At 44.9% G+C, this 72,089-nt stretch overlaps 2 protein-coding genes across 2 annotated transcripts; both read right to left on the reverse strand.

Annotated features, from left to right (window-relative positions):
* Nucleotides 1–30,084: 30,084 nt before the first annotated feature.
* Nucleotides 30,085–31,415, reverse strand: LOC109767472 (uncharacterized). Its single transcript, XM_020326228.4, has 3 exons — nucleotides 31,109–31,415; nucleotides 30,942–31,020; nucleotides 30,085–30,839 (listed from the first exon to the last, which is right to left on the reverse strand). Exons 1-3 carry the CDS (start codon nucleotides 31,115–31,117, stop codon nucleotides 30,421–30,423), a joined length of 507 nt encoding a protein of 168 aa, XP_020181817.1. The 5' UTR covers nucleotides 31,118–31,415; the 3' UTR covers nucleotides 30,085–30,420.
* A 5,692-nt stretch (nucleotides 31,416–37,107) lies between these two features.
* On the reverse strand, nucleotides 37,108–38,141 carry LOC109767469 (uncharacterized). Its single transcript, XM_020326224.3, has 2 exons — nucleotides 37,998–38,141; nucleotides 37,108–37,901 (listed from the first exon to the last, which is right to left on the reverse strand). The coding sequence occupies exons 1-2, from the start codon at nucleotides 38,004–38,006 to the stop codon at nucleotides 37,341–37,343; spliced, it is 570 nt and encodes a 189-aa protein (XP_020181813.1). The 5' UTR covers nucleotides 38,007–38,141; the 3' UTR covers nucleotides 37,108–37,340.
* Nucleotides 38,142–72,089: the final 33,948 nt, after the last annotated feature.

Below are 72,089 nucleotides of genomic sequence, written 5' to 3' on the forward strand. Positions count from 1 at the left end.
ATGGATTGACCACTTCTTCGACATGCACGAACACTCGATACAGGTACATCCCCAACGTGGTCCGCGGCGGCCTTGGTGGCGACGAATAGTACAACCCCGGTTCGTGCACCGGTATCTCAACACCAATCACCTTCGGTATGGTGGACGGCTTCTTCATCCATGCCATAACCGTCAGAGCCCAGCTGTCTGGAGGAACAAACATACTTACGAGCTCACCTCCAAGGTCGTTGATATGCTCGTTCATGGACTCGCTGTTCCAAGCACGTCGAGGCATGCCGTGGAAGGTAAGCTTTGTTAAAACCTTAAGCTCAGAGGGCACCGAGCCCCATCCTGGGTGCCACCGATCAAAGCTCACCAGCGCGCCATCGCAGAACAAACGCCGGGAAGATTCAAACACACGACTGCAGTCGAAAGTTGTCTGGAACCTGATGAAGAAATCAGCCGGTGGCGGACAGACTTCGACGAGCAAGTCACTTATTTGGATGCCGTGCGCAATGCCAAGAGCTTTGACAAGGTCGTCCGGCGAGACGGGAGGCCGGTCGCCGTTGATGGTTACCATCAGCACTTTGCCGGCAAACCGGTCGTCAAGCGCCGCCATGCCACTGTTGAGCGACAGCACGCAGCGACCGAAGGCAGGACGGACCTCAGGATCTCCGGCTCGGAGATCCGCGTTGACCGGCGACATGATAGTGCGCTTGAGTACAGGGATTACAGGAGGGGGATTTGGGGGAACTGGAGTAGGAATCGAGATTCCAGAGGTGGGGGAGGGGCGGGAGACTGGGGATGAAAAGGTAGCATGAATTTCGAGCACGCGCCAATATGCTCTCGGCGCGCAAGCGCACGAAAACACCGGTGGCGCCCACATGTCGGCCTAAGAGTCCTTATTCTTTCTTTTTTGGAGAGCCCGGCCTTTTTTTCAGGATCTTTTGCGAGCCCGGCCTGAGAGTCATAATTGACCTGTTTGGCATTGCGTTACTACTCGGCCCATATTCAACGACACCTCACTGGCCCAAACAAGTGTACATCATCGAAAAGACACTGAGCTCAAATTATATAACTTGAAAAAAGGAGATATACTCTGAACACTGGAGAATGGTGATGCCCTCATTTAGCCCACCAGTAGTTCGAGACAATAAACAGTTCGAAACAACGATATATACAACATTCAAACACTGACTAGTGACTACTACTGACATAAACAGCAAGACATGATAGTTCATAAGAAGTCTTGCTACACCACCAAAACGCACCCATCTGCAGCGCTCAGACTCTCGTGATCCAGACGAGAATGACATTCTAAACAGAAGCAACTATTACATAGTAAGAGTGACATAGACGAGGATGACCAAATGACAAGGAATATGCATAACAAAAGAAAGAACTACCCATCCAGAACCAGCAGCAAAGACAACAAAGTCATTCGAAGAGATGATCCAACACCATCATAATTTGCAGCCCCGCTTCAGCGACCAGTGATCCGGAGACACCAGTACTCCACCCTTTTGATGGAACAGCCCAATTACCTATCAACCTGAAGGCTTGAACCACATCACTGCCTGTCGTAATTGAGACATCCAAGGATCAAAGTTAATCCGGATGCCTTTGCCATTCTCACCTTCTTTTGGCTGCAGGCTGTATCGTTGACAATCAGGGGAGTTTGCTCCCGAACTCCTAGGGCTCGCTGTGTAGACACAGTTTTCCATAGCAAACAGAGCCTCTCTGCCATCAAGGTCCTTGCCAACGGTGATCTCCTGGTTAATCGGATAATTGAGTCCGAGAAATAGAGAGTGTGAACCAAGGCTGTTACCCGCCTCCAACTAAAAAATCCTAAAGGCCCCAACAAGCTGGTATCCTGCTCATAGATGTAACAACCACTGTCCGGATACTCACGTATTACACGGTGCTTGTATACAATGGGGTTTTTGCAATATAACTTTTCCGGTTCATGTGTCCGAATGATCATCAGTCTTTTGCCGTCGTCTGATCGAGCGAGGAACCAGTTGTGCTTCCCTGTTTTTGGAAAAGGTGGTGTGATTACAAAGGGCAGTAACTGTAGGGACACTGCATCATATCAAAAAGGACAGGCATTGTTAATGTAAGATCAGCATTGTTTAGAGTATGAGTAGGATAATGCAAGAAATAGCATTGATATGTCCCTGTTGGAACTGGGAGGAAAATACAGGGAAATGTATACTGGGTTCGAAAATATAGAAGTGCCATGCATGGTTATACTCATGTCTCGCAATCGATTGTTCACAGGAAACTACCATGTTATGTACTCCCTCCGTTCCCAAATATTTATCTTTCTAGGCATTTCAAATAGACACAACATACGGATGTATGTAGACATATTTTAGAGTGTAGATTCACTCATTTTGCTCCGTATGTAGTCACTTGTTAAAATCTCTAGAAAGACAAATATTTGGGAACAGAGGGAGTAATCATGTTCTGTCCTCACAAACAAATTCTTCAAGGTAACTAACAGACCATGCATTGTTATATACTCGTGTTCTGTGGGCAAAATTTTTGTGAGGATATTATTCTAGCCATTGATTGCTGAAGGGCGAATATAGGTATGTACACATGGTAAGCATTGCAGGATTTTACTACTTCCAAATATAGAGTTCTCCATATGCACATTTACTTCCCTAATGTATGGTTAGATGAAACCAACAGTGTGGTGTATGTTTCTACATCATGAAAATGAGGAAACTAACATGGCCATTGATACACACTCATATTTAGTGTAGTATATAGATTACTGTAAAATAAGGATAATATCCATATATTCCTAACCGTTTGATTATTCAGGGTACAAATTGGCTGTAATGACATGGTCACAATCGCATGAATTAACTCATTCCAAATATAGCTGATTTACGGCGTCTCTAATACATTGCCATAGTTCTACTCAAATTCTGCTCAAACAGGGATATGCCAATCATCACAAAAAGTTCAAACAGTGTCATGGCGTCATCATTAACATGAGACGGAAACAACTTACACGCGCCGTCCCAGCAATACGTGGTGCCATCTGCTTTGTCGATCGCGTAGATGATGCCATTGTGTTCAATAGCATCAAAGAAGTGTGTATCAGCTTTGATGATGATCCACTGCGAGCCGAGTTGTCTCCAGCTAAAGAAGGCACCGGCGTAAAGATAGGCGAGTCCGCGGTCGAACAAGGCAATTAGCTTGAAGTCTGCGTAATTCTCATGTCGTGTGGGCATTTGGTAGATTGCAATCTTCTGCAAAACAAGGTCCGTCCAACTGACGTAGTAATCTAGATGACTTGGACCGCGATGGTAATACTCTATATAATCCAACGGAGGAAGGATAATCTCATGGGAGGTCTGGAAGTTCACGAGCACCAACTTTTTACCGTCTTCTCTGAAGGCAGCCATCCAGTGGGAGTTCATGCCGACCCAGTACATACCTGCCAAGAAGTTTCGGGCGATGGTGATCGGATCGATGTCGAGGGAAATGATGTACGGCGACCCACTACATACCTGCAAAGAAGTTTCGACTAATGGAGATCGGATTGAAGTCGAGGGGCATCATGCACGCCTCCGTATCATGGTGAGCCAATCTCACAAGACCAGATAGCAGCAAGCAGGGTGTCTTGAAAAGCTTAGGCCTTGCTTCGACGATGGCCGTGTGCATGTCCCTCGAGCATGTAGCTAGCCGCAGGGCGCTCAACATATCCATACACGAACAACAGAGGTCGAGGATGTCACTGGGGAGATTGCTCCAATCGCGGCTCATATGGATGCTGCGCGGTTCGCGTTCGGCCATGGTGGAGTTTGGAAGGGGGCTTGATTTACGGGGGAGAAGGATGTCGGTGCTGGAGCGGCTAGCGAGGGAATAGTGGTACTGGGGGAGGTGAGTGAGGCGATGGTACACGGGGGCACAGTGAGATGGAGACGGAGACAGCGAAGGAGATGGAGATGGAGTGGTGCTATGGGAGCGGAGAGGGAGACGAGGCGAGGCGCCAATGTGTTGTACAGCGGCGGTGACAGACTGCACAGTGCACGGGGTTAGGCTGACTTTGGTAACCCGAACACGCCGCCTAGACTAGTGCGAGGCGCAGGGTGTTGTCACTTCACTGTGAGGACCGGATGAATAGTATTTTGACCATCAAGTGTACCACAGTTGTACTACTACTACTGCTACTACTAGTAGGAACATGAGTACTCCAGTATTGTATAGCGGAAATAGGTCTCCCGTGCTAGCATGCCTGTTCACTTCATCGTTCAGGTATCAACCATATTGCGAGCAGAACCAAATTCTCGTGCATGCCCAATCAACACCCTGCCGCGATGCATGCAGTGGTCGTTCTGGTGCATCAAGGACGCCATGCAGATCGTTCCACACTTGAGAAGAGGAAAAATGGAAAGGTAGAACGCGGGAGCAGAGGAAGAGAACGCTGGCTAACGAGGCTGGGAGGGGATCGAGCAGGAAGTTAATGCTCCACGCCTAAAGGTTTTGGGAAAACCTGATTTTCATAAGGTGACTTATACTCACCTAAACGGAGGGAGTATTCCTTAACCAGAGAATGTTGAGTCTCCCACTCACGCGCTCAAAAAAAACTATGACACATTTTTTTATCTGTTTGCATAGGTCCCACCTATCAGGAAGGATGGGCACGTACACGAACAGGTACGACTCATTAGTCTACCCGCATAGCCTTTTCGTTTAGTCTACCTAGCCGTCTAATCAACTGCCTGCATGCCACTTCTCCCATTTACTTCTCCATCGGGAACCGATTCTCCTCGGCTTCTTCACCTCCCCTTCGTCTTCATTTGCATCCAAACCCCACTGCGTTCACATTGTTTTAACCTCTTTAAATAATCATCTACTACCTCAGTTAGACTAGCCATCTAATCCTAATTCTCCAAACCATAGCCCTCCGTTCCAGCAGTTCCAAATGCCGAAAGAGATCGAGATGCAGGTTTTTAGCGTCCAACATGTCCTCGTCGAAGGCTCGATGCGCATAGTTGCCACCGTCACCGTCCACCCAAGGGTTGTTCGACAGTGGATCAACAATGTATCCAACTCCCTCGAAAAGGTAGAGACGAGGGTCATCGGTCTCGATGCAGAGTACACGGAGCGTGCCCCTGGGAAGATCCAGCGCGCCGCCGTCCTTCAGCTGTGCCTCGAAGATGATGTTTTGGTGTACCACATCATACACTCGCCCTCCATACCAGGTGAACTTCACGATTTCTTGTCTCGGGAGGACGTATACTTCTGTGGGGCAGCCATCGAAGGGGACAAACAGAAGCTGTAGCCGTACAACCTTGATTTGAAAAGCATCGCTGACCTACAAACCAGAATTAAAATTCATGTAGAAGATTATGATAAACAGACACCATCCCTATTCGACGTAGCAAATTTTGTGCTCGGTACAAATCTTCAGAAGGGTGACGAGACGGTGGCATTAAGGTCGTCTGGATGGGAGAATTATCCCTTGACGTTCGAGCGGATAAAATATGCTGCCCTCGATGCCCATGTGAGTTTCGAGATAGCTGCAAGGTCCAAAGAGCTTGTTGCGAAGCCGTCTCCCACAGAGAATGAGAACAAGAAGAAGAAGAAGAAGAAGAAGAAGAAGAAGAACAAAAGGCTGCACCAGCAGGAGGGCATTATGGATGGATGAACTATTTCCTCTCTTGTAAAAAAAATTATTCCCTCTCGGTGTATATTGATATAGATGGACTATTTCGATGGTGTGCATGTCTTTGGAATAGAGTAGTAGCGTGGGTCCGCTTGACTATAAGGAACTATTTATCCACATATATTGCTTTCTCTGCTACTCCTTCCAGTGATCGGTATGCAGTGCATGTGTCCGTAGACATGACAGCTTGTCCATGGAAGTTCAACTATGGCGACCATCATGTTTCATCTCGCGATTCCCACGACGCCTCTCCAACCCACGGCACCACGCCCCCCGACGTGCGCCTCACCCCTCTCGGCCGCACCGCCCCTCTGCCTTTGTGTGCATGACATGTGGGCCACCTAAAATGCGGCGAGCATCAAGTTTCTACCACAGCCACCTGTGATTCCCACGACGCCGCTCGAACCCATGAAACCACACGTTCCCCGACCTTCGGCTCACCCCTCTTGGCCCCACTGCCCCTCTGCCTACGGGAGCATTACATGTGGACCAGTCACCTATCGGGTCCACATGTTATTGACTCAAAGGTAGGTGTAGTAAGGCGCTGAAGCTCAGTCCCGACGGCCCTGAGAGGGAAATGTAACTCGTGCGACAGGGCTTGTGGTGCTCCCGCAGCACGAACTCGTGCCAAACTCGAGATTTGTTTCTTTACTATACATGCACACAACGATTTAATGGACATTGTAATCTCAACATGTGATGGGGAGCTCTAAATTTGAATTTGAAACTTATAAAACGAAAAGATTCAAAACAAATAAACTGGGAGAGAGGGAGTATATCGTAGGATGTGTCCCATACAAAATAAGTCCCCTGGTTTGTCACCGCGAAGATGCGGTTAGAAAGGAGCACAGTGTCTTCCTACTCGTACGGCAACAAATCGGCCGCGGACAGCATGGTCCGCCTTTGACCGCCATGTGCAAGGTTCGTGCTATCTTATTCAATCTCACCGTGGTTCCATCGTACCAATTCATGCGGTGGCCCGTTGCATGGCTGATCCCAATGTTGGACAAAGGTTCTACGGGAACGGTGTCACCGTTGTAAATGTTGTGCAAATTGATGTTGGTACCGTCCCGTACATATGCAAGCCAATCTCCACTCGCACCGAGCCTAACCTCTGAAACAGTGGGCAGGGGGAGAATTAGGAAATGGACACGGAAGTAGTCTTTAGAATGCATTTACTACGTGATCAAACTCATCTTACCTGCTCATCGGAGGAAATCCGAGTGCCCCTCAACGTCGGCATCTCAACGGGCGTCAACTTGCAACTACGGCCATGCCGCGCTGGAGAGACCCCCAAGGAAACATCCTTGTGCGTTCCACAAAACATCAAGATGCATTTGTATGAGTAGTTTATCTTGTGAGAGAAAATGATGAACGAGGGAAGGCCTCTAGAGATAGAGATGGACACTACTACTACCAATGTGCTGGCCCGTGCGTTGCAATGGATCCAAAGTAGTAGAATAATACTTGTTCACGTGCTTGAAACATAAACACTCTAGTTTTGATATACATGTGTCAGCAGACATGACAGCTTGTCCATGGAAGTTGAACCACGGCGACCATCACGTTTCTTGTTTCTACCACTGCCACACCCACACGCGATTCCCACGACGCCGCTCCAACCCACGGCACGACGTCCCCCGACGTGGACATGGATCCTCTGACGTGGCTATTGTTGGAAATATGCCCTAGAGGCAATAATAAATTGGTTATTATTATATTTCCTTGTTCATGATAATCGTTTATTATCCATGCTAAAATTGTATTGATAGGAAACTCAGATACATGTGTGGATACATAGACAACACCATGTCCCTAGTAAGCCTCTAGTTGACTAGCTCGTTGATCAATAGATGGTTACGGTTTCCTGACCATGGACATTGGATGTCGTTGATAACGGGATCACATCATTAGGAGAATGATGTGATGGACAAGACCCAATCCTAAGCATAGCATAAAAGATCGTGTAGTTTCGTTTGCTAGAGCTTTTCCAATGTCAAGTATCTTTTCCTTAGACCATGAGATCGTGCAACTCCCGGATACCGTAGGAGTGCTTTGGGTGTGCCAAATGTCACAACGTAACTAGGTGACTATAAAGGTGCACTACGGGTATCTCCGAAAGTGTCTGTTGGGTTGGCACGGATCGAGACTGGGATTTGTCACTCCGTGTGACGGAGAGGTATCTCTGGGCCCACTCGATAATGCATCATCATAATGAGCTCAATGTGATTAAGGCGTTAGTCACGGGATCATGCATTGCGGTACGAGTAAAGAGACTTGCCGGTAACGAGATTGAACAAGGTATTGGGATACCACGATCGAATCTCGGGCAAGTAACATACCGATTGACAAAGGGAATTGCATACGGGATTGATTGAATCCTCGACACCGTGGTTCATCCGATGAGATCATCGTGGAACATGTGGGATCCAACATGGGTATCCAGATCCCGCTGTTGGTTATTGACCGGAGAGGTGTCTCGGTCATGTCTGCATGTCTCCCGAACCCGTAGGGTCTACACACTTAAGGTTCGGTGACGCTAGGGTTGTAGAGATATATGTATGCGGAAACCCGAAAGTTGTTCGGAGTCCTGGATGAGATCCCGGACGTCACGAGAGGTTCTGGAATGGTCCAGAGGTGAAGAATTATATATAGGAAGTCAAGTTTCGGCCACCGGGAAAGTTTCGGGGGTTACCGGTATTGTACCGGGACCACCGGAAGGGTCCCGGGGGTCCACCGGGTGGGGCCACCTATCCCGGAGGGCCCCGTGGGCTGAAAGTGGAAGGGAACCAGCCCTTAGTGGGCTGGGGCGCCCCCCTTGGGCCTCCCCCCATGCGCCTAGGGTTGGGAACCCTACGGGGGGAGCTTCCCCCTTGCCTTGGGGGGCAAGGCACCCCTTCCCCCCCACTTGGCCGCCGCCCCCCCTTTGGATCTGATCTCCAGGGCCGACGCCCCCCCCCAGGGGGCCTATATAAAGGGGGGGAGGGAGGGAAGCAACCTACATCCTTGGGCGCCTCCCTCCTCCCCTGCAACACCTCTCTCTCTCTCGCAGAAGCTTGCGAAGCCCTGCCGGAGACCCGCTACATCCACCACCACGCCGTCGTGCTGCTGGATCTCCATCAACCTCTCCTTCCCCCTTGCTGGATCAAGAAGGAGGAGACGTCGCTGCACCGTACGTGTGTTGAACGCGGAGGTGCCATCCGTTCGGCACTCGGTCATCGATGATTTGGATCACGGCGAGTACGACTCCGTCATCCACGTTCATTGGAACGCTTCCGCCCGCGATCTACAAGGGTATGTAAATGCACTCCCTTCCCCTTGTTGCTAGTATACTCCATAGATGCATCTTGGTGAACGTAGGAAAATTTTAAAATTATGCTACGATTCCCAACAGCTATCACTGCCTTGCCCTGCTTTTCCTTCGCTGACAGGTGGGACCCACGCTTATGGGTCCCACATGTCAGTGATAGAATGGTAGGATTGTCTGCGTCAGGGGATCCTCATCCCCCCGATGTGCCCCTCATCCCTCTCGGCCCCACCGCTCCTCTGCCTTTGTGTGCATGACATGCGGGCCAGCTGAACTGCGGCGACCATCAACTTTCTACCACAGACACACCCGATTGGACGCGGTTTGCCTGCTCCGCTGCTGTGCTCCGATCCGTACTCCCGCACCATCGAATTTTCATCCAGCGGCTGTGACACATTTCGTCCCGGGCATCAATCCTCAGCTAGAGTACTTATGTACTACAGGTAGTACCCGCCGGTGTGGCCATCTACGCCTCGTAACGCCCCGACGCCCAGCTGTGGCACCCTCGCCACGGCCACGCCACCATCGGCCGGTTCATCTCGAACGAGTGAGTCACGAACCACGCCACCACCATGAGAATGGCATGTGGGCCAGCCGCATTTAAGGTCCGCATGTCATTGACTCATAGGCCGGGCACTAAGCCACTGAAGTTCAGTCCCGTGGGCCCTGAGAGGGAAATGTAACTCCTGCGGCAGGCCTTGTGGTGCTCCCGCAGTACGAGCTCATGCCAAAACTGGAATTTGTTTCTTACTACTACCAACTAGTACTAGTAATGTACACGTGCATTGCACGCATGAGATTCTGGTGGTTTGTGCATTATGCTTCTACATGTGGAGCTTTCTGGATTCTAACATGTGGCAAAATCTGGTGGAATGTAAGGTTAGGCAAGTTTGATTAACTTAGGTGAGTGTTTGGTTCAAGCCACACCTTAGGCAAGCCACACTAAGGCCCCACATGACATACACACAAAAAATGTGGCAAGATTCCCTTAGGCTTGCCAACCTGTGGCTCTCATTTTGAAGAACTAATAACTTTGCCTAAGCTTAGTTGTGGCAAAGTTAGTCATGAATTATGTTCAACCATGGAGTCTTCTAGATAATACATGTGGCAGAATCTGGTGGATGATATCCAACGGCCAGTAGTGCTCGGATTTGCCATCTTTGTACCGTCGGATTGGCTTTATCCAACGACCAGCTTTCAAAGTTTTTCACACACTATATAGGGGGTATAGATATAGATGTGTCGGTCCGTTGCAATGGATCCAAAGTATATCTATTTAGTGGAGTGCACTCCAAACACATTATCTATTTATTTTTCTCTAACCTTCCGTAGCCATGCAACCAAGCCACATAAGCTTCATGGGTGCCCCCCACATCATATTATTCATACTACGTTGATTGAAAAAAATATAAATCACCCAAAACAAGATCTTCCCGTTTTTTGTTCCTACGATGTTGTGCCGTGCACGTACCTACTAGTTGTATAGTGGTAGTACTAGTAATATAGTATTAGGAGTACAAACTTGGTACTAGTAGGAGTAGTACTAGTACGGAATGCTTCTACTCTATCAACGAGCCCCGTCTGACACCAAATTTCTTGGCTTCCGTGCTATAGCTAGATCTTCCCCTCGTTTCTGTTTTCCAACCCGGCGGCGGGCGGGGTGTCGGTTTGCTCAACGACGGTCCCACATGAAAGTGAAAATGCCAGGCAACACGCCTTCCCTAAGCTATGTGTCGTGCCGGATGGGCCGTGTTGTACTCCCGATTCCCGGGCGTGTGGGGGTGCGACGCGAACGCGGCAGGCCTTTTCCTTTTACCAGCAATGTGCCTGTGCGTTGCGACGGATCCAAAGTAGTAGAATAGTAGTATTTGTTCACAAACTTGAAAGAAATCACTATTGTTTTGATATACTCCTAATATATTACTCCCTCCGTACCTAAATATTTGTCTTTTTTGAGATTTCAAATGGACTATCACATACGGATTATATAGACATATTCTAGTGTTTCTAGCAAGATGCCCGCGCGTTGCACGAAGTTGATGGAAAAGGTAAGCACAACTTATAAATTGACAGATGGAGTACTAGTTATAGTGATGCATATAATTAAGCAAAGGGATCGCACATGTCGGCATTGACTGGAACGAGAATGCAACAGCACAATAAGAATTACGGCCACGATGATGCGATCGCAGTGGTGGTTATAGAAGGCAAGAAGAAAGATGGATCCACGAACGTACGACCTCCTCCTCCTCAACTTAGTGCGCCGGGACCGACCGGCGGCTAAGGAGCGGCGGCTTTTGTGGCGAGGTCGAGGTGCTTCTCAGCAAAGGCATCCAAGGCTTCTAGCCGGTTGAGGAAGGCCAATGTCGTAGCGTCCTCACTGGCCTTGTAGATACCTATGTACACGATTTGCTCGTACACGTGGATGTGTAGGTCGACGAATTCTTGCAGGGCGAGGCGCCTCGCGGCGAGCGCAACCTCCAGGTGGACATTCTTCGTGGCGTCGGCGGGCAGTCGCAGGGCCACCAGTGCTTGAAAGAGGTTCCGGCCATGGAGGCCGATTAGGGTGGCAGGCAATGAGGAGCCCGGGCGCGCGGGCTGGAGGAGTACGGCGATGTCGTCCGCGAGCTTCTTGAGGACGGTGAACTTGTTGCTAGTGGCAACGATCATCTGGTCCAACTGAGAGTCGTAGTTGGCGTCGACGGCGGCCATCCACCAGCCGGTCTCCAACACCGTCTGGAGACGATCCTCGGCGCCATGCCGCAGGCCGGCGTCGTGGACCATCTGGCGCAGCCGCTGGTCGCTCACGCGCATCGCCGCCATGGGTCTGGAGTGAGCTCTTTTGCGCTTAGTGTAGGTGCTTAGGCAAATGCTTAGGTGCGTACGATGTGGTAGATGCATTGGAATGGAGGGGCGCCTTTATATGAGGGCAATGAGGGCAAACTGTGTTGCATTCACATCATGCAGCCTCTTTTCCCGGACCTCCTCTCATTACTTCCCTCATGCATTAATTGAAGGAGGATGCATTGGCCGTTCAACATATAGGGAACCGCTACTCCCTCCCTCGTCTGCATTAAAGCCGTATCGGGAACTGCGCTGCCCGCTGTCAAATCGAATACTCCCTCCGTCTAGGTGAGTATTAAGTCATCTTACAAAAACCAAATAGTAAACACATAGGCGTGGTGCATTAACTCTCACGTTGTTTCTTATTTTTTGACATAAATAGAGGAATCAACCAAGAAGAGATGTGGGGCTTGTATGCTTTTAATGACTTGAGACTATCAAACATGACATGCAGTGGTCAGTTCGTTGCACAAGAACAAATACAACCCACGTCAGCACACATGCATCTTATATAGCATCACATCCAATGGCTATAAAAGATGAATGAGACCAAATTATATCTCATCTAGATGAGTTCTAGCAAAACTGTATTAATAATACTTAGTACTCCTGCGCCATGTATCATATATTAGTATCATGTAGTACTTTATTTATTGCCATGTATGACACATAGTACTCAACTCTCTCTCTTTCTTCATTTAATTCTATGACACCTCATCAAAATTGCTAAGGCTGGTACCATTACAACCAGCCTTAGCAAATACTAAACATTAAGTTCTCTCGTTTTCCTCTCCACCTTGGTCACCTAGACGGAGGGAGTATACTGCGCGGGCTTTTCCTGCGCGGTAGGCGGGGCAGTTCCGCCTAGTCGGTTCGACAGAGACGCGAGAAGACGAGGGAGTAGGCTGCTACAAATGTAGGGCTGTGTGATTTGACAGCGAGTTACTGCTGGACCGGTGGGGCCCCGTGATTTGACTTGCCATTATCATTTTAACTGCGGCGCTACGACCGACGTGAGTCTCCTGATTCCTGACCACCTCCATACAGGTGCCTCTCCCAATGCTCCACCATGTAGTAGAGGCTGGCTCTTGCATGAGAGCCCACTTCTCCACTTTTTCCTTGCCTCTCTTTCCTCCACATATGCAAAAATGTCATGTAAAGCGCACTATTGTACTTACTTGCTCCTACAGGTGCTTAAGCTTGCCACATAGGCATAAAGTCTGATGTGGCAAGTTAATCAAGAAGAGAGAGACTAGTTTGGTGACCCAAGGAAGAAACGGTGCTAAGCGCGTGTACCTAGGTGAAAAGACAATTTTGAGTCTATAGCTAATTAAATGAAGCAAACTTAGCAACACCATTTCATTGGAAGAGGTCACTCCTTGGCAAATGCAATAAATACTAGTACTCCATGTGTCCCATAATATAAGAACGTTTTTGGCACTACACTAGTGTCAAAAATGTTCTTATATTATGGGGCGGAGGGAGTACGAAGAAACAGATAGAGAGAAGTAAAAAAAATACACTTATAGCCAACCTTATAGCCAAAACCTTGTTGTAGTATGAGTGACTAAGTGATGACTATGTATGACATGCCAACATCAGATAGCCTAACGCACCATGTTAAATCTCCAAGGGCGCGACCGCACGAGCGACGCGACGGTCGTGGTAGGCGCGACCATGATACGGGCTGCTGGCAGCCCTTGGATCTGAGATCAAACGGTCGCATGCTAAGTTGCTGAAAATTTGTAGAATAACCCTCCAGGATAGGATATTCACCCATAGGTCTAGAATCACGCCATGCAACCGTTCGATCTCAGATCCAAGGGCTCTCGGAAGCCCGTATCATGGGAGAATGGAAAGCCACTACCCTGCCGTTCGCACACTGGCAGTTCGCTCCTACTCGTCCCCACACGTCCTTCAATACTACGGCGGTTCGCTCCTAGTCGTCCCGTCGATTCACATTACGGCAGTTCCACTAATCCTAACCCTCCTCCCAAATCCATGGCGTCCCAAATCTCCCGATCGACGGTGAGTACAAGGTTAGAACCATCACCGGCGATGAGTTCGACGTCATCTACACTCGTTCTTCCGCGACGGTGAAAGGATGCCTTTCTCGCTTCAGACGCATGTTCGAAGACTCAGATGATGAGTGGGTCGCTGGGCTAGATGTTGAGTACACCACAGTCCTGGGACGAGAGAAGGATCTAAAGGACGAAGAGAGGAAGATGCCCGCCGTGATCCAGGTTTGCGTGCATGACTTATGATTGGTCTACCACATATGCCATGCCGACGTTGAGTGCCAAGATTTTAAGGACATCCTCGAGAGCAACCTAGTCAAATTCGTTACTGTAGACTTTGGTAACGACAAAGAAGTCCTGCGTCGGATAGGCCTCGTTGTAGGCAATACCTTCGACCTCCAGAAGAATCGGCTGGTGTCCTCTCGTCAGCCTTCAATGCTGACCCTGGCAGGAGCCACGGTTCATCCTTCGTACGGTAAACTGGAGAAACCTCCATACACGTTTCATCGTCATGCATGGCAGCGGAATGTACTAGATATAGACCACATCCACTACGCTGCAATGGATGGCTACCTTTGCTTCAATATCTACAAGGGCTGGATGAAGAGCAACAGCCAAGTGTGCGGTTCAAGCAAAGAAGTATCGGCCAAGAGGAAGAGGGACAAGGACGAAGTCGAGGACGTGGACGAGGACTCCGAGTAAGGTGGCAGTGTCGTTGCTCATGGTGGTTCTAATGCAGTGTCTACCGGAATAGTTTCAAAGTTTAATTTCAGGTGTGCTTAATTTAATTTGAGGGGTGTGTTGTGCTGAGCCCCCAGCAGAACTATGTTATGTTTCTTCTTGTTACTTTAACTCTTCAGTACGTACATACTAGTATTTCTTACATTTCATCTTTTAGTTGGTATAGTACTACCACTCGTTTCTTCACATTATATACGTACAATATATATGGCCAACATCATATAGCCAGCAGTTTAGTTGTCAAAGAATTTCAGGGTGCTTAGTTTTGTCAAAGAATTCCAGGGTGCTTAGTTTTATTTGAGGGGTGGGTTGTGCACTTGTGCTGGACACCATTATTGTGACAAGCCTTTTTAATAGTACTATATGCATAATTTGGCGACGAGCGCTCTTTATATGTACCACCTTTTTTTTAATTTCAAGTTTTGCTCCATGGCGCAATCCATCGATACTACTACTGTACAAAAGTGGAGTATGTACATTTTTTAAAAGGCTAGAGGGCGGGGCAGTCTAGCTCGGTCGGTTTCACGAGAGGCGAGGGCCTTTGTGATTTGACGGCTCATTACTGCTGTCAAATCGAGTAGTACTGCGCCGCCCGCTGCACGCCCGGCGCCTCCATTAAACCCCTCCGTTAAACCCGCATGCAAACCGAGAATCCTACTCCTGCCACACGTCCGTTCATGAGCGGGCCGGAATTAAACGCAACATCGGCCGAGCTCCTCCCATCCGCCCTCAACTTAAACGAGGCCAGATGCCGGCCAAGCTCCTACCGTCCGCCCTCTATTTACACGAGGCCCGACAGACAGCGGGCAAGAATCGCACCCCTCCACCGCTCCCCCATCTCCTCCTTCACCATTTTCTCCACTCTTCTGATGGCTTCCGATGAGCCGTTCTCCGGCATATAACCCGGCTGGGTGGCCCGCCGAGCCCTCCGGATACGGGCGAGGCCGCTCGGTGCTTCACCAACCTCGCTTGGCCCGACGGAGCCAGTTGCCGCCCCAAGCAGGCGCGTGGTTCAGCAACTCGCTGGTCCAGTTCAGCACGATGAGGAGTGGCGAGTTGCTCCACGCCGGCACGGCGGCTAGCACGCCGGTACGGGCGCCATCGCTGCCGCGTCGTACCGCGCCACCAGTGTCTGTGGTGGCCGCGCCTCCCGTGTCTCTGGGCGCGCCTCCCGTGCCTGCGGCAGCGCCATGCAGGCAGAGACAGAAGCCGGGTGCGTGGAGAGCGACGAGTCGGTGGCCAGCTTCTCCGTGTCCGCCGCCATCATCGAGGAGAAGTAGAACACGGGAGGCCGCCGCCACTTGGGACCCATGAAGGCCACCGCCGAGGCGACGACCGCGGATTTAGGTGGTTTCTTTGCTGCTTCGTCTCTTCCGAGGACCTTCGTCGACCCCGCAAGTGTCTGACGGACATGAGGAAGACAAAGGGATCCGCGGGCGGCCATTTAGAACTAAAATAAGTCTAGATACATCCATTTTTAGGACAAGTATTTCTGGACAAGAGAGCTGGATTGGCACCTCTTATTTCATGTAAATGTAATGAAATCCATCATGTTTATACGAAGATCCGGTTTTTTTATACGAAATCCTTCATGCTTATATGAAATCATTCCGTGTTTGCACGAATTTCATCTGGTTGGTTAGAGTTGTAAAAATGTATGCCGCTGGCGTTTCATGTCGTCCTCCGCTTAAGGAAGCGGGAGGAAATTTGCCGGCTGCCGTTGGAGATGCTCTTTATGCTGGAAATAATAGAGTGATATCCAATCCATTTGAGTTAATTGCCTGTATGATTGTCCCTCTATAAAAAGTTAATTGCATGTACAATGTACACGTGACTTGCAGGGTGGCTACAGCTTCGTACAGAAAGTTGAAAAGAAACAAGTCCATCCTTAATCTTGTATTCTAAGTACTCTGTGGGTTCCACTGTCAGTACAGTAGCGAAAGAAGTATATATTAAATAAGTAGAGTAATATATAATATAAAATATAAAGTTAAAAGACAGAATTCGAACTCATGTCATCGCGTTGCGAGCATCCGGCGCTAACCAGCCCAGCACATTTTTGTTGTAGACCATGCTGGAGATATATCTCCATGTCTACTCTTATATGTACTCCATCCGTTCCTAAATATTTGTCTTTTTCAGATTTCAAATGGACTACCACATACGGATGTGTATGTAGACATATTTTAAAGTGTAGATTCACTCATTTTGCTTCGTATGTCTTTTTAGGAAGGGGTCAGATTTGTCCTTGATTTATTTATGAGGTATCCAGATGGCACTGCACCGCCAAGAAAAGAGGGTAACATCAAAATTATGGACTACTTTTTTGAGTATGTTGGTAAGGTCCGGTCATAGTCACTTGTTGAAATCTCTAAAAAGACAAATACTCCCTCCGTCCGAAAATACTTGTCATCAAAATGGATAAAAGGAAATGTATCTAGACGTATTTTAGTTTTAGATACATCTCTTTTTATCCATTTTGATGACAAGTATTTTCGGACGGAGGGAGTAGAAAACAGAGTTGGTGATGATGGTGTGTGTGCCATCCTGCAATATAGGCCGTCGGATTTATATCTAACGGATAGGAAAGAAACTATGGCAATTTTGCAAAAATATACCCACATGTCTCTCCACGTTCGCAAATAAGGCCTTCCCTCGTTCAACCTTTTCTCTCATAAGATAAACTACTCATACAAATGCATCTTGATGTTCCGTGCAACGCACGGGTAGCTAGCTAATTTCTTTTAAATAGTTGCTGCGATAATTGGGTTGAAGTGATATATTTTATGTCTGCCCCGAATGATTTCAGATTCACTAGTAGTAACAAAGAAAAGGTTGCCTTGTTAATTAACAGAAAACAGGGTAAAAACTATCACATGAGGCCGGTAAAAACAAGGCACACTGGGTTCAGCGTCATCGTCACTACAGTTGTGCGCGCGCGAGAAGTCTACATATCGAGGGGGCTACCGAGCGAGGCACCTAGACACAATGTTTGAGAGAGAAACCAATTGACAGATTATGATCAGATCGAGTTGTCACCCTTCTGCTGTCATTGTTGGGGGGAGGGAGAGAAAGACGTATCGAGAGTGTGCGCGGTAGGCACAGAGGCACAACTAGCGAGTGTGTGTGTGTGTGTGTGTGTGTGTTTGAAAGAGGAGTAGATAGATTATTATCAAGATCGATGTGCCACCCTACTCCTTCGGTGCCGGGTAGTGTGTGTGTGTGTGTATGTTTGAGAGAGAAGCCAGTCGATAGATTAGTATCAAGATCGAGGTGTCACCCTACTCCTTCGGTGTTGGGAAGTGTGGGTGTGTGTGGGGGGGGGGGCAGTGACACTCACATATCTCTACTCTTATAAAAAAACAAAGTTGGTGATGATGGTGTTCCTGCCATCCTGCAATATAGGCCATCCGATTTATATCCGACGGACAGGAAGGAAACTATGGCAATTTTGCAAAAAGATACCCACACCCCTCTCCGCATTTGCAAATAAGGCATTCCCTCGTTCATCCTTTTCTCCCACAAGATAAACTTCTCATACAAATGCATCTTGATGTTCCGTGCAATGCATGGGCATCTTGCTAGTAGGGTGAAGGAGTTTGTGTGACACATATCTAGCTATATTAAGGGATAGGTAGATAGCATATGTGTGAGAGAAATTATTATACTTTGAGACATTAGTGGCTGTGGGTGGGCGGAATTAAAGCGGTGGGCGTGTTAGACATAGAGAGCGTGTGTGTATCTGTGTGAGAGACTTGTAGGACGGGGTAGAAAGACGAATTTAACCCTGACGGAGGGAGAGAAATACACGAAGTGCGCGTGTGTGTTTCCGATGCCCACAGGGAAATGAGATATGTATGCGTGTGAGAGAGATTGCACAATTCATTCACGTATCACTATCTAGCGATCATGGACGTGCATCGCTTGAACATAAGTCAATATCTACTTCGTATCGTGGCCAAAGGTACAATATCGATTCAACGCTATAAAGATTGGACACTCACATATCACATTTTTTTTCTATTTAAATAAACCTTTTCAGTTGTGCATGCCAAAGTTACAGTGATGTTTCTTCAAACAACCAATGTAGCTATCATGTATATGCACCATTGTTACTCTTGCATTCAAGTTCATTAGTCTTGGATGATTTAAGTTTCTATTTTGAAGTAATATATGTAATATTCATATATGAATTCAACGGGTACGCAATTTATGAAATGGAGGTTATGTAATCATATGAGGTAACACTTTTAAGTAGCTGACTACAATATCCATTTCTTTTTGTGCGCCTCTACACTAACACGTCAATGCATTATGTTTAAACTAAATAACCAATGGCACTAAATTATCTATTTACACGAGAAATACATAGGCTGAGCGTTTGATCCCTTTTTTGTGAACGCGCCACTACACCCGTACGATTGGCCGCGCCCATGTGAACGTCCAAGTTATCGGCGCATCATCCCGAGTTATTGTGTTTTTTTCTGGGGTGGACTTCACACCAGTTATTAACTGCTGACGTGTGCCCCGTGTACACAGTCTAGCATGACCTTCCCGCTAGCACGGTCCAAAATTAGTTGAAACTGGATACGAACGATCCCGCGGGTGGCAAAATCACCCGCCTCCTTCTAAAATTTCCGCCACCTTAGTCTTTAGCATGCGAAATCCCCCTTTTGTCCTTGGTGCACGGAGACGAACAGTTACAATACCGCCCTCATCTACATGATAGGTCGGGGCTGCTTTGGTAACTTCCGGTTCCCCCACTTCACGGCACCCCCATTTCCTCTCCCCCTCCCGCAAAAACGACTAACTCCACAGCACCATAGCATCTTACATCACGTCGTCCGTACTTCATCGCCCTTTCTCCCCTCCCCTCTCGAAACCCTAGACTGCTCATCCACCGGCGTACCATAGCCCATTCACTGCCAGCGGCGTCCACCTCGTCGGATCTGCTTCTGCGGCCGCATCTACCCCTCCCACCTCCCCTAGAAACAAGTAGACTGCTCATCCACCACTGTACCACAGCCCATTTAGTGCCGGCCTTGTCCACGGCGCCGGATCTGCTTCGCCGGTACTCTCGTCAACCGCCGCGCATCTGCAGCGGCTCATTCGTACTCCCCACCGGAGACGCTTCATCCACACCTCCCGGAGCCGCCCCACCGACGCCCCCGTCGACAGCCTCTGATCCTCTTCGCCGACACCTTCCTCAACCCTACCAGAGCCGCTTCGCCGACACCTTCCTCAACCCTACCGGAGCCGCTTCGCCGACACCATCGTCAACCCTACCGGAGTAGCTTCACCTATACCATTCTCAACCCTACCGGGGCCGCTTTGCCAACTCACAAGTCCACGGCCTCAGATCCGCTTCCTCGCACCCTCATCCAACCTACCGGAGCAGCTTCTGACGCCCCGTCCACGGCCGCAGATCCGCATCATCGACACCACCCTTAACCCAACCACCGGAGCAGCTTTTGACGCCCCGTCCACGGCCGCAGATCCGCATCATCGACACCATCCTTAACCCAACCACCGGAGCAGCTTCTGACGCCCCGTCCATGGCCGCAGATCCGCATCATCGACACCATCCTTAACCCAACCCCCGGAGCAGCTTCTGACGCCCCGTCCACGGCCGCAGATCCGCGTCGTCGACACCATCCTTAACCCAACCACCGGAGCAGCTTCACCTACGCCCTCGTCCACGGCCACAGATCCGCTTCGCCCACACCATAGTCCACCCTACCGGAGCCGCTCCACAAACACCCTACTCGACGGTTCTAGATCTCCTTACCGGACCCCGACAGCCAGCGCAGCGTCAACACCCTCGACGTTTCTAACCTGATTCCCACCGTCTGGAGAGATGCCAAGCACCCGCCACGCCCTAGGTACTTGTCACCTTTAAACCCGTCCAGCATCACCTGCCCGATGTACTTCAAATATACTAACCGGTCGCTGTTACCTGTTATGCAGCTGGCAAAAACTACAAGGACGATGTTTCTTCTGGATCTAACAGTTTTGCCAACCAAGATCCTGGACTGAGGCATTGCTATGATCTTGTAAGCGCGTCTCTCTCTCTTGTATTTTTCTGTGCCTGCCAGCGTGCTTTGCTAGGATTTTCGACCAGTAATCCCTTTGTGCAGACAATGATTTCTACTACTGGCTGCTAAATTAGATATGTAGATGTCATACATGATACTACCTCGTACCTCCGTTCCTAAATATAAGTCTTTCTAGAGATTCCACTATAGGCTACATACGGAGCAAAATGAGTGAATCTACACTCGAAAATGCATCTATATACATCTGTATGTGGTCCATACTAGAATCTCTACAAAGACATATATTTAGGAACAGGGGCAGTACATTACACAAAATCGTAGGTGGCATGTAGGAATTCCAGTGCACTACATTAGGCTCCCTTAGAGTGCCTGCTAGTCCAGCATACAGAGTCATGGCTAGTTTATGGTACGCACACAATCGTTAATTGGTGGTTTAAATATACGTAAGGGATATGCAATGTAGTATCATGTAGAGATGTCTGAAATTAGCCGTGTCAACTTGCAGATAGGGTTACACAATGAAAAAGTACAAGATGTATGTGGCAATTTCATGGAACATCGCAAAAAAAGGAGAGGCAGCGGTGAGCCTATACAGTGTGCTATGGTACGTCACTCCTCCATTGCAATCATCGTGACATGTTATTTGTATGCCAGTTATATTAGCCAAGTTTCTTAGGGACAGTTATTACGAGTTATCCTAAGAAAATAAGCACCTGTGAATATAAGCTCCATGTAATAAGCCAACGAGTTCTTTTCATTGCGTTTTCAGCTTATCTTTGGTATGATCAGTGGAAAGTCTAGATTGCATTATATTTTTTTCATTTTGCTGCCCATATGGAAATTAATTTGACTTGCAAACATCACAAATTGAACCCAATGCAGTAATTAATATGATAGGAAAACAGACCATCACTATTTGCTCAAAATGCAAATACAAAGATACCATCTACTTGGCACAATCTACTTTGGTCAATGTTTTCCATAGAGATCCCATTGCCTAATTTAAACGAAGAATGCATGACCCACATTTAAATGAAGAACAATTATTTATTGAAATTCGATGGTCCAAGTGGCTGGTTATTATCGTATAGCAGCACCACCTGAAAGCATCATATAGCAGCAACAGCTCATAGCAACTCATCATACAGCAGCAGCAGTCTGCAATTCATCGTATACCAGCAGCAGCTCATAGCAATTCATCATATAGCAGCAACAGGAGCAGCTCATAGCAATTCATCATATAGCAGCAGCAGGAGCAGCTCATAGCAATTCATCATATAGCAGCAGCAGGAGCAACTTGTAGCAACTCATCATATAGCAGCAGCAGCAGCAGCTCATAGCAATTCATCATATAGCAGCAGCAGCTCATAGCAACTCATCATACAGCAGCAGCAGCTCATAGCAATTCATCATATAGCAGCAGCAGGAGCAGCTCATAGCAATGCATCATATAGCAGCAGCAGAAGCAGCTCATAGCAATTCATCATATAGTGAATCGAAATGAAAATTTGGCAAAAAATCAGAGGAGATCCTCACCTTGTTGGATGAGCTCATCCTTCAACATCACCTCAAGGCCATGGCCTGGGAGGAGGGGAGGGGGAATAAGGTGCCTTCTGCCGCAGTGTGGCATCAGCCGTAGTTGTGCAGCGCCCGCCGGAGTAGTGCGTTGGACGAACCACGGTGGAGCAGCTGCTGGAGACCATGAGAATGAGGGGCGGCGCCAGAGGGAGGAGCAGCCAGGGAGATTTGCCCCTACCCGTCGGTCATGTAGCCTAGCTGGACATAGCATCGTCGAGGACCATGCCAGATGGGACCAGTGGCGACGGCTCGCTGGAGGAACCCTAGTGCTGCAGGCAGGGGACCGAGGTAGAGGGGAAGGGGAGAGGAGATGCAAACGGGCAGGGCAATGAATGCTTGTGTGTTTGTTTTTACTTGAGGGTCAGGTGTGACACGGGCGTCAGCAGTTGCATTTTGAGTGTAATATAGGCAGACAACAGAGTAATTTCACTATTCCCCTTCCCTTCAATTTTTAGTGAGGTTCTACCCGAAACACCCCCCTCCAAAGCGAAATTAGTTAAGCCCAAGCCCATAACTAAAAAATGACTTCTTTACATCTTTTATGGCTTATTTTGACAATATGCCCTGAAAAGGCGGAATCGAACTGGCCCTTAACCTGCAATTCAATTGTGCGTGCAATGATGAATCACTCCTGCCTGCCATCTGTACATTTAGGCATCATCATACATGGCATAACCTAATACATGTGCATTCCATTGTAGAATCTGAAATATGCAATGTTTATGTTAGTTCATACGTTGCACATGATGTTTAAATGCCCCTTAAATCTGGTTAGTCAAGTGATGGTCTTTAAGCCTCCTTCTTTGCTTCTTTTCTTGATATGTAAGATTTGCTCACACATCTGTTCAATTGCTTGTTTGCATCAGCCAGCCATACTAGGACTGTTTGCTTTGATTACTTGCTGTTCTTGACCTAACACTCTAACAGAGCTTGTCAACGATTTAAACACTAAGGGCTGCTGTAGTGGGGCCTTGTCTAACTCATAGGTGACATAAAGGTTTGGCTGTACACTACAGTAGGCTCTCCAAGAGTACCTGGAGATCCATTTCGAAGGTATGCCTAGTTTTTACATAGTGCAGACATAGTAAATGTTCATTTCATTGTGTGCAAGTGCAAGAGATGCGGCATGTTTCATTATGTGGTGTTGTTTTGTTATAATCTCATCCTTTTGTGTTCACAGACTGGAAAGTATGCATATTTATCTTCCAAGGAGACGAGTAACTAGTTTGTGTCACCTTACAGAGGGGGTGCAATGAAGATAAGATTGAGGATTTCCATGTACAAGATGTTAGGAAGGAGCCTTGCAAGAGAAGTAGGAGCTGCGCTGAGCCTCTTCAACCTGCTAAGGTAAGTCACTATATGCAACTCAACAGTTCAATTCCTTGTTTGTTTCAGGCATAGTTAATTTTCTCTTTTCAATTGCTTTATTTGTCCTCAGTTAATGAGATGCCCAAATAATCATGCCTGATGTTCGGTACTTGTATCACTATTAGTTGACATAATTAAGGGTCTTACCATTTAATTACTCTGCCGAAGTGTGCCTGAAGCTTTGAAGTCTATTAACCAACTATTATTGCATGAGGCTCACAATCTAGTTTATACTACGCTAATGATTGCATAGTTTTGCCTGTTGTAGTATGTTTGTATGAAACCCTCTGCTGTTCATTATGCTCCCTAAGACTTTAATTGAGGCACAGAATGGCCAACTGCTTGCTTACTTATACGCAACGTGCTGTCTAAATTTGTAACTTGTCTGTGTTTTCGATTGGGCCCCAACATCATGCTCCTCTGGTGAGCTAAGAGGGATTTCTGTATGCAGGCTGCACAGACTATCTTTTTTATAATTTTTAAAATATCACCTGCTTATGCTTCATGACGTGTAACATTTTTTTTTGAAAGTGACGTGTAACATTATTGTTAGTCCTGTTTTGCCATGTAGTACAAAATAGTGTCTTGTTCGCTTCACTGTTGTAACTATATTTTTTCCCTAGTCATGTGTACTTACAGAAACATTTCAGGATGAAGTGACATCAACACAAAGATCTGCGAGCAGTGCGGCATGGCCGTTACCGAATGATTATGGATTGGAATTGGAATGTGCTGATGTTCTCGAGCATCAACTAGAGGTGGCAAGACAACGTGTACATGATTGTCAATGTATAATCAACAAGTTGAGACTGGACATGCAGGTATTAGATGCAGGAGTCAAAAAATGAAACAAGACACTGAGGTAACCATGAAGGAATTGGAGATTTTGCAGACTGAAATTTGTGCTATCTGAATCCGGCCAATCCTATTTTCTGAAGAGATTATAGTTCAAATGGAGTTAAGTTGATGCGCGTCCATGATGTATGAGCTGTATTTGCCCAGTGTATGTAATTTGCTGTTTGTGTATGCTTTATTATCACCTGTGCCGAACCATAATGCCCAGTGGGTATAATCAGCTGTAATTTCTTTATTGTATAGTGTAGGATTATTCTACCTTTCTATGCCTTGATCTCTTTGTTGTATAGTGTATGCTTTTTAGAGGTGATAGTATTGAGTAGGATAATTCTTTGAATATGCTATATCGTTCAAACGGGGGCCAACTCGCCCGACCATGGCCCTTCACGGGCCGTCGGATCCATGGGCCTTCTACGTCTTGTAGGATCCATGGGCCTTGTACGTCTCGTAGGATCCATGGGCCTTGTACGTCTCGTAGGATCCATGGGCCTTGTACGTCTCGTAGGATCCATGGGCCTTCTACGTCTCGTAGGATCCATGGGCCTTCTACGTCTCATAGGGCCCATGGGCCGCCGACGCATTTATGGGTCTTGTACGGGCCTTTAATGGGCCGTAGACGGGCCTTTAATGGAAACCGTACGTTTTATGGGCTGACCATAACGGGCCGTTAATAGGCTGTATTTGGTGATGCTATGAAAATGGCCCAACAGACTAACGGTCCACAAACGGGCCGACTGTAACGACGGGCTGAATTTGGCCCACAAGCAGAAAATGACAGTAACGGGCCGTAAGTAACCGAATGCTGCAAATGATCCTAAGAATAAATGGGCCCTCAGAAGGCCGAAAGTTAACTTGGGCTGGAAACGGCCCAACGGAATAACGGGCCGTTAATGGGTATAAAGTGATACACTGTTCATTACGGGGCAGTTTCACCACGGGCCGTTAATGGGTGTAAAGTAATACACTGTTCATTAGGGGCCAGTTTCAGCACGGGCCGCTAATGGACCAAGAGTTACAAAGGGCCTCATATGGGCCGAAAGACGTCATGGGCTATACATGGGCCAGAAGTGAAAACGGGCTGGAATCATATTGGATGGCCCAGATGACGCTACTGGGCCTAATTCGGATAGGGCGTAACGGGCCTTGGGTTAGCGGGCTGTGAATGGGCTATATGCGAACAGGCCGTTAACAGGCTTTCCATGGGCCGGCCCGCCAGCTTTTGACCAAGTCAAACGGGCCGGTCTTTTCAGAGGAATGGGCCACTGTTGGGCCGTGCCACGTGTCGACGTATCATAGGCGCCTTCTGTCCAGTGAGTGGATGACATCTGTCCCAACGATGAGCCGACACGTGTTTCCTCTAGCCAATGATGATTTTACACGTGGAAAATCCCCATTGGTCGGGGCTGTTAACGGGTTATCGGATCCAAAACCCGACCTGATAGCTTAACGGCGTTCCGTTATGGTGGATGCCACGTGTTGGTCACCCTTGACGAAAGCACTTCTGTGACGCGCGATTTATCGTCATGGAAGTGGACACTTCCGTGATGATAATTTTGGTAATGTCATGGAACACTTCTACGACAGCACAGGTATGACTATCTTGATTCTGTCATAAATTTGTCATGGATGTACATGCATGACAAAAAACGCGACCTACTGTGACAAACACGTATCATCACGGAAGTGTTTTTTTTTGTAGTGAAAGTTGGAGAAACTGACACCCGCCAGCCACCTGTGTGCAAAGCACGTCGGTAGAACCAGTCTCGCGTAAGCGTACGCGTAATGTCGGTCTGGGCCGCTTCATCCAACAATACCGCCGAACCAAAGTATGACATGCTGGTAAGCAGTATGACTTATATCGCCCACAACTCACTTGTGTTCTACTCGTGCATGTGACATCTACGCATAAAACCAGGCTCGGATGCCACTGTTGGGGAACGTAGTAATTTCAAAAAAATTCCTACGCACACGCAAGATCATGGTGATGCATAGCAACGAGAGGGGAGAGTGTTGTCCACGTACCCTCGTAGACCGAAAGCGGAAGCGTTAGCACAACGCGGTTGATGTAGTCGCACGTCTTCACGATCCGACCGATCAAGTACCGAACGCACGGCACCTCCGAGTTCAGCACACGTTCAGCCCGATGACGTCCCTCGAACTCCGATCCAGCCGAGTGTTGAGGGAGAGTTTCGTCAGCACGACGGCGTGGTGACGATGATGATGTTCTACCGACGCAGGGCTTCGCCTAAGCACCGCTACAGTATTATCGAGGTGGACTATGGTGGAGGGGGGCACCGCACACGGCTAGAAGATCAAATCAATTTTTGTGTCTCTAGGGTGCCCCCATATATAAAGGAGCAAGGGGGAAGGTGCGGCCGGCCAGGAGGAGGCGCGCCAGGAGGAGTCCTATTCCCACCGGGAGTAGGACTCCCTCCCTTTTCCTTGTTGGAGTAGGAGAGGAGAGCGAAGGAGAGAGGGGAAAGGAAAGGGGGGGCGCCGCCCCCCTCCTTGTCCAATTCGGACTTGGGGGGGAGGGGCGCGCAGCTGCCCCTTGGCCGCCTCTCCTCTTCCACCAATTGGGCCCATGAGGCCCAATAGCCTCCGGGGGGGTTCCGGTAACCCCCCGGTACTCCGGTATATATCCGATAACCCCCGAAACCATTCCGGTGTCCGAATATAGTCATCCAATATATCAATCTTCATGTCTCGACCATTTCGAGACTCCTCGTTATGTCCGTGATCACATCCGGGACTCCAAACAACCTTCGGTACATCAAAACTCATAAACTCATAATATAATTGTCATCGAAACTTTAAGCGTGCGGACCCTACGGGTTCGAGAACTATGTAGACATGACCGAGACACGTCTCTGGTCAATAAACAATAGCGGAACCTGGATGCTCATATTGGCTCCTACATATTCTACGAAGATCTTTATCGGTCAGACCGCATAACAACATACGTTGTTCCCTTTGTCATCGGTATGTTACTTGCCCGAGATTCGATCGTCGGTATCTCAATACCTAGTTCAATCTCGTTACCGGCAAGTCTCTTTACTCGTTCCATAATACATCATCCCGCAACTAACTCATTAGTTGCAATTCTTGCAAGGCTTAAGTGATGTGCATTACCGAGTGGGCCCAGAGATACCTCTCCGACAATCGGAGTGACAAATCCTAATCTCGAAATACGCCAACCCAACAAGTACCTTCGGAGACACCTGTAGAGCACCTTTATAATCATCCAGTTACGTTGTGACGTTTGATAGCACACAAAGTGTTCCTCCGGTAAACGGGAGTTGCATAATCTCATAGTCATAGGAACATGTATAAGTCATGAAGAAAGCAATAGAAACATACTAAACGATCGAGTGCTAAGCTAACGGAATGGGTCAAGTTAATCACATCATTCTCCTAATGATGTGATCCCGTTAATCAAATGACAACTCATCTCAATGGCTAGGAAACATAACCATCTTTGATCAACGAGCTAGTCAAGTAGAGGCATACTAGTGACACTCAGTTTGTCTATGTATTCACACAAGTATTATGTTTCCGGTTAATACAATTCTAGCATGAATAATAAACATTTATCATGATATAAGGAAATAAATAATAACTTTATTATTGCCTCTAGGGCATATTTCCTTCACTTCTATCATGTTTCTCTTCGAGAACAACTTTGTTGACCCTCAGTATTTCGAAGACTAGTTTTTCTCCAGTATTTTTGAGTTCGTTCTATCTTTCACAGAGAAGAGCTGTCTTTTCTGTTTTGTGCCTCTAAGTTCTTTTATTCTAGGTGCTATCAAGTGCTTAGAATTTTGAGAGGCTTACTGGACAGCTTGGTAGGAATCACGCACTTCCTCCTGCCAAATTAATTTTTTCCTGATTAACTATCAGGATTATGCCCTCTCTCTATGTGCGCCGTGCGCGCGCACACGCACCCCCATACCCCTTTGTAGTAACAGAGGTTGTTGAGTAGTTTTGGGAGTTCTTTGAGAGCAGTTTCCTTGTGAGTTTGAAGGCGAAGATTATCCCTTTCTCGACCTCCTTCATTTGTGTTAAAATCCCTTTGCTTCAAGCCTACCATTCTCTCTCTCTCTCTCTCTCTCTCTCTCTCTCTCTCTCTGAAGATAGTACATTGGAGATGTTTTGAGCAGTTCATTCAACCGAATTTGCTTGTTACTTTTGAAGGGTGCGTGTGTCCTCTAGATGGTTAAAATTCACCTGAGATACTTCAAGTTTTGGTGAAGGATTCAAGACGTTTGTACAAGGGTCGATGATTGCCTTCTTTGTGGAAGATCAACTCCAAGTTAAGTCTTGACCTTTTATGGTACCAAGTCATGATGGTACCAAGTCAAGATGTAATAGGTGGCCATGCACTTAGTGGGCTCTTTGTGGGCAACATTGTCGTGATGGTCCGAACCTCCATCAACGAGGAGTAGGATAGCGCCAATTATTTGAACCTAGGTAAAACATATAGTTTTTTCTTCTTGGAAAGAGCCCCCTATAGTATAAATAGGAACCCAAAGCCACACTCCTGAGCAGTTGAATATAGGTGGTGGGATTGTACATCAATTCTCCGGACAAAACAAGCAATGCTCACTTGCTATGCAATGCTAACTTGCAGTCTTTTGTGCCCAGGTTTGCTTTTCGATATCCCACAATGCTATGGGAACATTTATCTTTTTTGGAAACATTATATCCCTCCTCTCCCATAGAACTTGGAACAAAAATTAAGAGGCTTCCCACATGAAACTCCAAAGTTGTAAACTGAAACTTTACTGAGTCCCAACATACGCCCAAATTTTTAATTAACACATAGACATAATTCAACTTTTTTTTTTGAACTTTGAATGGCGTTGAGAGAACTTTTGACATAATTCTGAAGCCTCCAACTGAAGTTAAGATTAGCTTCTCGACAAGGCATTTTGACCTTTTAAACTAAATTTTAGATACTTTCTTGTAAAAAACTTGAAATCAAGAAACTTTTCTCTGCATATAGGGGAACTTTATAGCTTCGCACTACATTTTTGTCCAACTGGAAATGGAAAGAAAAAAACTTGTATTTTGCATGATTTTAGTCTATTAGATTAGTGCAGCAATTTTCTAATGGTTTTGATGGTGGGAAAAGGGAGACTTTCGAGCATCTCCAACAACAACCCTATTTTTGGGCACGAAAACATGGTGGAGTAAAACATTTGGGGCACATAAACGCTTTTTTTTGGCACGAGCAAGTGCCGTCTACAACAACAGCCTTACAATAGGGCACAAAAACGATTATTTTTGGGCACGAAATAGGGTAAACTGCTCCAACAGCTGCCCTAAAATAGGGCAGTAGCGGCGGCGAGGGTATCGGGTCGGTGGCGGGGTCGAAGGAGCCAGCCATGATGCGTGGCGATCGGCCTGCGGGCGGATCCGAGGGTTTTCGACTGCATACAAGCGTCCCGAAGCAGCCTCACTTCTTTGGACATCCACCGAAGTGCCAAAAGTTTGCCGCACGAGGAGCCTCTATTTAGGGCTGCCCAAATATATTTTTTTCTTACAAAGTTTTTTAGATTGGAGAGTTGTTGGAGGCCTTTTTTTGACTTTTCGTGCTCTAAAAACGACCGACGCCTAAAAATAGGGCTGCTGTTGGAGATGCTTTTAGGCAGTTATAAGCCTGTCATGTTTTGATGCATCTCGCGCCGTATTCGGAGTAATTTTGCATCTTGTGCTTCTAATTTTGCAAACACCTGAGTTTCCTTTTATTCATTCCTCCTGTACAATATGTTACCACGCTCCAAACCACCATTGCTGATCCAACCAACCTGTACTGTACATACGGTGCTTCTCAGTGCCCAGGCAGCCAACATCGCTCTGCTCTCTCAGCCAACTTCTGGGTCAGGCCATCAATCATGGCCTGAACACAGCTCGCAACTCTCCTGATCTCTCGCCAGCCCATCATCTCTCCTTAACTAACAACTACGGAGTAGTACTATGCTACTACATAATGCTGCAGCCGGTATCCTGTTCTTGGTGCTGATAAGCAGGAGGAGCATGGTAGGAGGAGTAAACCGGGTAGGACGGCATGGCGTTGTACTGCTGATAGGCGGGGTACGTGATCGGCGCAACCGCGTTCTGAGAGTAGCCGCCCCCGCCGCCACCTTTGGAACCGCCATCCTCCTTGCCGCCAAAGCTCCCGCCGCCGTCGCCGCCGTATCCATAGCCGTCCTTCTTCTTCTCCCCGGCGCCGTACCCATAGGCGGCGCCGTAGCCATCCTTCTTCTTGTCGTCGCCGGACGACACGCTGAGGAGCTCTGCGTAGCCTAGGCTGCGCCGGAGCACCGTCGTCAGCGTGATCGGGTCGACACTGTCCCCGACGATGATGATCTTTTCCCCCTCCATCGCCGCGGATGTCACGCCTGCAGAATTGAAATTGAGCACCTCCTCGTAAGCACAAGAAGAAGATTGGAACGACGGATTATGGATTAACCGATTAACTGTTATCTGTGGCTTGTTCATACCTGACATGCCAACGGCAGCCTTGAAGGCCTTCCTCCTCTTCCTCTCGTCATCCAGAGCCAACTTGAGAACAATCTTTTGCTGCAACAAATACAAAAAATTCAGAACGACGCACAAAATTGAGCAAACTGAACACTTTGTCCCGAAACAAGACAAGCAGGTAACATACCTTAACCATCCTGCGACTTGCACCAAATCCCACACAACCTCTAGTCGATTTGTCCTTTTAGCTAGATTTGCAGCAGACTAAGCAGACTAGCTACTCTTGAAGAGTGGTTTTGCTTTCGTGCAATGTGACAGATGCAACAGACGAGCCCCCTCTTATGAGCAAGAAGACGTTCTGGCCATTTATAGGCTGGCAGAGAGAAGAGGAACGAGCGAAGCAGCAACGAAGGGTCTGGAGAGAGAAATGTGGCCAAATGGGACAAACAACTAATCAGCCAATCAAACAGTGCATTCTCTATACTGAATTATTGACGCGCCTGGCTCTGTGCCAAACGCTCGAGCTGGCTGCTGCTCCTCCCTGAAGCTCAATATCGTATTAGTGGTTGACGCTCTCTGCTCGGTGCTAATGCGGCAGAAGTTTCCACGCATTTGCTCTTGCTCCAAATTATCACACAGCGCGCGCGCGCGCTCTCTCTCTCTCTCTCTCTCTTCAGAAAGACAGACACAAAGGTAACTTGCTAATCTCCTGTGCTGGCACATTTTCGTGCTGTTGACAGTTAACCTCGTCGAAAGAGGTGTTGAAATATATCGTCTGCCCGTTTTTATAAGTTTCGATTTTTGAATGGGTTGGCTGAAGCATGAATTTAATACAGTTTTGCTAAAGCACATCTAGATGTGTCCTAAGTATTGCACATCTAAGTCTCATATCCTTGACTTTACACAGAGATTTGTGCAAACATTTTCTTTCCTCTCTTTTTTTCCTTTCTAGTTTGATTGAGCCACTTAAATATGCAATAACTAGGGCACATTTAGATGTGCCATAGACATAGTATCATAGTCAAGAGGCCTCAAGTTTAAAGACCTTGTCAACGCAGTATTAGAAAAATACGACTTTAAATCTATCCGACGTCTAAGTCTAAATAAGCCTAGATGTGAGAGAGATTGTCAAAATGTATTGTCTGCATGTCTTCATCAATTCCGAATTTTGAAGTAACTGGTTGGAGCAAAAAAAAAATGGAAAAGGAGGCTCACCCCTGGCCTCTACATTTGCGGTCATATTATTAAATAGTATGAATAAAAACAACTGATTGGAGCATGAATCCAGTATAGTGTTCGAGTCAAGAGATCTTATGTTTAAGACCCTATCAACTGAGACTTCAAATTTAGTCAGAGATCATGAAGGATAGAGACAGAATTAGTTTAAACCAATAACGACTTGGCTTGTGTTCTAAGCCTATCACACGTTGTACTTCTATATATATCAGAACAATACAATAGATAATTTTCTATATTTTTTTAGAACGATTAGTCAAACGACACCGATCATAGGTTCCTTCACCCTTTGGTGGAGCGCCGCCCCTACGAGATTAATCTTCTCACCTCGGTGGCGCAACACCTGATCGATCAAAAATTAGATCCGTTCCAGTAGATCAAACAATATTAGATTGATATTTTTAATTAGCCAAATCTTCTATTCGAAAATAGCTACAACACACTACCTATTTCTCTAAACATGCAACTATGCCACATAAGTAAGTCATGCACGCAACTCATAAATTACATTATTTTTGCATTATTCTATGCATGCAACACACCACATCATCAATTCATGCATGTTAGTCATACTTTGTTCTGTTTTTTGGCTGGGTGGTCATAATTTATTCTTAGCATTAGATTTTGCATTGACAATATATGTGTCGATCAGTTGCATCATAACTATGTAATTCACCTTCGCATTTGGTTAGAATTGGCATTGTTTTAATTCCAAATCATTTTTTCCTTCTTTATATCATTAGAATTTTATTTCTTTTTAAGCCTACATTTGTTACCCATTAATTTTAGATGTTTTTGTAGCAAGTTTTATGCATTCTTTTAGCAAGGTTCCCGCATCGCGTCGTGGCAGCATCTAGTAAATCCAAGGATCGGACCCAATTCGATGAGGATACAGTGATACACCGACTTCTAAACGCATGGGAGTGGCTCGGTACGGCGGTCGGCGGAAGCGAGCGTCCGGACCAGAGGGACGCAGGCGGCGCACACAATGACGCGGCGATGGGCGTGCTTCGTACGCGCGTCCCCGAGCAGCGCGCACGCGAGGACGAGCCTGCGCCTCCATCCGCGCGCCTGAGCGCCATCAATCCAATCTACATCGACGACGCGCCTGCATCATCTCATCTCCAGCTTCATCGCCTACTGCATCCATCGTCCACGTGCAGACAAGATGCCATGCAACGCATGCATCATCAGGGGAAGGCACTGGAAGGTTCGCGTATACTTATACAACGTATACGACAGGCAACAAGACACGGGAAGGGAAGGCACCAAGGCACTAGAAGCTACGGCAGTTCATATCAGGCCATCCACACACAGGACAAAGCGAAGGGCATGCATCCATTGGATTTGCCTTCGTACATGGATCGGACAGCAAACATTGTATATGAGGTAGTTTCGATATGTGAGCCAATCTCCGGACTCGCACGGCTACGGTACGGAACAAGCCAGCTTCGATGTACGTCACCAGCCGACTTTGATCCATCTGCGTATAACTTATCCTCGACTACACGTGCGCCAATCCTAGCCGTCGACGAGCCAGCGGCAAGCTACTCCGAGCAAACCCTAGCAGACTCTACCGAGCGGCTGCGATGCACGACGCCGTAAATTTTCTCATTTTGCTCCGTATGTAGTCGCTTGTTGAAATATCTAGAAAGACCTATATTTAGGAACGAAAGGAGTACAACCGACGCAGCGAGCCTGTATCAGGCCACCGATCCTCCTGAGCCGAGCTGCATCATCCACCCCAACCTGTATGGCTACATCGCGCCCACCAAAACATAATACGTGATAATCATCATCGACATCTTCGTCAACACAGTGTTTATGATGGCAGTCGTGGACGATAGCAACGACCCTACACGGCCACATGGTCCTGATAAATTGGTTTTCTTCGGTCCTGGCAAATGCGGTGGACTCTTCACCGAAGACACCTTATGACATCCGCAAAATGCATCGTCCACGACTGTCATCTACAACATAGCGTAAATTTTTTTTGCCTTCATCATCCACGATGATTACACCATTAATCAGGACTACCTCAACCACGTCTACTACATGATTGGCTACATCGACATTGACATCCCAGGCTACGTCTACAGCTACACATCGGCAACAACTCCAGTCAACAGTGTTCGCGTCCGGGATGGCGGCCCCGGTCAAGGTGGGTGGCGCTTTCCCTGACGGAGGGTGGCTGCGGGTGTGTGGCCGGTCTTCGTCGGCTTGCGTAGGCGGCGAGGACCCGGTGGTGGGAGCTCATGGCGGCCGTGATTTCCGTCGGGCAGCCGCCAGATCTGGATCGACCAGCGCCAGCTTCATCTCCTTCACCTTATCCCGCTCGATCTGGGCTTCGGTGTGGCCTTGGTCGTCGGATCCAGGTGGTGGGCGGTGATTGGATGGTGGGGCTCTTGGGATCGGGGAAAACCCTTGGCCGGCGACAGCGGCCACAACTACGACGACGCCGCGGCGCCGATCCACTCCTTGGAGTCTTCATTGAGATCTCGTCTGGAATGGCGGCGGCCCATGCACGAGAGATGGAGGTCTTCGATCAGATCTGGGTGAAAACCTGCTATTGGCTATTGCCAAGGCCGGCGATGGCAGTGTTGTCTGCGTCGTTCCCTTCCTGAAGGCATCGCCCTCGAGAAATTCAAGGCCACTCTCTGCTACCTCCGGAGGAAACCCTAGATCAGTAGATCGGATGACGGCGACTCGCTGGTGTCGTTTCCCCCTTGGGGGCATCATTCTTGGAGGTGCACACGGGCTCGAGGGACTGGAGGACGGCATCTTTGGTGGAGCGGTGCTTCATCTTCCACATTGATGGTGGCGGTTCTCGGCGGCGTGGCGCTGTGGAGACTCGGCATCTGATGCATAGAGATGGACTCACGCAGGAGGAGGAAACTGTCTGGCGTCAGGGTGGCGTTGATGGCAGAGAGGCCTGACAGGGTTGGTGCATCTGTTCTGCTCTGAGGATGGACCAAGGGAAGATGGAGGAGACGGCCCTTGCACCATGCGGTGCTCACTGGGAGTGTGCTAGACCGGTGTGGGACCCAATCTAGATAGTGGCTTGGATGGAACACCCGGCTTTAGATGTTAGGTTCTGGCGCGATGTCGGTTTGGTATTAGGCCCGGACATTCGGCACCCCTTCATCAAGGGGATAGGAGTAGCAACGGTGTTGCCAAGATGGTGGCTTCAGGCTTATTGATGTATCACCTTGTATGGTCTTTGTGAATAATTAATAATATGGTTGCATGCATCGTCCAGATGCAGAGCCCGGGGTACATCCTCTTTTTCAAAAAAAAAACAGTGTTCGCGTCATTTCTAGTGTCCATGCCACTCCAGTGTTATTGCGGGAGTGAATAAAGGAGAGACAAGGCACCAGAAAAGGATGCAATCACCACCCTGTGTGCCAACCCATCAGGGACGAAGTTGATGATGGGGCAATGGAGAAGACGACAGAAGTGCAAGACTTCAAATTCAGTCACAATTGTTCACTTCACTCCCGCGACAACTCAGGGGATGTTAGAAGTATAAACGTGTTAGTTAGAGTTCAAGATAAGAGAGGATAGAAATAGAGGTTTCAACAAATAATGACTTGTCTTATACTCCAAGTCTCTTCTCGCATTGTATTTCCATATATACCACGTATGAGGGTCATATCAATATAACAAATATTCAGGATCCTAATATTTTCTACAAGCGGGCCGTAGTAGTCCCCGAAAGGGGATCTGGGGCATGCAAGGGTGGGGGTCGCCAATCTGCACCATGATTTGCAACCTTGCTTTTGTATTTTGTATATTCGCCGGCGTATATCAGTATGCATATACCTGTATTCGCATTGTAAAGCGAAAGCATTATACCTGCTTCTATGGGTCCGTTTCCAAAGGTAAAAATATTTCGATGAACAGTGTCTGTCCGAAGTGTTTACTAAAGCGCGAGCCTTGTGCTGAAATCGTTCAATTGTGTCCTTCTGTCTTCGTGACCGTTCTTCAATTGCCCTCTGCTTCTCTTCTTAGAACTCTTGTGTTCTAACATCACTGCTGTAGACAAGAAGCGGTCCAAGCTATTTTGTTGTGAATCGCTCACAGATGCAATGACTGAACGACGGTACGAAATGTATTTTGTAAGCTTATCAGGCATAGGTTAGTCGATACCGTGTGTTTGATGTTCTTCGAAATGTTCTTGTAAGCACATGTTCTGCATATGGTTGCTAGGTCATATCTGTCTAATTTACCGGGACCGGCTAGGGATGTGGGTGTGGGCGGTTCTTACGATGGGGGCACCGACCTAGGGCCGATGGTTGATGCTGGGCTAGGGGTGAAAGGACGCGCCTTTCGCTTACACTATTGTGGTCGAGTGGTCGTGATATGGATGACTGGCGGTGCCTAGGGGCATGGATGCCAAGGCGGTGGTCGTGCATGGCAGGCTCCATGGTTAAGTTTCCGCCAGGCTCTGTGGTGATGGTGGTGGCTTCACCTCTTTGTCGTGTGAGCAATAAGGGGTGTAGTGACGGGAGGCTCTGGTCTGTTCTAGTAGTATCCAGATCTTGTATGGATGAGCTAACCCTCGTTGCGGTGGTGACCGGGACCTTTCGGTGGTATAGGTGAGTTTTCGAGTGAAAACTTTGCATTTCTGGCGCCGGCACCGGCGGCGTCTATGGATGTCGTTTGCTTCCTAAAGACGTTGTCATGGATATTATTGTTGTGCCAGGGCTCCAAGTGAAAACTCTAGTCCGTTTGTTTGGACTCGACGGCGGCGACGCTTCGCATCGTTACCTTCTTGGGGCGTTGTCATGAAGCATAGGTGTCTTTGGTCGGGCTTCAGCTGGGTGTTATGCTTATTCTAGTTCCATGTTCATTTTTTGATCTGTTTTGGAAGTGGGTCTCCTCATCGTATCGTTCGGCGGTGTATTTTATTGAGTTGTTGCTTATTTGTTTTATGACACCCGAGTTTCCTTTTATTCATTCCTCCTGTACAATCTGTTACCACGCTCCAAGCCACCATCGCTGATCCAAGCAACCTGTACTGTACATACGTACCACTGAGTGCTCAGGCAGCCAACATCTCTCTGCTCTCTGAGCCAACATCTGGTCAGGCCATCAATCATGGCCTAAACACAGCTCGCAACTCTCCGGCCGGGTCTCGCCGGCGCATCATCTCTCCCTAATGAATAACTATACTACTACATCTACATAATGCTGCAGCCGGGATCCTGTTCTTGCTGCTGATAAGCCGGAGCAGGGTAGGAGTAAACCGGGTAGGACGGCATGGAGTTGTACTGCTGGTACGCGGGGTACGTCATCGGCGCAACCGTGTTCTGAGAGTAGCCGCCGCCTCCGCCGCCGCTGCCACCACCTTTGGAACCGCCACCCTCCTTGCCACCGAAGCTCATGCCGCTACCGCCACCGTCGCCGCCGCCGTACCCGTAGCCATCCTTCTTCTTCTCGCCGCCGCCGTACCCGTAGGCTGCGGCGTAGCCGTCCTTCTTCTCGCCGCCGCCGTACCCGTAGGCGGCGCCGTAGCCGTCCTTCTTCTTGTCGTCGCCGGACGACACGCTGAGGAGCTCTGCGTAGCCCAGGCTGCGCCGGAGCATCGTGGTCAGCGTGATCGGGTCGACGCCGTCCCCGACGATGATGATCTTGTCCCCCTCCATCGTCGCGGATGTCACGCCTGACATGCCAACGGCCGCCTTGAAGGCCTTCCTCCTCTTCCTCTCATCATCCAGAGCCAACTTGAGGACAATCTTTTGCTGCAACAGTTACAAAAGAAAATTCAGAACGATGCACAGAATTGAGCAAACTCAACACTAGCTAGTCCTGGAACAAGACAAGCAAACTGAACATACCTTAACCATCTTGCAACTCGCACAAACTCTCACGGAATCTCCAGCTAGCTTTGACAGTACACTAGCAGAGTAGCTAGCTACTCCAGAAGATCAGTTTTGCTTTTGTGCAGTGTGACAGATGCAAGAGATGAGCCGCCTCTTATGAGCGAGAAGACGTTGTGGTCTTTTATAGGCAGGCAGAGAGGCAGAGGGACGAGGGAAGCCGCAAAGAAGGGTCTGGAGAGAGAGAGAAAGGTGGCCAAATGGAACAAACAACCAATCAGCCAACCAAACAGTGCATGCGCTATACTGAATCATTGACAGGCCAGGCTCAATATCGTATTAGTGGTTGATATTCTCTGGTCGGTGCTAGTGCGGCAGAAGTTTCCACGCATTTGGTCCAAGGCATCAGTGACCCCCTTCAGAAAGGCAGACAGAAGATATCTTGGTCATCTCTGCTGGCTGCCACTCACATTTTCGTGGTGTTATTCTTTTTTTCTTTTGTGATTGCACGTTTTCGTGGTGTAGACAGCTGAACTTATCGAAAGAGGGCCCTAGTCCCCTTATTGCCTTATCATACATATAGAATATAGAATATATTTGTTTGTTTGTGCCGTTATTGAATTCCTGAAACTACCAGTAAAGGTCATTTTGTCGAAAGAGGGTTCTGAATTTTTTGCTCTCGCCGTCTCAAGAAAGTGTGAAAAAATGTACGTCGAATGGCCGGTTATCAATACCTTTTTCTTTACGGGTGAAATGATGCACACAACAATAGCAACGTTTGAGAAATTGGAGCACCTGAGCTTCACTTTCGGCACAATCGCGACCCTAAATCATACTTTTCATACTACAAGTAGATACTCAAGATTCGTTTGAACGTGGACCATTCTTACTTACACGGTCTTTTCGTTGACCTACATATTCTGCTTGTCGTTTAAACTTTATGTAATTCTGCATAAGTAAATGTTTGTTTGGGTGAAGCTCTTTCGAAGAACGCATACAAGATGCCCACTATTCAACTAAATATTGCTTTGAGACGATGGTTGTACATTCTCAATGGCAGTTTAGGCATATAATTGATTTAGATTACGCTAATCCACATTTTCCAATCTGTTTTTGCCTTCTTCTTTTTTTACCTTATTTTCCCCATTCCATTGTTTAGCTGACCAGTGTTTTCCTGCTTTCATGGTTATGATTTTCGCAGCCGATTATAAAATCTGCTACCGCAGATTGAGTGTTAGATGGTGTCTTCCAATTGGTTTCCTAGCCGAATCCCTCCTAACTGCGCACTGATATTTTGGGGTATAATCATTGGAGTGCTCCTCAAAAGATCTACATCAGTGGGTAGTGGGTACCCCACATCATTGTGAAGCACCGAGTAGTTCAATTAATCTCGTGGGACAAAAAAGTTCACTCACAAAGAAAGAGAGAGAGTTTATAAATAAACTACTATGTTCGATGGAGTACTCTAGTAGTACAAGCTGAGGTTCACATAACATGAACTGATGAACTGATTGGTAGTCGATGATTCGCGACAGAAGAAGAACCTTCGTTGTTTATGTTCCTGCATTATTAGCATCAGAACAAGTTTTCCTCTAAAAAAATCAGCATCAGAAGAACAAGTTCACTTTGTACCGTTGCTTAGTGTGGCCGAAAGAATCTGGCCAAAACTAAAAAATTAGGGAAATGCCCCTGCAATTCGGTCATCAGAAGATAGTTTTCTTTACTATTTTTTCACTGCCAATTTCAAGAGGCTTTGCAAACTGATGAATGCCACAGCTTCGTTGGTCGCATTCGGAATCATGTTGGCTCCTCAGCCCAGGCCACAAACAGATACAGCTCTCAGTTCGTGACGAAGAACTTGCTAAGCCAAGAAGAGGAAGTTTCTGACAGAGGAGAGAGGAGCAAAAGAGCCATTTTGCCACCGCAGTTTCTTGCTTGAGGTTTAGGTGTTTGCTTGTCTTGTCTCAAGTTAACATCAAAATCGGCGGCATTTGTCCACGCCGTGATTTGCTTCGTGTCCTGTCCAGCCGGCCTACGCAGGAGCCTGCATGCTTGGCGGAGCGAGGGTGGACACGTAGGGAAAAACGAGAAGGCGCAGCGTCACTCTGGTCTCGCGTTTTTCGTCAGCCACAGGAGGACAGCGATGGCCGATGGCCATGGCCAGCAACATGTGCTAATTTGGTTATGGCATGAGATAGCCTAACGTACGCCTAACACAAGTACAAAACCAATTGAGTTACAGAGTTAGACTGCATTGTGACCCCTTATCACCGCCGTGTCCGTCTTCATCCGGTGCTATTGAGGGTCGGGTGTTTGGCGACTTGTGCGGCGGCGACGAGGGCTTGGCCTGATTCAGAGCCGCCTTTTTTTACGGGAAAGCTTACTTTATTAATCAAAGGACGGATATATCGTCTGCTAGCATACATACTCACAATGAAATCAGACGGGTCATCAATCCAACGAGATGGATTATTAGCACGTCCCCATCTAGCTAGCTCATGAGCTACATAATTTGACTCTCTAATACAATGCTCAATAGTAAACCTCCGAAATCTATTAGATAACTACGACATTCATCAAGAACCGGCGCTGCCACCATAGAGTAACCTTCATTGAATTTAAGTGCATCCACCACCGTGATATTATCCGATCTCACCACCAAGTTATTGCATCCCGTATCTCTTGCTAGCTTCAGTCCTTCAAGCAGAGCTGCCGCTTTTGCCGTGAACACATCAGCTACATGTTCTAATCTCACCGTGGACGCCGACATGAAAGATCCCCGGTGATCATGGATGACAGCACCACAAGACCCTGCATAATCGCCCTCTGTGAATGAAGCATCGACATTAAGGACAAGTTGTCCTGCTAGGAACGTCGGCCACCTGTTGATCTTGGGTGTAGATTTAGCTTGTGCTCCGCGCACAAGATTAATCGCTAGGGCAACCACTGCTGGCGTTGTTCGTTCTGGAGTCAATATTTCTTCCCCTCGCACGAATTGTCTTCTGTGCCACCATAAGAACCAACAAACTGTTGATATGAGCTCTGGTAGCTCGACCAATCCAGAATATTGTCGCCGATAAGAATCATCACATAAAATGAACTCCAAGACTGTTGAACCTGCTCGATCAGTCAATGAAACAAAGTTAATATCTGTTGCGATTCCCAAAGCTTCCCAAACTGCTTGCGCCCTTACACACTTAAACAACATATGGGCTAAGTCCTCCGCACCATCTGTACAGTATGGGCATTGGGACAAGTTTCCAACATGGCGATTCATAAGAGTGCTTCGGCATGGGATGGCATTGTGCAAGCATCTCCAGATATAAATTTTAACTTTCGCTGGCACTCTCAAACTCCACAACTTCTTCCAAACAGGATGGGGCGCCATGGAGAAGCGGGCCAGACCGCTGTCATCTGTAGCATAATTTACTTCCCATTGCTTATAATAGGCAGAACGTACTGAAAAAACGCTGCTCCTCGTGAGATGCCATGCAACATAGTCCTCTGTCTCCACATGGAATAATGGGATTGTAGTATGCGTTCAGCATCAATGTGCCAGAAATTCTCCCGGATTAACATCTCATCCCATTCTCCCGTGATTGGGTCAATTAACTCATTCACTTTAGTAAGTACTTGGTTCCCCCTTACTGTTAAAACTTTTTTGGAGGCACTGTTCGGGATCCAACAGTCATCCCATATATTAATCTTTTCTCCATTGCCTACTCTCCAAATGTAACCCTTCTTGAACGTTTGAATTCCAGACCAAATGCTTTGCCACACATAGGACGATCCCTTCTTCAGTTGACAATTCAGAATATCTCCTGTAGGGTAGTACTTGGCTCTCAGAACTCGTGCACATAATGAACCAAAGTTCTCAATTAGTCTCCAACACTGCTTTGCCAACATTGCCAAGTTGAAGCTATGAATATCCCGGAATCCCATACCTCCTCTCTCCTTCGGAATACACATCTTCCACCATGCAAACCAATGCATCCTTCGTTGGTCCTCCTCATCACCCCACCAGTATTGCGACATTGCATCAGTGATTCCCTTACAAATTTTCTTCGGGAATTTAAATACGCCCATCGCATAAGTTGGGATGGCTTGGGCCACCGCTTTCAGCAAAGCCTCTTTGCCTCCGAACGAGAGAGTTCTCTCTTTCCATCCATTCACCATTGCTTGAATTCTTTCTATTATGTGTTTAAAACAATCAACACGGTCCACCCCTATCATGGATGGTAGACCCAAATATTTGTCTGAAATAGACTCCGTCATAATTTTCAGAATTTGACAAACTTCTGACTTCACCCCCACATTTGTGTTAGGACTGAAAAATATAGAGCATTTTGATTCACTCACCAATTGACCTGAGGCTGCACAGTACTCATCTAAAATGCCACGCAGGGTGTTTGCATTGTGGGCGTCTACTCTCATGAGAATAAGAGAAACGTCAGCAAAAAGTAAATGAGAAATCGTTGGCGAATCTCTACACACCTTGATTCAGAGCCGCCTTGTTGTTGTGGTGGTGCTTGGTTGAGGTTGTGTGGTTGGCGGGGCAGTGGCCTTGCCTCGGATGGCGTTTCCTTTTTTTTATGTTGTAATTTTGTCTATTTTGGGCCAGTCCAGTAGCAGTTTCAGAAATTCCTAACAAATCTTAAAGGCCCACGCAGCCCATTCGTGCAAAGCAAGAGGTCAAACTTTGTCTCATATTACTAGTTTGGTGGGAGTTGAACCTTCTTATAAGGGAGGTTGTTTCCCCACATGTATGAGCATGAGAACAAGAGGGACATTCATGCGCGCTCCTCCTCCGCCGCCCGCCTCGGCACGGCGCGTTGCGTTGCGGGAATGAGTCGATGTCTAAATTTTTGCCACGCACGACTGCTATGCGAAAGGTTACTCGGAAGCTGAAAGTTTTGCTGTAGTGGCTATTGAATATGAACGTTGCACCCTTCAGCTGATGCCTGTTCGTTTCGTCTCCCTCTTACCCTTCAACTCCTGACGCAGCCTATTCGACTCCTTCTCCTGTGCCTATAAAAGAGAGCTCGCTCCTATCTAGAGAGACACACCAGAAGATCATCTCCCTCTTGCCACCGAGTTCCAATCTCTGAGCTGCTGCTACGATCTTCCCCATCCCGGCTTGCGACGTGCACCGCAGATCGGGACAGTAGGCCTCCGAAACCGCACATTTTTGAGTCCTATACGTGAGAAGGGCGATAAGGTTTTTGGGGAGCGCTCCGCGCAACTACTGACTTCTTCATCACGGACGCCCTGGACTCCGACGGCTACTTCCCCGACGACGACTTCTTCCCTGACGTCGACAATCTCTTCGATGACATGGCTGGCGAGGACACCGACCCCAAGAACGGTGCTTCTGCTGCTGCACCGTACGTGTTCATGCTCTTTTTGTTTGATGTTCTGCCACAGTTTCTTGCTCAAGTGTCCGCTCTAGATATTGTTGGTTCTAATTTATATATGCAGATGCTATTTACCTTCTCTCTGTCAGATAGCATGACTTGTGTTATCTCTGCTATATTAGTTATGTTTTATCTAATATTTCTGTTAATAAAATCATTTCGTAAATTGCTCATATTTCCAACATCTTATGGGTGGCTCATCACCGAAGTCCAAAGTTGGAGTTGCCTGATCCGTCACACATTTGGTCGATTGTTTGACATAGGTCGACATGGCTCAAATGCGTTGGTTGGCCCGACGGTTCTTGGTTGGTTGTCCACGGCGGAGTCGGATCGCTTGCTCGGAGAGGAGTGATGATAATGACATTTTGCAGGCAACGTTGGTAGTGTCTCGTTTTTTTTAAATGAATAGGATTGTAAGGAGGCTACTCCACAAAAAATAAAAATAAAAGTAAAACTGCATTGTTGTAGATCTTGATTTCCCGGCCAGTTGTTTGTTATGTAACACATAGTTCTCTCACAATTTTGTCAGTAAAATGTCAGAATCAAAGTTCCGAGAGAGAGTGAAAACGTCGAGTAATGTATACACCCAAGTAGTATGATGATAGGAGATGTCCCTGTCAATCTCCGGGAGGTGTTGATGAATGACTATAATGCGAACTCTGTTTAATTGCTAAGGCATTTATAATCTATAGAAAAAAAGTAGTGCGATGGTAGAATGTGACCTAGGGTCACATAAGTTAAATCAAACTTCTTAAATACCTAAACTGCATCGTCATGGACAAGCTTTGATGCAACAGGGATTGATGGAACAGATTGAAGAAAGGTGAACATGACGAGGGAACATGTTGCTTACGTCGCAAATGAAACGTTGTTTTCGTGGTTGGCCAACGTAGTTGAGAAGGGTTTTGACAATTTACAAAAGACTTTCTTACACTTCTGAGTGAGTTTTTTTTTTTTGCTTATACTTCTGAGTGAGGTTTCGTATGGTATGGTTTTTCATCTGGGCGGTGCTACCCGTCGGCCTGGGCAATAGGCAGTGGCGTCCAACTCACATCAACATCTCCTTTTTTAGATATAAAAGATACCACGTCAAAAATACACAACATAACCTGAGTCTTAGATGCACTTGAATTGGAAAAAGAAGAAGAGTAAAAACAGTCAAATATTCTTGAAACTTTTTGGCAACATATATGGTCTAGCATAATACTGACGGTAAAAATTTCAGGACAAAATGAATTACGCCTTATTCCGAGCAAAATATAATAGAATCAATACTATATAAACGCTGCCATTTATGGTTTTTGTAGCTGCACTTTTTTGTTTTGGTAGAATACGATATAGATCATTATCCTGAAACTTTAAACATGAGTATTATGGTAGACTATGTTTGTCACAAAAAGTTTTACTTTTTTTTATTCTTTTGCTTAATCGGCTGCGCCTAGACCCATGTCCCAAAAATCCACACCACACCGCACCATGTCTTACTTTATAAAAAAAGTCATAACAGCAACATCATCCAACAAGCAAAATAAAGTACAAAAGACACAAGCTAGACATGGCGGAGATGGAGCAAAGTGTACCAAGTTGATGGCACGAGCGTGAATCTTGGAGATCATCAGGTTAGTGGCATCGGCATCCACCTCTCTAGCGAGTGGTCTCCCCTGCTGCAAATGAGCAACCATTTGAACACTGACTAGCTCAAAGCATTTCTTATTTGGCGCCTGTGGCGCACGTTATAGTTATAATGGTACAGGACGCACACCTCCCACTTGACAGAGTATATGTGGGCCGGCCTATACAAAGCGTTACGCGCGAACGGAAGCTCGAGTGAGGCAGTTGGCTCGTGGGTTGGGTTTCTTTCCTGGTTCTGGGAAGCTTCTAGTAGCTTCCAGTTATTATTTGCTACTGGTTTTATGTGTTTCTTGGCCGGGTTTTCTTACTTTTTTCTTTCTCAAATGATAACGCCCACAGGTGTGGCACGAAGTAACATGGTCCAAACACCTCTATTACCATTCATTTTACCACCTCAAAACAGATGACATCAGCGGAAATCTTTTTGGTTTTGGCTTAAAAATGTTTTATCTTCTAATTAAAAAATCCAATTCAAAATTCATTTTCACCATTAAATCTGTCTCGACGAGATCCCCAAAACTAGATCCCATATTGATATGTTTTGACAAAAAAATTTTTTGCCAAAAGTTGCTATGATGTTTACGCTGTAGTTGCCATAGTGTTTACATTAAAGTTACCATGTGTCAATTTTAGTTTATAGAGCAGGGCAATTTTAGTATTTTGACTATAGCAATTCCAGTACTTTGACCATGGAAATTATTTTTTGTATGAACCATGGCAATTTTAAGTGCATGTATCATGGCAATTTTAGTTTATGGTCCATGGCAAGTATAGTTTCTTAATGCCTCATTTTATAATATGTCAAAATTTACTTTTAAATGTAGAAGAAAAAATAGCTGAAACATATCATGGCAACTTTAGTGTAAACACCATGGCAAATTCATGTGCAATAGACATGGCAACTTTTAACCCTCTAAAAAATGTTGTCCAAATATATTGATATGAGATCTAGTTTCGAAGATCTCGTTGCGATGGATTTAATGGTGAAAACGGATCTTCAATCAGATTTTTCATTTTAAGAGATAAAACATTTTAAAGACTGGAAATCCAAAATGATTCCCACATGCATGCATGCGATGATGTGGTGCAATCTGTGTGTTGTAGGGCGTGTGGGCGGGCGTTGCTCCCACCACACATGTGAGCGTTATCAGCGTCCTTTTCTTGTTCATTTTTCCTTTTTTCCTTTTATTATTTTTAAAATACTTTTTAAAAATTTCATGAATGTTTTCAAATCCATGAAGTTTTTCCAAATTTGTAAAAATAATTCTAAATCCATTTAATTTTTCAAAATCTAAGATTTTTTTTCAAATCCGTGTTTCTTAGATCTTCAAACTTTTTCCCAGATTTGTGAGCTTTTTTCCAACCTTACCGAACTTTTCCCAAGTTCGTGAGCTTGTTTCCAATCTTATTGAACTTTTTTTCAAATTCGTGTGTCTTAGCTCATGAACTTGTTTTCAACTTTGCAAAAAATTCCAATCTTAGTGACTTTTTTCAAATTTCATCAACTTTTCAAATTCATGAACTTTTTTCAGCTTTAATGAAAATTTTCAAATTGGTTTAAAATTTGTGTGTAGTAACGCATCAACTTTTTTCAACCATAGTGAGATTTTTTCAAATTTCAAGAACATTTTAAAATTTCATGAAGCCTTTTCAATTTCATGAACTTTTCAAATTCATAAACTTTTCCCAATACTTGTTTTTTTTCAAATTTCATGAAAAAAAATTCAAATCATGTGTCTTAGCTCATGAACTCTTTTTAAAATTCATGAAAATTTTCAAATATCATAAACTTTTTCAAATTCCACATACCTTTTTCAATTTCTTGAACCTTCAAATTTATGAAGTTTTTTGAAATTCATGAACTTTTTCATTTTTGCAATTTTTTATGAACTTTTTGAAATTCTCATTGGTTTTTTATGAACTCTTTAGATTGACGTGTTTAAAAAAAGGTTTTTAAGTGAACGGTCAACCAGTCAACATGTCAACCAGCGAGATGCGATTGAGCAAACGACTGCTTCGCATGAGGTCACGTTCGATCTAGCCAAGGTTTTCATGGGCTGCCCCCCTAGGCATCTCCTTCAGGCACCAATAGCATCACAAAGCGGCATTGAGAGCGCCGTTTAGGAGGTCTCCTAGCCCAAGACAGGTGGCACCGCTGCACTAGACCTGAGCGTGTTTGGACCTAGGCCCTTACCCGGGCCGGCTATCATCATGGGCCTACTTGATAGAGATTGCCTCATTAGAAAGATGGATTCATTTGGAGTAATGTATGAAAGTAGTGCTTTACTAGGAACTCACATCTATACTACTATATAGTGTACCAGTATCAAGTAATATAGACCATTGGATCTTTCTAATCCGATGGCTCATATTTGTTAGCTTGTGTTGGTTGTGTTGAGTTGTGTCCGAGAACTACGTGGCCTGGTATACACCATTGACTATGCCCAATCCAACTGCCCCTATTGTAGGGATTCGCTGTGGATGATGTCATTGTGGCTGCCAACCTGCCACTGTCGCGAAGTTTGGTTGCTACATATGATTCTCGAGTTGCTATCCAAAAACTTCTAGCTAGCTCATGTGATAGAATAGAAGGAAATATGCCCAAGAGGCAATAATAAAGTTGTTATTTATATTTTCTTGTATCATGATACATATCTATTATTCATGATAGAATTGTATTAACCGGAAACTTGATACATGTGTGGATACATAGACAAAACACAGTGTCCCTAGTAAGCCTCTGCTAGACTAGCTCGTTAATCAAAGATGGTTAAGTTTCCTAACCATAGACATGTGTTATCATTTGATGAACAGGTTCACATCATTAGGAGAATGATGTGATGGACAAGACCCATCTGTTAGCTTAGCATAATGATCGTTAAGTTTTATTGCTATTACTTTCTTCATGACTTATACATATTCCTTTAACTATGAGATTATGCAACTCCCAAATACTAGAGGAATACCTTGTGTGCTATCAAACGTCACAACGAAAATGGGTGATTATAAAGATGCTCTACAGGATCTCCGAAGGTGTTTTGTTGGGTTGGCATAGATCGAGATTAGGATTTGTGACTCCGAGTATCGGAGAAGTATCTCTGGGCTCTCTCGGTAATGCACATCATAATAAGCCTTGCAAACAATGTGACTAATGAGTTAGTTGCGGGATGATGCATTGCGGAACGAGTAAAGAGACTTGCCGGTAACAAGATTGAACTAGGTATGTGGATACCAACGATCTAATCTCGGGCAAGTAACATACCGATGACAAAGGGAATAACGTATGTTGTCATAACGGTTCGACCGATAAAGATCTTCGTAGAATATGTGGGAGCCAATATGAGCATACAGGTTCCGCTATTGGTTATTGACCGGAGAGGTGTCTCGGTCATGTCTACATAGTTCTCGAACCCGTAGGGTCCGCACGCTTAACGTTCGATGACGATTTGTATTATGAGTTATGTGTTTTGGTGACCGAAGTTTGTTTGGAGTCCCAGATGAGATCACGGACATGACGATGAGTCTCGAAATGATCGAGAGGTAAAGATTGATATATTGAAAGGTAGTATTCGCACACCGGAAGGGTTCCGGAGTGTATCGGGTACATACCGGAGTACCGGAGGGGTTACCGGAACCCCTCGGGGAAAGATATGGGCCATATGGGCCTTAGGAGGGAGGCTAACCAGCCCACAAGGGGCTGGCACGCCCCCCACAAAGGAGGAGGCCAAATTGGCTTAGGGAAGGGGGCGACGCCCCCCTTTCATTCTCCTACTCCCTCTCCTTTCCCCCTTTCGCCCTCCGGAAGAACGAAAAGGGGGGGGGCGAATCCTACTAGGACTGGAGTCCTAGTAGGACTCCCCTCTCCCTGGCGCGCCCCTTGGTGGCCGGTGATAACCCACAAGTATAGGGGATCAATTGTAGCCTCTTTCGATAAGTAAGAGTGTTGAACCCAACGAGGAGCTAAAGGTAGAACAAATATTTCCTCAAGTTCTATCGACCATCGATACAACTCTGCGCACGCTTGACGTTCGCTTTACCTAGAACAAGTATGAAACTAGAAGTACTTTGTGGGTATTGTTGGATAGGTTTGCAAGATAATAAAGAGCGAGTAAATAAAAACTAGGGGCTGTTTAGATAAAGACACAATAAATTTAATATAGCGAGTGTGGAAAAGTGGTGGTAGGAGTTGCGAATTGTCCCTAAGCAATTGACTACTTTACTAGACCGATAGCAAGTTTTATGTGGGAGAGGCCACTGCTAGCATGTCATCCCTGACTTGGAATTCTATGGACTTATGGTTGGAACTATTAGCAAGCGTCTGCAACTACTAACGTTCATTAAGGTAAAACCCAACCATAGCATTAAGTTATATTGGTCCCCCTTCAATCCCGTATGCATCAATTTCTATGCTAGGTTGAAGCTTCTGTCACTCTTGCCCTCCAATACATAGTCCTATCAACATACAACTAACCCTATGGTGTGATCCACGCGCGCGCTCATATGATGGGCACCAAAGGACAGCAACATAACCACAAACAAATTAAATCAATCATATTAATTCATCAACCACCGATAGGACAACGAAAATCTACTCAGACATCATAGGATGGCAACACATCATTGGATAATAATATGAAGCATAAAGCACCATGTTCAAGTAGCGGGTTGCGGGAGAGTGGACCGCTGTAGATAGAGGGGGGAAGGTGATGGAGATGTTGGTGAAGATGGCGGAGGTGTTGGTGAAGATCGCGGTGATGATGATGGTAGCCACGGCAGCGTTCCGGCGCCACCGGAAGAGAAGGGAGAGGGGCCCCCTTCTTCTTCTTCCTTGACCTCCTCCCTAGATGGGAGAAGGGTTTCCCCTCTGGTCCTTGGCTCCCATGGCATGGGAGGGGCGAAAGCCCCTCCGAGATTGGATATGTCTCTCTGTCTCTCTGTTTCTGCGTTCTCAGATCTGGCCTTTCATCGTTTCTTTTATAACCGGAGATCCGTAACTCTGATTGGGCTGAATTTTGGACACGATCTCTATCCGGAAATTAGCTTTCTTGCGGCAAAAGAAGGGCTCCAACCACCTTACGGGGTGGCCACGAGGGTCCAGGGCGCACCTGCCCCCCTGGGGCACGCCCCCCTGTCTCGTGGCCCCCTCGGGCATCGTATCGCGTTGATTCTTCTTCCCAAAAATCACATATATTCCAAAAAAATCTCCATAAGTTTTTATTTCGTTTGGACTCCGTTTGATATGGATTTTCTGCGAAACAAAAAACATGCAAGTAACAGGAACTGACACTGGGCACTGGATCAATATGTTAATCCCAAAAATAGTATAAAAAGTTGCCAAAAGTATATGGAAGTTGTATAATATTGGCATGGAGCAATCAAAAATTATAGATACGACGGAGACGTATCAGCCGGCCTCCTCCTCCCCTCCTTTATATACGGGGGCAGGGGCACCCAAAGCACAACAATTGTTCTCTTAGCCGTGTGTGGTGCCCCCCTCCACAGTTTACTCCTTCGGTCGTAGCGTCGTAGTGCTTAGGCGAAGCCCTGCGCGGATCACATCACCATCACCGTCGCCACACCGTCGTGCTGACGAAACTCTCCCTTGACCCTCTGCTGGATCAAGAGTTCGAGGGACGTCATCGAGCTGAACGTGTGCTGAACTCGGAGGTGTCGTACGTTCAGTACTTGATCGGTTGGATCGCGAAGACGTTCGACTACATCAACCGCGTTAACCCAACGCTTCCGATTTCGGTCGATGAGGGTACGTGGACACACTCTCCCCCTCTCATTGCTAGGCGTCTCCTAGATAGATCTTGCATGATCGTAGGATTTTTTTTGAAATTGCATGCTACGTTTTCGAACGGTGGCATCCGACCCAGGTCTATGCGTAGATGATATGCACGAGTAGAACACAAAGAGGTGTGGGTGATAATAGTCATACTGCTTACCACCAATGTCTTATTTTGATTCGGCGGTATTGTTGGATGAAGCGGCCCGGACCAACCTTACATGACCACGTTCATGAGACCGGTTCCACTGACAGACATGCAACTTGTTTTGCATAAAGGTGGCTGGCGGGTGTCTGTTTCTCCAACTTTAGTTGAGTCAAATTTGACTACGCCCAGTCCTTGTTTAAGGTTAAAACAACACACTTGATGAAAAATCGTTGTGGTTTTGATGCGTAGGTAAGAACGGTTCTTGCCAGAAGCCCGTAGCAGCCACGTAAAACTTGCAACAACAAAGTAGAGGACGTCTAACTTGTTTTTGCAGGGCATGTTGTGATATGATATGGTCAAAGCATGATGTGATATAAGTTATTGTATGAGATGATCATGTTTTGTAAAAGTTATCGGCAACTAGCAGGAGCCTTATGGTTGTCGCTTTATTGTATGAAATGCAATCGCCATGTAATTGCTTTACTTTATCACTACGCGGTAGCGATAGTTGTAGAAGCAATAGTTGGCGAGACGACAACGACACTACGATGGAGATCAAGGTGTAAAGCCGGTGACGATGGAGATCATGACGGTGCTTTGGAGATGGAGATCAAGGGCACAAGATGATGATGGCCATATCATGTCACATATTTTGATTGCATGTGATGTTTATCTTTTATGCATCTTATTTCGCTTAGTACGCGGTAGCATTATAAGATGATCCCTCACTAAATTTCAAGGTATAAGTGTTCTCCCTGAGTATGCACCATTGCGACAGTTCATCGTGCCGAGACACCACGTGATGATCGGGTGTGATAAGCTCTACGTTCACATACAACGGGTGCAAGACAGTTTTGCACCTGCAGAATACTCGGGTTAAACTTGACGAGCCTAGCATATGCAGATATGGCCTCGGAACACTGAGACCGGAAGGTCGAACATGAATCATATAGTAGATATGATCAACATAAAGATGTTCACCATTGAAAACTACTCCATCTCACGTGATGATAGGACATGGTTTAGTTGATATGGATCACGTGATCATTTAGATGACTAGAGGGAAGTCTATCTAAGTGGGAGTTCTTAAGTAATATGATTAATTGAACTTAATTTGTCATGAAATTAGTCCTGATAGTATTTGCATATCTATGTTGTAGATCAATAGCTTGCGATGTAGCTCCCCGTTTATTTTTGATATGTTCCTAGAGAAAAAATAAGTTGAAAGATGATAGTAGCAATGATGCGGACTGGGTCCGTGATTTGAGGATTATCCTCATTGCTGCACAGAAGAATTATGTCCTTGATGCACTGCTAGGTGACAGACCTATTGCTGGAGCAGATGCAGACGTTATGAACATTTGACAAAGCTTGGTATGATGAATACTTGATAGTTTAGTGCACCATGCTTTACGGCTTAGAACCGGGACTTCAAAGATGTTTTGAACACCACAGAGCATATGAGATGTTCCGAGAGATGAAATTGGTATTTCAGTCTCATACCCGTGTCGAGAGGTATGAGACCTCTGACAAGTACTTTGCCTACAACATGGAGGAGAATAGCTCAACTAGTGAGCATGTGCTCAGAATGTCTGGGTACTACAATCGCTTGAATCAAGTGGGAGTTAATCTTCCAGGTAAGATAGTGATTGACAGAGTTCTCTAGTCACTATCACCAAGTTACTAGAACTTCGTGACGAACTATAATATGCAAGGGATGACGAAAACGATTCCCAAGCTCTTCGTGATGTTGAAATAGGCAAAGGTAGAAATCAAGAAAGAGCATCAAGTGTTGATGGTTAACAAGAACACTAGTTTCAAGAAAAAGGGCAAAGGGAAAGAAAGGTAACTTCAAGAAGAATGGCAAGCAAATTGCCACTCCCGTGAAGAAACCCAAAGCTGAACCTAAGCCTGAAACTGAGTGCTTCTACTGCAAAGGGAATGATCACTGCAAGCGGAACTACCCCAAATACTTGGCGGATAAGAAGGATGGCAAAGTTAACAAAGGTATATTTGATATACATGTTATTGATGTGTACTTTACTAGTGTTCATAGTAACCCCAGGGTATTTGATACCGGTTCAGTTGCTAAGATTAGTAACTTGAAATAGGAGTTGCACAATGAACAGAGACTGGTTAAGGAAGAGGTGATGTTGTGTGTTGGAAGTGATTCCAAGGTTGATAAGATCACCATCGCACACTCCCTCTACCTTCAGGATTAGTGTTGGACCTAAATAAATGTTATTTGGTGTTTGCGTTGACCATGAATGTGATTTGATCATGTTTATTGCAATACGGTTATTCATTTAAATCAGAGAATAATTGTTATTATGTTTAGATGAATAAAACCTTCAATAGTCATACACCTAATGTGAATGGTTTATTGAATCTCGATCGTAGTGATACACATATTCATAATATTGATGCCAAAAGATGCAAAGTTGATATTGATAGTGCAACATATTTGTGGCACTGCCGTTTAGGTCATATTGGTGTAAAGCCCATGAAGATACTCCATATGGATGGATTTTTGGAATGACTTGATTATGAATCATTTGATACTTGCGAACCATGCCTCATGGGCAAGATGACTAAAACTCCGTTCTCCGGAAGAATGGAGCGAGCCAATGACTTATTGGAAATAATACATACCGATGTATGCGGTCCGATGAGTGTTGAGGCACGCGGCGGGTATCGTTTTTTTCTAACCTTCATAGATGATTTGAGCAGATATGTGTATATCTACTTAATGAAACACAAGTCTGAAACAATTGAAAAGTTCAAAGAATTTCAGAGTGAATTGGAGAATCATCGTAACAAGAAAATAAAGTTTCTACGATCTGATCACGGAGGCGAATATTTGAGTTATGAGTTTGGCCTTCATTTGACAATATGGAATAGTTTCACAACTCATGCCACGTGGAACACCACAGCATAATGGTGTGTCTGAATGTCGTAACCGTACTTCATTAGATATGGTGTGATCTATGATGTTTCTTACCGGTTTACCACTATCATTTTGGGGTTATGCATTAGAGACAGCTGCATTCACGTTAAATAGGGCACCATCTAAATCCGTTGAGACGACACCGTATGAAATGTGGTTTGGAAAGAAACCTAAGCTGTCGTTTCTTGAAGTTTGGGGTTGCGATGCTTATGTGAAAATGCTTCAACCCGATAAGCTCAAACCCAAATCGGAGAAATGCATCTTCATAGGATACCCAAAGGAAACTGTTGGGTACACCTTCTATCACAGATCTGAAGGCAAGATATTTGTTGCTAAGAATGGATCCTTTCTAGAGAAGGAGTTTCTCTCGAAAGAAGTGAGTGGGAGGAAAGTAGAACTTGATGAGGTAATTGTACCTTCTCTCGAATTGGAAAGTAGCTCATCACAGAAAACCGTTCCCGTGATGCCTACACCAACTAGTGAGGAAGCTAATGATAATGATCATGAAACTTCAGATCAAGTTACTACCGAACCTCGTAGGTCAACCAGAGCACGTTCCGCACCGGAGTGGTACGGTAATCCTGTTCTGGAAGTCATGTTACTAGACCATGTCGAACCTATGAACTATGAGGAAGCGATGATGAGCCCAGACTCCGATAAATGGCTTGAGGCCATGAAATCTGAGATAGGATCCATGTATGAGAACAAAGTATAGACATTGATTGACTTGCCCGATGATCGGCGAGCCACTGAGAATAAATGGATCTTCAAGAGGAAGACGGACGCTGATAGTAGTGTTACTATCTACAAAGCTCGAATTGTCGCAAAAGTTTTTTCGACAAGTTCAAGGTGTTGACTACGATGAGATTTTCTCACTCCTATCGATGCTTAAAGTCTGTCCGAATCATGTTAGCAATTGCCGCATTTTATGAAAACTGGCAAATGGATGTCAAAACTGCATTCCTTAATGGATTTCTTAAAGAAGAGTTGTATATGATGCAACCAAAAGGTTTTCTCAATCCTAAAGGTGCTAACAAAGTGTGCAAGCTCCAGCGATCCATCTATGGACTGGTGCAAGCATCTCGGAGTTGGAATATACGCTTTGATCAGTTGATCAAAGCATATAGTTTTATTTAGACTTGCGGTGAAGCCTGTATTTACAAGAAAGTGAGTGGGAGCACTACAGCCTTTCTGATAAGTATATGTGAATGACATATTGTTGATCGGAAATGATGTAGAATTTTCTGGAAAGCATAAAGGAGTATTTGAAAGTAGTTTTTCAAAGAAAGACCTCGGTAAAGCTACTTACATATTGGGCATCAAGATCTATAAAGATAGACCAAGACGCTTGATAAGACTTTCGACGAGTACATACCTTGATAAGATTTGAAAGAGTTCAAAATGGATCAGTCAAAGAAGGAGTTCTTGCCTGAGTTGTAAGGTATGAAGTTGAGTAAGACTCAAAACCCGACCACGGCAGAAGATAGAGAGAGAATGAAAGTCATTCCCTATGCCTCAGCCATAGGTTCTATAAAGTATGCCATGTTGTGTAACAAACCTGTTGTGTACCTTGCCATGAGTTTGGCAAGGGGGTACGATAATGATCCATGAGTGGATCACTGGACAGCGGTCAAAGTTATCCTTAGTTACCTAAGAGGACTAAGGAAATATTTTTCGGTTATGGAGGTGATAAAGAGTTTGTTGTAAAGAGTTACGTCGATACAAGCTTTTACACCGATCCGGATGACTTTGATCTCAATCTGGATACATATTGAAATTGGGAGCAATTAGCTAGAGTAGCTCCATGCAGAGCATTGTAGACATAGAATATTTGCAAAATTCATACGACGCTGAATGTGGCAGACCCGTTGACTAAACTTCTCTCACAAGCAAAACATGATCACACCTTTGTATTATTTGGTTGTTAATCACATAGCGATGTGAACTAGATTATTGACTCTAGTAAACCCTTTGGGTGTTGGTCACATGACGATGTGAACTATTGGTGTTAAATCACATGACAATGTGAACTAGATTATTGACTTTAGTGCAAGTGGAAGACTAAAGGAAATATGCCCTAGAGGCAATAATAAAGTTGTTATTTATATTTCCTTGTATCATGATAAATATCTATTATTCATGATAGAATTGTATTAACCGAAAACTTGATACATGTGTGGATACATAGACAAAACACAGTGTCCCTAGTAAGCCTCTACTAGACTAGCTCATTAATCAAAGATGGTTAAGTTTCCTAACCATAGACATGTGTTGTCATTTCATGAACGGGATCACATCATTAGGAGAATGATGTGATGGACAAGACCCATCTGTTAGCTTAGCATAATGATCGTTAAGTTTTATTGCTATTGCTTTCTTCATGACTTATACATATTCCTTTGACTATGAGATTATGCAACTCCTGAATACCGGAGAATACCTTGTGTGCTATCAAACGTCACAACGTAAATGGGTGATTATAAAGATGCTCTACACGTATCTCCGAAGGTGTTTTGTTGGGTTGGCATAGATCGAGATTAGGATTTGTCACTCCGAGTATCGGAGAGGTATCTCTAGGCCCTCTCGGTAATGCACATCATAATAAGCCTTGCAAGCAATGTGACTAATGAGTTAGTTGCGGGATGATGCATTGCGGAACGAGTAAAGTGACTTGCCGGTAATGAGATTGAACTAGGTATGTGGATACCGACGATCGAGTCTCAGGCAAGTAACATACCGATGACAAAGGGAATAACGTATGTTGTCATAATGGTTCGACCGATAAAGATCTTCGTAGAATATGTGGGAGCCAATATGAGCATCCAGGTTCCGCTATTGGTTATTGACCGGAGAGGTGTCTCGGTCATGTCTACATAGTTCTCGAACCCGTAGGGTCCGCACACTTAATGTTCGATGACGATTTGTATTATGAGTTATGTGTTTTGGTGACCGAAGTTTGTTCGGAGTCCCGGATGAGATCACGGACATGACAAGGAGTCTCGAAATGGTCGAGATGTAAAGATTGATATATTGGAAGTGAAAGTGCTAGTTATCGACTAGAGGGGGGTGAATAGGCGATTTTTATGTAAGTCTTTGACGCACGAGGGCTTTGAAGACAAACAGTAGAAATGAACCTATTGATATGCAGCAGAAGGTAGACTACACTAGACAGGCCATAGTCAAGTAAGCAATGAAGTGAAAGCACGAAGACTATCAGCAGCTAGGTAGTATGGATCAGGATGGAAGATAGTATGAAGCCAAACAGTAAACAGTCTATAAGCAGTGAAGACACTCAGATCATATAACCAGGCAATGACTTCACGAAGACAAACTGTATGTAAAGGGGAGGGAAGGATAGAACCAATTGCTTGGTGAAGACAAGGATTTGGTAGACCAGTTCCAGTTGATGTGACAACTGTACGTCTGGTTAGGGAGGCTGAGATTTAACTCAGAAGACCGCGTCTTCACCTTATTCCCCTTGAGCTAAGAACACTTAGTCCTCGCCCAATCACTCTGGTAAGTCTTCAAGGTAGACTTCCAAACCTTCACAGACTTCGTTCACTGGCAATCCACAATGGCTCTTGGATGCTCAGAACGTGACGCCTAACCGGCTGGAGGATTCATAGTCCTCAAGTGTAACAAGTCTTCAGATCACGCGGACAGAAAGACTTCAGTGATGCCTAACACTCTTTGGCTCTGGATGTTTTGGGCTTTGTCCTCGCAAGGATCTCTCTCTCAAATGCTTCGGAGGTGGGTTGCTCTCAAACGACAAAAGCCGTGCACTAACTCTGAGCAGCCACATATTTATGGTGTAGGGGGTGGGCTATTTATAGCCAGGAGGCAACCCGACCTGATTTCTCCGAAATGACCCTGGGCCACTAAGGAACTGACACGTGTCCAACGGTCGGATTTCAAACACACGCGACAGCATTACTTGGGCTACAAGTAAAGCTGACTCATCCAGCTCTGGATAAGATTTGCTCTCATTGTCTTCGCTCGAAGACATAGGATTTGGTTGAGCATCACATCAGTCACTCTGACTTCGTTCACTTGGACCCCACTTAACAGTACGGTGGTTCCTATGACTCAACAAAGAAGAAAAGAAGCAACGAAACAACTATGTCTTCGCACTCCATAGTCTTCATGTGAATGTTGAGCATCACATCAGTCACTCTGACTTTGTTCACTTGGACCCCACTTAACAGTACGGTGGTTCCTATGACTCAACAAAGAAGAAAAGAAGCAATGAAACAACTATGTCTTCGCACTCCATAGTCTTCATGTGAATGTCTTCTCATGTCATAATCGTCACTGTGAATATCTTCACAGACCACCATTGTCTTCAATGTCTTCACACATTTTTAGGGGTCATTTCTGGTAGGTAAACCGAATCAATAAGGGACTACTACCTGTGTTATCCTGCAATTCTCACAAACACATTAGTCCCTCAACCAAGTTTGTCGTCAATACTCCAAAACCAACTAGGGGTGGCCCTAGATGCACCTACAGGAAGGTAGTATTCAGACACCGGAAGGGTTCCGAGGTGTATCGGGTACATACCGGAGTACCGGAGGGGTTATCGGAACCCCCCGGGAAAAGATATGGGCCATATGGGCCATAGGAGGGAGGCTAACTAGCCCACAAGGGGCTGGCATGCCCCCCACAAAGGAGGAGGCCAAATTGGATTAGGGAAGGGGGTGACGCCTCCCTTTCCTTCTCCTAGTCCATCTCCTCTCCCCCTTTCCCCCTCCGGAAGAAGGAAAAAAAGGGGGGCCGAATCCTACTAGGACTGGAGTCCTAGTAGGACTCCCCTCTCCCTGTCGCGCCCCTTGGTGGCCGGCCTCCTCCTCCCCTCCTTTATATACGGGGGCAGGGGCACCCAGAGCACAACAGTTGTTCTCTTAGCCGTGTGCGGTGCCCCCTCCACAGTTTACTCCTCCGTTCATAGTGTCGTAGTTCTTAGGCGAAGCCCTGCGCGGATCACATCACCATCACCGTCGCCACGCCATCGTGCTGACGAAACTCTTCCTCGACCCTCTGCTGGATCAAGAGTTCAAGGGACGTCATCGAGATGAACGTGTGCTGAACTCGGAGGTGCCGTACGTTCGATATTTGATCGGTTGGATCGCGAAGACGTTCGACTACATCAACCACGTTAACCCAACCCTTCTGCTTTCGGTCTACGAGGGTACGTGGACACACTCTCCCCCTCTCGTTGCTATGCATCTCCTAGATAGATCTTGCGTGATCATAGGATTTTTTTTTGAAATTGCATGCTACATTTCCCAACAAGAATACACCAACCACTAGAGTCTTACTACTAGCAGGGCAACTATTACTAGCCAGCAGCGCGCGGTTCTTGAGTCAAAAGATAGATAGCAAGAGATTGATATAGAAAAACATTCAACGACGAACCAACATGTGGTTGGATGGTTAGGAGGACGGTGGTATGTCCAGCGCACCAGCGTTCAAGTCCTAGTGCTCGCATTTACTGCTGAATTTATTTCAGAATGCGTTCGGTGGGAGATGTCCCCGTCAACTACGAGGCACCTTTGGTGACTTCGTCAATAACAATATGATATGTCGGCTCAGTCTCCCGAAGGTGCTCATAGGGGTAGGGTGTGCGTGTGTGTTTATAGGGATGAGTGTATGCACGTATGTATGAGCGTCTGCGTCCGTACTGTGTTAAAAAAACATCCAATGGTGCAGCCTCAGTATAAGCGCATATGCAATTTCCGTTGCAAAGAAAAGAGCGCATAAGAAATTTGACAAATTAGAGAATGCCAAATAAATAAAAAGGTAATATATTTAGCAATTAAATCGATTTAACTTTCTCTTAAATCCATTTCAAAACAACATTACCCTGGGTATGCAACTTTGTATTTCCAACATTTTTCCATCTATTTTTTTATCAACCAAACGAACTTCATAGGTGTTTGAAAAGCTATTTCAATTATAATCATGAGTAACTTGCAACTTCTTACTATTTCAATTGTTCAGTTCTGGACATACTAAAGTTTATTAAGACAAACATTTGAGGATGAAGGGATTATCTTTTCCCTCTTGGTGTTTAAGTTTGTGTAAATCTAATATTACATGGATATACATATTACAATGTTTGTATGCTTCCAATTAATCATTGATTAATTAATGAGTTGCATGACTCCGTTCACTGTATTTTGAATGATGGCACTTAAAGTTACACATGCACATGGGTATTTTTTAACTTTCTTTTGTTTAATGTCTACACACGTGTTAAGAGAAAACACTTAGGTCTCACTCAACCGTGTAGACGATACACATGTATATGCATCTTACCAATGGCAACCTAGAATTGTAGGTTTTGGGGTGCCATAGATCAAAATTTACACTAAACATCTTCATAATCTCAACAAATAGGTTGAAAATAGCAATAATTTGATGGATGTTTAGGGTTTAAGTATATAATAAATCTTATTTTACAAATTTGAATGGGATGCATGGCACCCACGACACCCCCACTAGATGTGCCCCTGCATCTTACTTGAAAACAGAAATATATAAATATTTATTATAAAAAATGTAGTGAAAAAATCGTCATCGTTTCACTGGCCCGAATTCCGACATTTGACTATATTTTGAAAAATTTACACGTGCATGGCACGTGCCATTTGCTAGTAAGAGCTAGTCATATAGTCCTTGAAGCATTATTCCTTTTGTAGGTGGTGTATTAGCAAGAAGTTTGAATCTTTAGTATTTTTAGTTGTACTTCATGTTTTAGCAATGAATGAAATTAGTTCAGAGGTGTTAAATAGAGAGGTTAGATCGTTCTCATATTGCAAGTAATATCTCTACAAAATATGGTGGATTTGACGTTGAAATGGTAATCGATAGGGTAGATGTAGAAATTATAAATTATTATTTTTCAAAATTTGACTTATTATTTAAAAAGCCTATGGACTTGTATCAATTATGCCCATTTTGACCCTCCTTTGGGATACTTGTCGACACTTATTTTTCCTTTACATGATTTCAGAAACCTAAGGACTCGACCATATGGATATGAAAAATAAAGGATTGCTCATCCTAGCCGGAAAGTAGGGGAACATATACTCAATTTAATGTGAGTAAACAGAATTTCATACTCGACCTTCATAGATCCCCATAGAATTCATGGAAAGCCATATTTGATGAAAGTCATATGTACGTCTTGGAGAGATCTTTCCTATCCTTCGAGATCCATCCATTAGACCTATTTGAAGAGGGTTCCATTACTAACATGTTTACTTCAATTGTCGGTAAGGTATTTGGTTTTAAAAACCCTATTTTTTATATGTCTAGAGGGTCAACAAATTCCCCCTACTTATTCAAAAACTTTCCAAGCCATGGTATTATTGTGAATAGCCATCAACTATATGGAAACGTTAGAAGAATATGGCCTATTCTGGGCCCTAGAATACATTACATTCGTATGATGATTCCCTTCAACCGGGTTATTCAATTCCAATTATAGATAGAGAAAAAAAACAAGAGGAGAACGAATGAAAAATGACATAGTTTGGAAGTTAGACCCTTTACTTGGACATGAATTTGGAAACCTCCTATTTTCCAATAGAAGTGTTAGCCTACTTCTACATCCGATATATCATATAACCCATTAAGTTTTTTTAATGGAATAAGTTATAATAAAGATATTGTCCTCTAATAAAAATTTGAACTTCAAAAAAGGAATACTTTTGATTCAACCATCTCTTTATGAACTCAGCAACTTGAAGTATTAGATGCTGCCAAAGGGAGTGGGGGTGTCATACACAAAAAGGAAGTGACTTATAGAATGACAGAGGCAAATAGTTCTCTTGCACATTTTCATTAATCCATGCATGCAGATACATGGATCCGTACATCTTGATTTGAATAGAATCAAAAGATATGTTTTGGGTCAGTGTAATCTTTATACGCAAACCTTGATTCGAGTAATCATTTATTTGTAGACCAAGGAGTGGGAGCTAGCACTAGAACTGGTGTTTGGAGACTAAAAAGAGGAGGGGCAAACAAGATGATTGCTTCGCCCAGTAAACTATGCATGATCTGATGACCTCACCTTTCTCCCATAAAAGTTGGGAACATTTATTTGAATCCTTCCCATATGCATGCTATTCTCATGTTCCTCTGAAGGGTGGTATCAATGTGGCCACCCATGATGGAGATGCACTCGAGCTACACAGATTGCACTTGTGCCACAAGACGACTAAGGCAATTCCCCTTGCGCGCATAGGGCGAGGGTGCCGAGAAAATGCGCACTCCTAGTGCATTTTGGGAATGTTTGAGAATCTTCCTTGAGCTGAACTTTCCTTTTTTCCTACTGTTTTTCCTTTTTATCAGTTTGTCCTTTTTTCATTTTTTTTTGTGTATTCCATATTTTTCCTAATTTTTAAACAGGGATCGTTTTCAAATTCTTAAACAGTTTTAAAATTTGTAAAAAAATTATAATAGGAAAAAAATTTGAATTCATGAACTATCATTTGCAGCTCAGGGTAATTTTTTTGGAAGCTAAGAACCATTTACTCAAATTTGTGAACATTTTTAAATTTTAAAATTCATTAATTTTTAAACTCGGGACATTTTTTCAAATCCAAGAATTCCTTTGCAAGTAATACCACTTAATTATTGTACATACACATTTTTAAACTTGGGACATTTGTATATACTTTTTAAATTCATGATTTTTTTTGATATTTTTGAAATTAAAAAAGTCCTTAGCATCTTTTTTTTTAAATATTAGTGTGAATCAACCAAAATAAAATAGCGTCCAAATACTCGATAAAATGGTATAGCATATGTGCCCCTCATTGTCTTTTTTTCCAAACGTATGAAATGACGCTAGATTTTTAGTCTTTCCAAATGAACGCCCTTAGGTGCATCGAATACCATATCCCCCCCAACACACACACACGCACACCCTTTTGAGGAACTAGGAGTTGACGGCATTAAACGGTTCGCTTAGGATGACAATCTGAGCGAACACATCCGGAATGCAAAATTTCTGTTTCTAGAGCATGACGACAAATTTCACCATTTCATATTGATGTAGCATGGCAAATCCTTTCTTCCAGCATGGCAATTTTCTTTTTGGGCTGGCAATTCTCTATGTTGCATCGTGGCAAATCCCTGAAAACGCATGACAATTACTCTACTGAGCATGACAACCCTGCCAATATTTTCTGTTAGCATGTCAATTTCTTTCTTTACGACAAGGCAAATATTTTAGAATAGCGTGACAAATATATCACTTTTACCATGACAATTCTTGAGCGTTCACGTCAAAGGTTTATTTGAGAGAACACCCCTAGATCATGGCGTTCCTGTGAAAACCGTCCCGTAAAAAACAATAGTTTGCTTGGATGACACCCCCGCCCCTATGTTATTAGGTCCTTTTCATTAGCGAAGCCTTGCGGTCATTTATTGGGACGGTCCAGTTAGCACACTGCGAAGGGCGAGGAGTTTGGAAATCACTAATTAAGTGGTATTCCTTGCAAAGTCACTCTCACCTTCTCTGTTGGTGATGTAACACTTGTCGCAACCAGGGAGTTCTGGTGAGATTTCTCTCCACGCATGGGTGAGTTTGTATGTGCTTTTATTTTCTAAGACTCATTTTTTCAAAAAAAAAATCTCTTCAACCATGCATCCGAATAACGAACTGTTTTCACCGTTGCGTTTCTTGCATCGAGCTTGTCGAAATTATATCCAATGTTGACAGGTTTTCACACAAAAAATCAAACAAAATCTACACTTCCAACTAGAGTAACTTGTGCTTCCAAATTATACTAACCTATGCTCCAACTAAACTAATCTATGCTTCACTTTTGGGAAGCACGACTATGCTTCACTCGGAGAACAAAAAAAATAGATTGAAAAACACAAAAGAGAAAAACTAACCGAAACGAAAAAAGGAAAAACCAATAATCTAAAAACAAAAAATCTAAAATAAAGACGTAAAGTGGAAAAACCGTGGAAGCACAATTCACTTTTGTGAGAAAGCACGTAACGAAAATTTGTACTTCACACGGAAGCACATTTGTCTGAATCAACGAGAGTTAATATGGATCGGAGGAGTATCAACGTGTAATTAATTTCCTACATAACATGCACATGCAATTAATATAAAAAATTACGAGGCATGAGACTAGCTATTTTACATTGTGACAAGGAGTTTTGATGCTGCCCCTTCACTCGATTCACATGTGAAATGATATCCACCTTGAAGAACTGCTCACGAATTCACACATACAGTGTGTATGTACGTATACGCTGCTACGCACGTCCTTCGATCGCTAGCTTTTTTGGGTGGAGAAAATGGGAGCTCCTAAGTGGCGAGCGCGCCAACCAATCTGTGGTTGGATGATTAGAGGGACTATGGTGTGGTATCCCCAGCCCACTAGGGTTTAAATCCTGATGCTTGCATTTATTTTTGAATTTATTTCAGGATTTTCGTGATGCACATTCGGTGGGAGGAGACGTTCCCGCTGCCGACGCGTGTGTGCACTCATAGGGGTGAGTGTATGCACGTGTATATGAGCGTTTGCGACTATACTGTGTTCAGAAAAAAAGTGGCGAGCGGCGGTTAGGAGCGCCCACGCGCCCCGCAATCTAGGCAGGCCCACTACTAAGGCTATCATATCGCTTGTCACACAGTCGCCTTGTTCGCTGTCAACCTTGACTTTTAGAAAGAAAAAAAAAATCAAAAATAATTTGTGAATACAAAATTTCACAAAATAGAAAAAAGTTCAGGAATTTCAAAAAGAAAGATCATGAATTCAAAAAAGTTCACTGTGATTTTGAAAAAAAAGTTCCTAAAATTTTAAAAGTTCACCCATTTTGAAAAATCGTCCATAATTTTTTTTAAATCCATCAGTTTTGCAAAACAAAGTTCATTGATTTAAAAAAAAAGTTAATCAAATTTGGAAAAGGTTCATGGATTTTCAAAAAAGAAGAACACAAATTCAAATAACTCATCAATTTTAAAAAAGGGTTCATGAATTCAAAAAACAAATCACCAGATTTTGAAAATAAATAATCAAATTTGGAAAAAAAATTCACAAATTTGGAAAAGGTTCATGGATTTTCAAAAAAGAAGAACACGAATTCAAATAACTCATCAATTTTAAAAAAGGGTTCATGAATTCAAAAAACAAATCACCAGATTTTGAAAAAAAAAAGTCCTGAATTTGAACAAAGTTTATTGATTTTGATTAAAAAAGTTCAAGCATTTTTAGAAAAAGAGAAAAAGAAAAAAAATGAAAAGAAAAGAAGAAAGAAGAAAAGAATAAAAGGGATGTAACTAATCACATCGGGGTGAGCTGGCTACCGTAGCTAACACTAGACGAGGAGGTCATGTGTTTGAATCAAACCTCACGCACACTTTTTGGGGGTTAATTACAATGTAACAGGCGCTTAAGGCAACACATAGGAAATGCGGCGGAAAATCGCTGGAAAGAGGAAAGATGAGAAAGGGCTCTTTCACATCAGGTCGTGACCAACCTTAGAGCATCTCTAGTTTTTTCTTTTTTGAGGAATAGAGCATCTCGATCTGGTAAAAGTTCGTCGGGCCGTGTTTTTCCGTCCGATTTGCAGTACGGGCAAAAAAACTGGCTCAAACAGGTCTTGTAAAAACGGCCTGACCCGTAATTTTTTTATGGGAGGCCCGTAAACTGCCCCCGAATTCGCAATATATACCGGAGCGATGGCATTCCATGGTTCACACCCTTCATTTCTCCTCTCCCCCTTCGCCGAAATCCTCTTCTCCGACGAGAAATCCCTCTTCTCTGGCAGCCTTTTGCGGCGCGCATAGCCACCGGAACCGAGCCCTGATGTCGTGCATGGGTGGTGGAAGGGGTGGCCGAGGGGGGCTCGGTGGCCGTGGCGACGAGCCGCCTCGCAAGCGCCGCAACGACGATGAGGCCGGGAACTCCTCCCTCCGTTCGCCAGTGAAGGGGTGGCGCAAGGAGCAGGCGTGGAAGCACGACGCGCTGTCCCATAGCTCCGGCCGACGGGTGTGGAGCAACTACGACAGGCTAGACTGGATCTTCTCCCCCGTGCTCAAGCGTCTCCGGCGGCGAAGAGCGCGTGGTTCGACATGAAGAAGGCGGCCGCTGCCGGAGACGAAGCTGTGGCGGCGCGGGTGGCGGCGTTGAAGGAGTAGTACAATCTGGCCTTCGTGCTCTCCAAGTCGCTGATGGAGCACCACGTCCACGTCAAGGCGCCTGGTGATGATGATGATGAGTAGATCTAAGTTTAACTAGCAAGCCAAAGGCGCGGCGGCGCGCCACCGATGACTTAGCCCGCGTGTGCCTGTATGTTGTTTTTTATTTTAAGATGAGAGAAGGGATGACAATGGGTTTGAGGTCGATCTGGTTGCAATGAATTATATAGAGGAAGGCTTTTCATGCAGATTGTAATCCTTTGATCAGTGCGATATGCCACATTGTTCACATAGGGAGCGTCTCCTTTTTCTGAATATCTGAATGCTTGTACGTCTTCCCAGTGATTAGGGAAAGAGCGAACCACTTTTTCCTCGCTCATTTCGTGGATGATTAGGTGAACCTCTGTGTCAAATAATTGGTTTATAGCTGTGGTTACTGCTTCACGAGGTTGTCTGGCTATGAGAGAGAGAGGGGGGTTTAACAATGAATGCATAGTGCCACGTGGCACATAGTCTTGTGTGGAGCTGCGCATCATCCATGAACACATCTTCGAATTTTTTTTACCCGGATTCATTATAGCACTATATATAGGGAATCAATCAATAGTAAGTGTTACAGTAATGCAAGTAGTTCAAAGCAAAAGTACTGATTAGGCCAGCGACCAAATTTATGATCTAGACTTGTATAAATTTTGATGTAAAGTTTGTTCATTTTATTCTATATTCCTTTTTTCTGTCACAACATGGCAAAATTTAGAATAAACAATAGAAATAACCATTTTAAATAGGAAATAGTTAAATTTGGCGTACGGAGCTTGAATATGCAGGAGAGGATTATGTTGAGTTGAAAACAATTCATTGTAGCATACATGGACTACTTTAGACCAAAATGTGCTTTGTATTTAGGCCTGCCTAGCCCACTAGGACGGAGAGCTAAGTTGGTTTGTGTATGCTCAGGGTGACATGCGGAAAACTTTAGCATTTACGAAGAGAGTAGCTTAATTTAGGATATGCACCTATATATAATTTCATTTACGATTTGTCAATTTTGTCATGTATTTCTATTTGATTTTTCTCTAGAGGATTGAGCAGCTGAGAAGTTGTATACCTTAGTGATCCTCTTGCTGGCTTTGCTGATCAACCTTTAAATGTTATACTTGTGTTTATTGTGAACATGTGGAAGCAGAAAGATATAAATAGTTATATCAGAATAGAAACAAAGGAGGAACTGGGGAGAAAAGTGCAAAGGAGTGACTATTAGTAGCCATAGAAAAGGGGATTTGCTGATGATCTACTTTCTTTGTCCTATATGCTCTTCAAATAACGTACTAAATTTGAACCGAAACATAGACTTTTGTAGCTTTGTATAGAAACTGCTATATACGAATTTCTGGAGGAACATCCAGGTCATAATTTTCTTAGCTTTGTATAGAATCTGGAAAACTCTTACATGAGAATTACATGGCCCCCTTTTATACCACACAACCATTTTTTTTCATAAATCCAACATCAGTTAATTGCTAAATTACGCAAGGCAATTGTACAATATGTATTCAATATCACATTCATGCACAAAAATTTAACACTTCCTAAATGTGTGTGCCATGTATACACCTGTTGTCTAAAGCCGTGTAGTACAGTTACATATACATATGAATATGCCATGTACCATGGATAAATACATTAGAAGTCCTTGCATATATTTTACACCTAAGATAAATAAACACCAAGGATAAATACATCAGAAGAGTCAGCCTGTGATAAAATGGGGATGTGTTGTGATTTTATTCCCGTAGATGTTTGTAGTTAACTATGTCTGGATTAAACTAACTTTTCTGACTATAGTTAGACTTGAATTGCCAACATCTATAACTACTGAAATAGGGCTGTAGTGCAAATAGATAGCACGATTATGCCGAGGGAGGTTGACAATAAACAGAATTGTCCACCTAGATGCCTAGAACATTGAGGTCCACCTAGATGCCTAGAACATTGAGGGGGCAAGATCGCTCATATAAGATGACAAAAATGAACTTTTTCCAAGTGAAGGTTGACTGCTATATAGCCGATAGCCGCTTCAGAACCTTCAAAGAAAATAAAGAATGGATAAATAATATGAATCTCAGATGTACTCACATGAACCTATAGAAAGTATATCAATGAATCAATGAATATTGGCTGATTAAAGAAAAAATAGCCAAGGATGTTCACATACGTAAGGAGAAGGAATTTCAATTCAGTTCTTACACCTTCAAGCCACTGATTCCAAACAGGAACAGCCTGTTCCGTCCCATGTCATAGAGGAACTCATGTTTGGCCTCAGGGTACAACTCCGAGGATAGTCTCCTGCCTCCTATCCCATCCTTGCGCGATGGCTGGCTGGCTGTGGTGTATGACGACGTCATCATGTCGTGTAGGGGATGACGCAATGAAGGGCTCTAGCGGAAGGTGTGCGGAGGGGGGGAGGGGGAGTCTAGGGGAGCGGGAGAGGAGGAGTCAGGTCAACGCAGGGCTCCGACGTCAGAGGCGCTAGACAGGATCTCATCCGCGAGCTCAGGTGGCGTGCGGGTGAAGGGGGAAGAGGGAAGAGAGGAAGAGGAGGCGGAGAGGTGTTCGTCGGTGACTGGTAGCTGCCGACATTGCCGGTCTTGAGCGCATCATTGGCATGTGCATGAAGGCGGGTGAGGCGCGCTCAGGCCTCTCCTAATGGTGGCAGCGTGTGGGAGCCAGGAGGGGGTTAGGAGGCTTGATCGAGGGTGACCCGGGGCCGAGGAAGGCTGCGCATGGGAGGTGGAAGAGAAAGGTGGGAGGTGGTGGTGCAGGAAGAGGAGAGGGGAATGCTACGTCTTCAACGTATCTATAATTTTTGTTTGTTCCATGCTATTATAGTATCAATCTTGGATGTTTATTATGCAATTATATATCATTTTTTGGGACTAATCTATTAAATTAGTGCCCAGTGCCAGTTGCTGTTTTTTGCTTGTTTTTGGTTTTTCAGAAAATCAGTACCAAATGGAGTCCAAACGCTACGAAACTATTTGACAATTTTTTCTAGACCAGAAGGGACCCTAGAATCTTCGGGAGAAGACCTGAAGTGCCATGAGGCAGTGACAAGCCTGTCAGGGGCACCCTAGGGGGGCACCCCCAGGCTTGTGGGCCCCTCGTGGCACCTCCTGACCTAATTACAACACTATAAATTCCGCAATATTCCCTGTACATCAGAGAGCCTCCCGAAACACTTTTTCCGCCGCCGCAAGTTTCTATTCTCGCGAGATCCCATCTGGAGGCCTTTTCCGGTACTCTGCTGGAGGGGGAATCGACCACGGAGGGCTTCTACATCATCCTTGCTACCCTATCAATGATGCATGAGTAGTTTACTATAGACCTACAGGTCCATAGCTAGTAGCTAGATGGCTTCTTCTCTCTCTTTTATCTTCAATACAATGTTCTCCTCGATGTTCCTGGAGTTCTATTCGATGTAATCTTCTTTTCCGATGTCTTTGGTGGGATCTGATGAATTGTGGGTTTATGATTAGATTATTCATGATTATTATTTGAGTATTTTCAGAATTCTTATATGCATGATTGTTATATCTTTGTATTTCTCTCTGATCTATTGATTTGGTTTGGCCAACTAGATTAATTTATCTTGCAATGGGAGAGGTGCTTTTGATGGGTTCGATCTTGCGGTGCTCAATCCCAGTGACAGAAAGGGACATGGCATGTATTTGTATCAGTGCCATTAAGGGTAAAATGATGGGGTTTATTCATATTGATTGAGTTTACTTTGTCTACATCATGTCATCTTGGTTAAGGTGTATACTGTTCTTTATGAACTTAATACTCTAGATGCATGCTGGATAGCGGTCGATGTGTGGAGTAATAGTAGTAGATGCAGGAAGGATTCGGTCTACTTGTCTCAGACGTGATGCCTATATACATGATCATTACCTTGAATATCGTCATAACTATGCGCTTTTCTATCAATTGCCCAACAGTAATTTGTTTACCCACCGTATGTATGTTCAAGAGAGAAGCCTCTAGTGAAAACTATGGCCCCCGGGTCTATCTTTATCATATATAAAAATCCAAAAATACCTTGCTGCAATTTATTTACCGTTATTTTTATTTTGTGTTTTTGTTTATCTATCTACCATTATCAGACTTGATCCTTGCAATTAACCGCCAAGGGATTGACAACCCCTTTTTTGCGTTGGGTGCAAGTATTTGTTCTTTTGCTTGTAGGTGATGTTCACGAGGTCTTGTGTGGTTCTCCTACTGGATTGATAACCTTGGCTCTTAACTGAGGAAAATACTTATCTCTAATGTACTGCATCATCCTCTCCTCTTCGGAGAAATCCCAACGCAGCTCACAAGTAGCAGGAAGAATTTCTGGCGCCGTTGCCGGGGAGACATCACCAAAACCTATCAAGTACCACGCACAAACTTTCATCTCCTTGCATTTACATTATTTGCCATTTGCCTCTCATTTTCATCTCCCCCACTTCTAAAATGTGTTCACGAAAAGACAAAAATATTTTCCATTTGCCCTTTTGCATGTTTGCTTGCTTGCTTGTTTTGCTGCTATGGCTAGTTCTTCACTTGTTACTTGCACCCCTAAAAATGAAGTGCTTAATTTTAAACAAATAGGGGAGGAGACTTTACAAGATGCTTGGCATAGGATTTGTGATGCTCTGAATAGATCAACTCGTAAGCAATCAACTACCGTTCTCCTTTATAATTTTTATGTGGGTATTACTACTTGGTATAGATTTGTGCTTGATACTATTACCGGAGGGAATTTCTTGAGTGGTCACCCTATGGATGCTTTCAATGCTATGGAAAATTTAGTGGGATCACCACCTATTACTATTAATGAAACCGCATTGACTTTGGAGCATGTTATGCAAAGGTTTGACGCTATTGAAAATAACATACCTACCATAGAGCATATTGAAAATTTGGATAAAAAGATCCTTGATCATATTAATCAATTTGGGTAAAGGTAGGAACTACTTTAAAAGTGCTAAAAGGAAAAGAATCGGTAATTAATGAGAGGGTAGAACAAAGTCCCGCTAGAAATGATAAGTTGGAAGAAGTTATTAATAATTTGGGTTCTACTTTTTCTTCCGTTAAAACCATCGAAAGGACTCCTCCTAGCAAGAATTGCAAATTTATGTATGTTCCTAAAAACAAGGGTGCCGCATTTAGTAATGGAAATGAAGATCATAAAATGATTAGTGTTCACCCCAATTTTGTTGATTTGATAAAGGAACCCATCTATGAAAACAAAATCCTCAACTTTGTTCCTAGGAGTGTGATTGTTAAAAATATAAATGTTAGAACTCCTAGGAAGTACGGATGTGTGATTGAGGAGCTGGGAATGAAAGATGACAATACCTGAAACTATGCATTACGCCTAGTGATAACCCACAAGTATAGGGGATCAGTTGTCGCCTTTCTCGATAAATAAGAGTGTCGAACCCAACGAGGAGATAAAGGTAGGATTTGTATTCCCTTCAAGTTCTATCGACCACCGATACAACTCTACGCACGCTTAAAGTTCGCTTTACCTAGAACAAGTATGAAACTAGTAGTACTTTGTATGTGTGGTAAGATAGGTTTGCAAGATAATAAAGAACGTGAGAATAAAAGTTAGGTGCTGTTTAAATAAAGAAACAATTAAATTAGTATAACGAGTGTGGATTGGTGGTGGTAGGATTTGCGGAATTGTCCCTTAGCAATTGACTATGTTACGAGACCGATAGCAAGTTTTTATGTGCGAGAGGCCACTGCTAGCATGTCGTCCCTTACTTGGAATTCTATGCACTTATGATTGGAACTATTAGCAAGCATCCACAACTACCAAAGTTCATTAAGGTAAAACCCAAACATAGCATTAAGATATATATTGGTCCCCCTTCAATCTCGTATGCATTAATTTTTATGGTAGGCTAAAGCTGCTGTCACCCTTGCTCTCCAATGCATAGTCCTATCAACATA

The sequence above is a fragment of the Aegilops tauschii genome, chromosome 5 (genome assembly GCF_002575655.3).
Source record: "Aegilops tauschii subsp. strangulata cultivar AL8/78 chromosome 5, Aet v6.0, whole genome shotgun sequence".
In the NCBI taxonomy this organism is placed as follows: Eukaryota; Viridiplantae; Streptophyta; class Magnoliopsida; order Poales; family Poaceae; genus Aegilops; species Aegilops tauschii.

What these genes read in the sequence shown, in the direction of transcription:
- LOC109767472 (XM_020326228.4), bottom strand. An exon ending in GGCTGCCGTTGGCATGTCAG is followed by an intron (nt 30,840 to 30,941) that starts GTATGAACAAGC and finishes TCAATTCTGCAG; the next exon opens with GCGTGACATCCGCGGCGATG.